Genomic DNA, 68,668 nt, shown 5'->3' on the forward strand with positions numbered 1-68,668 from the left:
TGACCAGCCTTTCAAAGCATTTGCTCACGATGGGGGTCAGGGCTACTGGTCGCCAGTTGTTCAGGGATGTGATAGTGGACGATTTGAGTACAGGGACGATGGTGGCCATCTTGAAGCAGGCTGGGACTACAGACAGAGAGAGGGAGAGGTTGAAGATGTTCATGAAAACTCCAGCCAGCTGAGCCGTGCATGATTTAAGGACACGGCCGGGGATTCCGTCAGGACCAGAGGCTTTGCGTGCGTTCACCTGTCTGAAGCACTTCCTTACATCCTCTTCAGACTCTGTGTGCGCACTGACCTCATCCATGATGTGTTCGCTGTGCAGTCTCGTGTTGTTTCCTGTGTCGATCTAGCGTAAAATACGTTTAGATCCTCACACATAGAGGCCGTGGTCTGCGGTGTGCTGGTTTTCTCTCTGAAGTCCATAATTGTATTCAGTCCCTGCCACATTCTTCTAGGATCATCAAATTGTTGTTCCAGTTTGTCCCTTTGTGCCTTTGTGTTGTTCCAGTTTGTGCCGGAAGTTCACAAAGCTTGTTCTCCAGAGACTGTACGTTTGCTAGTAATAAGCTGGGGAGCGGTGGTCTGTTTCTGCACTGTCTCAGTCGAACCAAAACGCCGGATCAAAGTGAAAATATGAACTAATCCCAGTCAAAATATTCCCTTTATCTTTTCTAATTAATATCTATTGGTGCAGGTGTTTGTTTACATTGAGACAGTAGCGCATTAGTAGATTATTTTGAAGTTAATTATTAAATCTGGTACATACCTGTAACTGTTCATAACATCACTTTTACTCAACATTTTGGATTTAGGTTAAACTTCAGGTAGATATCTAAGTACTGCAGTTTTTATTGAATTATCACCAGTAAGTTTTGCCTGATCCTGTGACAAAATCTGGCTGGACAGAAATACAGACATTTTATTTATTTATTTTTTGGCTTCAGGTCCTTCAATGTATGAAAGATAAAGATATAATTGCCAGGGGTAGCTCAGTGGTTAAGGCATTGGACTACGGTTCAGAAGACCCCAGGTTTAAACCCCACAACCACCAAGTTGCCACTGTTGGGCCCTTGAGCAAGGCCCTTAACCCTCAACTGCTCAGATGTATAATGAGTAAAAAAAAAAAAAGTAAGTTGCTTTGGATAAGAGCGTCTGCCAAATGCCTAAATGTAAATCTCCTGCAAGCCATGGAACTGGCCTGTGGTGACATGGGTGTGAAGGCATGTCAAGCCTGGTGTTAATATTGTGCTCTCATTTGTATTTATTTGTTTTTGTTTTTCCATTCTTGTTTCTGTTACTTTGTGGGACAGGTACTGTAGTCACATGGCAAATTGTCATGTGACCTAATCAGTGGCTGAATGAATGCATATGCCTGTTTAATTAAAAGTATGCCAGGCAGAGCAACTGGATAAGGAAAAGTACTACGTGTTTCGTGTGTTTTTTGTGTGCGCTCTGCTAACAGGTTATGGGCCCAGATAACGTAACAGTTTGTGTGTAGTTAGGGCGGGTAAAAGTTGCAACCGATACTGCATGTACCCAAGTTTGAATAAAACAAAATCTACCGACAATATGAGTAGAAAAGTAAAGGAAGCTGTAACAATAAGCCGCTGGTCAAGACTAGTCTTTGACGGAGATGAGAAGAATTATGAGTTATGGGAGACAAAATTTTTGGGCCACCTTTGTCTACAGGGACTAAAAGAGACTATTTTAAATGAGCCTTCTGACGAGGATGAGGAAGATATGGCGAGAAATGCTGAAGCCTATGCGGAGTTGATCCAATTCCTGGACGACAAGAGTTTATCGCTGGTCATGAGGGAAGCAGCTGATGACGGACGAGCAGCCCTTAAGATTTTGCGTGAATACTATGCTGGCAAGGGGAAGCCCCGAGTAATTAGCCTGTATACCGAATTAACTTCACTGCAAAAGTCGCCCAGCGAGAGTGTTACTGAATATGTCATTAGAGCGGAGACTGCGATCACTGCGTTGAGAAATGCAGGTGAGAATTTGAGTGACGAACTTTTAACAGCAATGGTTTTATAAGGACTTTCAGAGACATTTAAGCCATTTGCAATTCATGTTACTCAGAGCGATGATAAAATGACTTTTGCTGAATTTAAAACAAAGCTCCGAAGTCATGAGAACATTGAAAATATGCGAGCAACTGCATCCGAGGACAATGTAATGCAAGCAAGAGCGCAGCTCGGGACGAAAGCTAATACAGCTGACCGCGGGGCTGGAAGTAGTGACATTGTTTGCTACAGGTGTGGCACAAAAGGCCACACAGCAAGAACATGTCAATGTAAACAGTGGTGCAATTACTGTAAAAATACCACTCACCGCGATGCAAACTGCAGACGGAGAAAGCAGCGAGATTCTGCACGGAAAATGTCCGAGGGGACGGGTGACAAGGAGTATGTTTTTCGGGTAAGCGACGTTGAGATCATCATGCCAAGAGGAGAGGCCTAATGGTGGATGCAGGTGCAACTTCACACATCATCAAGGACATTGCGAAGTTCAAGAGGTTCGACAGCAGTTTCAAGGCCGGCACACACTGCGTGGAATTGGCTGATGGCACCAGGTGCAACGTGGTCGCCAAGAACCGAGGGGATGCAGTGGTATGTTTGATTGACAGCAAGGGACGGAGCTTCAAAACAATGCTAAGAAACGCGCTATACATCCCAACATATCCACAGGACATTTTCTCTGTGAAAGCAGCCACCTCCAACGGAGCAACAGTGACATTCAGAGAGGGGAAGAACGTTCTCCTACATAGAGACGGTACCAAATTTCCCATACATGTGCACAACAAACTGTACTATTTGCACACAATAGACAATAATTGTGTTGAGCAATGTAAGAAATGTTATGACTTGCAGACCTGGCATGAGATATTAGGTCATTGCAATTATGAAGATGTAATTAAATTGCAGAATGTTGTTGATGGTATGGAAATTAAGAATAGAGGAGATAAACCTATTCCATGTTGTGAAGTCTGCATGCAGGGAAAGTTTGTTCAGACTAGGAATAGAAGGCCAGATGCAAGAGCCAGAGCAGTTCTAGAAATGGTACACACAGATTTGTCAGGGCCTGTAGACCCAGTGTCCAGAGACGGTCATAGGTATACATTATCTTTCACGGATGATTATTCCAGTGTGATATTTGTATATTTTTTGAAAAATAAGAGTGACACAGTGACCGCCACAGAAAAATTCCTTGCTGACATGGCTCCATATGGAAAGGTTAAGTGTATGCGATCTGACAATGGTACAGAGTTCACCGGCAGAGAGTACCAAGCATTACTGAGTAGAAGAGGTATTAGACATGAGACCTCCGCCCCATACTCTCCACACCAAAACGGCACTGCTGAACGAAACTGGAGGACGTTATTTGACATGGCTAGGTGCATGTTAATAGAAAGTGGGTTACCAAAAACATTGTGGACCTATGCAGTCCAGACAGCTGCTATAGTGAGAAACAGATGTTTCAACACTCGCACTAAGCAGACAGCTTACTTCATGTTAACAGGGAGACAACCTAACATTTCTAGGATGCAAAAGTTTGGGTTAGCGTGTTACGCTTACAAACATAACAAAGGAAAGTTGGACTCAAGGTGTGAGAGAGGCATTTTCATTGGGTATGATAAGAATAGTCCAGCATACATTATCTACTATCCTAATAGCAAGAAAATACAGAAACACAGACTAGTGGAGTTTTTGTCCAAAATGAGTGATGAGACCGATATAACACCAAGTGATGAGGATGATTTTAGGGTCAGAGAATCTGGCAAAATCCCTGATGTTGATCAGCAAAGTACTCACGGACAGGCCACAGTAAGAGAATCAGTAGTGTGTAGTAACCAAAAACAAAAGGATGAAGATGAACCTGAACTGAGCTAAGGAGAAATCCTGCCAGAGAGAGGAAAAGGCCAGGTTATTTAGATGATTATGTTTGTGGTTTTGAAAGTGATGTAATCAACATTGATTATTGTTACAGACTTGTATGCAATGTACCCCAAACATACAAAGAAGCTGTAACATCGGTGAATGCTAATGAGTGGGTTAAGGCTATGGATGAGGAGGTTCAGTCACTAAAGGAAAATAGGACCTTCACCCTGACCAACCTCCTTGTAGGTAAAGAAGTAGTGGGGGGTAAATGGGTCAATGCAATGAAGAAGGATAGTGATGGAGCAGACAGATACAAGGCACGATATGTTGCCAAAGGTTACAGTCAAGAGAGAGGTGTGAACTACGATGAGACTTTTCTCCAACTGCCAGTATAACTAGTATCAGAGTGGTGATTCAAAAAGTGGTACAAGAGAATTTGATTGTTCATCAAATGGATGTGAAAACTGCATATTTACATGCACCAATAGAATGTGAAATTTATATTGAACAGCCAGAAGGTTATGAGGTAAAATCTCAAAACGATGAAAGACTGGTGTATAAACTGGAAAAATCACTGTATGGACTGAAGCAGTCGTGTAGAAACTGGAATAGAATGCTGCATGAGTATTTATGTGAAATCAAGTTTGTTCAAAATCCTGCTGATCATTGTGTTTACACAAAAACACAAAAAGGTTTTTATAATCATATGGGTTGATGACTTGGTTATTGCAGCCAGTGATATGAATGTGCTTAATGATGTGAAAGAGCTGCTTATGTCAAAATTTAGAATGAAGGATCTGGGGAAGTGGACACATTTTCTTGGCATTGATTTTGAGCAGGGTGTTGATTGTGTTAAAATGTCACAACACCAGTATGTCAAGAAAATACTTGAGAGATTTGACATGCACAATTGTAAGTCTAGAACTACCCCATGTGAACAAAAACTAAACTACACTGATGAAGCCGAGGTAATGAGTGATGTCAGAAAATACAGAGAGGCAGTAGGTAGCTTAATATACCTGGCAACATGTACCAGACCAGAGTTTTGTAGTAAGTAAACTGTCACAGTATTTTAACAGGCCATCTGTAGAACAATGGAATACTGTTAAACATGTCTTAAGATATTTAAAAGGCACCCAAAACAAAGAACTGTGCTATAGGAAAGGTGACAATGAGAAATTGATACATGCATACAGTGATGCAAATTGGGCCGCTGATGTAACTGATAGACGGAGTATTACAGGTTACTGCATTAGCCTAAACAAAAATGGTCCATTGGTCTCATGGAAGACCAAAAGACAGTCTACTGTTGCACTGTCCACTTGTGAGGCTGAATATATGGCTTTGGCTGCGACTGTACAGGAGTGCTTATATCTAGAGCAATTGCTGCAAAACATTGATGGTCTGAGGTATGAGTCTAAGGTCTATGAAGACAATCAGGGTGCTATAGCCTTAGCAAAACATCCTGTGAATAGACAGAGATGTAAACACGCGGACATTAAATACCATTTTGTAAGGTCTACAATAAATGAAGGAAGAATTAGTCTGGAGTACTGTCCAACTGACAATATGGTTGCAGATGTACTAACAAAACCAGCAACCAAGCCTAAGTTAATGAAATTTGATATGTTTATGTTTGGTGTATGAACCCTGTATAAGAATGATGAAATAACAATGTGAGAGCAAGTGGGGGTGTTAATATTATGCTCTCATTGGTATTTATTTGTTTTTGTTTTTCCATTCTTGTTTCTGTTACTTTGTGGGACAGGTAGTCACATGGCAAATTGTATGTTATGTGACCTAATCAGTGGCTGAATGAATGCATATGCCTGTTTAATTAAAAGTATGCCAGGCAGAGCAACTGGATAAGGAAAAGTACTATGTGTTTCGTGTGTTTTTGTGTGCCCTCTGCTAACACCTGGATACGACATGCCGGGTTTTTTTTACTCCGTTGCCTGGCAATGTGATGTGGCCTGTGATGTAGATGAAGTCCTGTGGCCTGACCCATCATGGCGAAATGATGCTGTGGTGGAGTAATGCACTTCTTTTCTTTGTACTTAATTTGTATATTTTTGTGCTTTATTTCTATGTACAAGTGCTACATGTAAGTGCACAGGATTTCTGTTTTTGCTGATTCTTTTTTCTATGTACAAGTGTTAAATGCCCAGGTATTTTGTTTTGCAACATGCATTTAGCCTATATAAACATTTATTTCTACCGCTTCATGTCCTGAGCATTTTCCTTTTTTCTATGTAGTGTTTAGTGACTACTCAGTAGAGTATTTAATTTAGATTGACTTGAGGCACATTTGACAGCAAAGTTCAGTTTTGAGCACAGATTAAACTGTTTTGGGGTAAAAGTTTTGCAAGAAGAGTCTGAGGTTTTGTGAATGTAGTTTAAAAATTGGGTTTTGTGTTCACAGTTTAGGGAAAAGGAGAGCAGCTTTCCAGGAATGTTAGCAACATTCGAGAAAAACTGTACTAGTGTAAACTCTACCGGACTGGATGAATTTATAGTATTTTGATGCTAAAAGTTTAAAATCTGGCAACCAAACGCACTGTACACTTAAGAAAAACACAAACAACTATTTCTAAACTCACATCTCCATGATATCAGTGTTGAGAATTCAGGATTATAGAGAGACAGACCGGTGTAGAGAGAGAGATGGGGGGGGGACTACATTTAGGAGGAAGCAGAATGTAATTAACACAACCATTAATTACAGTGTTTTATTATGTGACCCTCACACCACAGCACACTTTGGATTTACTCACCACATGCAAAGTATGTTGAGCACACACGCACGCCTATTTATTTGATTGTAATCTATAGTGACCTCTTTCTGTTCCTCTTTCTTCACGTAAATTATTTGTGTGTAGATCAGGAGAAACACTGACAAGCAAAATTAACGAGTTCTGCAGAAATCAGTAATAAAACTAAGAATTTTGCATAAACTATAGATCTTCTGCCTGGAGCACTGGGTCAAACGGTTAAAATAACAGTTAATTAAACAAAGAGTTAGTGTGTAAGACCATTAGAGATGGATCATTATAGATCATTAGATTTTACATCTCAACCCTTACTGCTGAGAGGTTCTGTTATTGCTGGTATTATCTGCATGAGGAAATGTATCAGTATAGGATCACACATGTCATCATAAACACTGATACAGCAGATGATAAACTATCACATCACATCAGAACCTAGAATACTTTACTCCCCTTGAAGAGAATGAACTAATGTCACTCATCTCTTCTGCAAATTCATCAACCTGTATATTAGATCCTGTACCGACACATTTTCTTAAACAGATAGTACCAGCAATAACAGAACCCCTGTTGAGAATAATTAATTCTTCACTCAGCATTGGATATGTTCCAAAATCTTTTAAATTAGCAGTTATTAAACCAATAATTAAGAAACCTGACCTCGACCCCTGTCAGCTGTCCAGTTACAGGCCAATATCAAACCTCCCCTTTATCTCTAAGATTCTGGAAAAGATAGTAGCGGAGCAGCTATGCTCATATATACATAGAAATGGCATACATGAACTGTATCAGTCAGGATTTAGGCCTCATCACAGTACAGAGACAGCACTCGTTAAAGTAGTAAATGACCTCCTATTGGCCTCTGGTCAGGGTTGCCCACTGCTTTTTTTTTTTCTTTACTAGATGGAAAAACCAGCTTAATAAAGTTGAGCAAAGTATAAACGACATAAAAGAGTGGATGTTAATTTACTACCTTCTGCCTAATTCTGATAATACTTAAGTTCTGGTACTCAGACACAGTCTCAGTGTTTAAGTCCAGGCTAAAAACTTATTTATTTAGCCAAGCATTTTTATAAATAGATTAGCCTTAGGTAAAGGAGCAGATCTGGGGGACTCATGGACGTAGAGTATTATGGTGAACTGGTATGTTTAGTTGCTGTCTTCCTCACTCTCATTGATCACTCAGGTTTGTTGACGGTAGATTTCACTGGTGATTTAATGGCAATTACGTTAAATTGCACACTACAAAGTATCGCACCAACACATGTGAAAAACATTGCTATTAATTTATAATTGATAAAATGGGTTAATTGACACAATATTTTACCACCAATTATGTGATTTAGAACATATAAAATGTATACAACCCTTAGTCTATGGCAATGGCAGTGTTGGCCTTATTAGAGGACATTGTCAGTGGCCGAATCCGAAGGGACGCGTTTTTAGGGATCACAGTGATTTTCTGGCCCACGATGATGACGGGCTTATTAGCCGTTTTAGATTTCCAAGAGCTATCCTCTTGGAGCTCTGTGCTGAGTTCAAATTTGGAAAGAGAGACAGCGAGGAGCCACGCATTACCCGTTCCCTTACAGGTGCTGACAACGCTTGGTTTCCTGGCAACTGGTTCTTTCCAAAGGGAACTGGCAGACCGCTCGGGGTTAAGCCAGTCGTCTTTGAGCCGTGCAATGCCAGCTGTATGGGACGGGATCATCCGCATGTCTAGCAGGTATATAAGGTTTCCATACCATGCAGTTGACCAGCCAAACATTAAAGTGCAATTTGCAGCGATCGCCGGTTTTCCTAATGTAATCGGAGCGATCGACTACACACACACTGCTATAAAGTCGCCATCTGAAGACGAATTTGCAAACGTGAATCGGAAACATTTCCAATTAATAAATGTGCAAATAATATGTGATGCTCAAATGCGCCTAACAAATATTGTGGCAAGGTGGCCTGGGACAACCCATGATTCATTCATCCTCACAAACAGCATGGTTGGGATGAGGCTCCAGGGTGGCAGGGTGCGCGATGGGTGGCTTCTTGGTGAGTGATGTATTTAAAGATATTATTCCAGCTAAGTTTTTTATTTTATTTTGTTATTAATTCCGGAGGACAAACTTGCAAATAACAGTTTTTCTCCGGTCTACCTCCGATAGGAGCACCTCCAAATCACATTCTGTGAAGTTTCTCTCCTTGCTTGCTTTTGCCATTGCTTTTTCGTTTGGTTTTGCCAAAGTGGAGTCATTACCATATTTATACGGAGGAGGAGGCAGGGAGGGGTTTTGCGCTCGTGCAAGTGCGCTCAATTTCACGTTAATTCGGATGTACAAAGAGAATATGTGTGGGATTCCGCGTATGCAGTGTTTCATACATACATTTTACACACATTTACAGCTTTGTCCGTACGCAATGTTTTAGTATGAATTCAATGCAAGTCTTTGTACATGAGGCCCCTGGTATGTTATTTTGTACTTTGAAATGCAACTTCATTCAGCACAAAACTTGAAGTAAGAACCCCTTTTTATTATGTGCATACACTCCTGAACATCCACAGTTCCTTCAAAGTGGACTTGGTCCTGAATCCACAGGTCGTCTTCTGCTTGTTAAAACTTTTTGCACACAAGGTGAACAGAATGCTCCAAAGAGTTGTTTCCTACCGCAGTGAGGCTTTGGTACACTTTTAATTCGATACGGGGTTTCCCAGGCTTTTTCCATGAGGAGGCAGTTTTATTTAAACAGAGTAAAATGAACAAGATTATTGCTTGTTGTGTGTGTGCACTTAAAAAGATTGTCAGGGATTACGTAAAAAATATGTTAAGGGAAAAATGCACATTGTCTTGTGTTCTTAACAAATGCAGATTAAGTTCTAACTTAGATATATTTATGTAAACATACAAACTTGATTATTTATTGTTGATTATACAGATTTAATTATGCTACATTTACAACATCTCAGAGCATTTTTTTTCAGTGTACGTTTAAATGTGGTAGCACTGTGCTGTGTGTACATTATTACTGTGACACACTTGAATTGAGACAAGACAGTGATCTGAGATAACTTCAGATAGTGGAATTGTGAATTAATTTCTTATACTTAATCCGAATAATATTATTAAATCTAAAGTGTGACTTGCTTTATGAGTGGGTCCTACTACACACTGATTTACTCCTACTGAGTCCAGTATGGACATAAACGCTGTTCTCAGAGGGTCTTCTGGGTTTTCAAAATGAATATTAAAATCTCCAGCAATTAACACTTTGTCTACAGAAACGACTAGGTTTGAGAGGAAATCTGCAAATTCACTAAGAAATTCCGAGTACGGCCCTGGAGGTCTGTAAATGACAATTAGCGGGATCGACTGAGCTGACTTAATATAGTTAAACACACTTATGTTACTATAGAGAATTTCAAATGCATTAAATTTAAATCTGTGTTTTTGTACAATAGTCAAATTATCATTGTGAATAACTGCGACGCCTCCTCCTCTACCAGTTAACCGAGGCTGGTGTATGTAGCTGTATCCAGGAGGACTAGCTTCATTTAGAGCTACATACTCGTCCTGTTTAATCCAGGTTTCTGTTAAACAGAGTATATCAAACTCCTGATCTGTGATAATTTCATTAACTATAACTGCTTTAGATGCGAGAGATCTAATATTTAACAGTCCTAGCTTCAGATCAGAGGTGCCGGCTGCGCATTCAGTGTGTTTTCAATTTTTGTTCTCTATATTAATCATCAAATCACCATCATCACTTCATTGTGATCATCACATTATCCTCATGTTCCTCCTGTACACTCAGACTAAGGATTCAGTCAATCAATCAAGGAACCTGGGGAGGCAGGGAGTGTTGAAGTGGGTATACCAGGGGTCACAGGCTGAATCTCATGTTATTTCATTGTAGTTCCCACAGAGAACTAAGGACTAGTGAGGAGGTAAAACTTTACTGGAAGTTTAAAGACTGCTTCCCTCACCCTCGAGACTTTCCTTCTCCTCTGGAACACCAGTCCTAGTGTTAGGACAATAACAGCACTGTTCTTTGTTCTGTGGAAGTCCTTCTGCTTCCAAATAAAAATGTGTTTAAGCTGCTGCATTTGTTTATCCTTGCCCGTCCTTCCTGATCACATGACACCACCACAGTGAGCGATGGTAAAGGAGACTGATCTGAACATCACGACTCCATTCAGCAGCAGGTGAGGCCCTGATCAGGTACGACTGCGGCACTTTACCTGGACCTGTTCTCCTCATCACTTTCTCACAGTGAAGATCTTACACACTGCTTTGATCACATACGCTTCACACCACACAGCCAGCATCTCTTCATCATCAGCATCACCATGGCAACCGTGTCAGTCCTGCTCCTCCTGCTCTCAGGTAAACACTGAACTCTTATCTCTACACGTTCAGCTCTGAGTGTGAAAGTTAAATCTGTGTCTGAACTCGAGCTCCAGTGTACAGACTCAGGACACAGCAGGACAGAGATCTGTAGATCTATAACTCGTCTAAAGGTGGTACAGTATCATCTTTATCACAATAACAAGTTACAGGTTCATTATCTACACACACCTCAGTGACATAATACACATGTTCATGGGTTGTTGTATTTTAAACAGTTTTTGAGTCTCAGAGACTTTAATCAGGTTTATGAGGTGGTGTGGATATTTAATAACTCCATAATAATCACCACAAGGGGCGCTGTTTTACACAACTGATGGCTTTAATATCCATTTTATTATACAGGAGGTGTAATAAAGAGAGCAAACTGTAAACACTGCATTCGAGAGAAAACAGCTTCCTGATGCAGCCATGAGAATCATTTTCATATGGGTTTAATTTTTGTTCCTTTAGTTTAGTTTTTTGGTTAAATGTATTCTTAAATACTATCTAAAAATACATATAATTAGATATAATATCACATCATTATGAAAAGATTTGGATGAACTGATAGTTCTCTCTGCTTTGCATTTTCTCTCTCTCTCTCTCACACACACACACACAAATGTAGATGTATTTTGAAGGAAATTCGGAGGGGGCAGTGAAAATAAAAACTACAGCCATATAAGGAAGGAGGAAGAGATCAAGGAAACAAATATAAGAGGAAGCATGTGAAAGCCTGTTTAATATAGAACAAGGAAAAAAATATCAGAAAACATTTTATTATAAAGAGTTTATTCTCCTCTATATACAGAGACTTTGTGTTTATTGTTATATTGGGAAAATCGGAGTAAACTAACAGCTTTGAGCAATATTTCAAGGTTTCTAATTTAATGAGAATATTTAACACAATCTGTTAATTACATATCCCTATAGCGATGTGGGAGGAGCTAAAATCTTAATCCAATCAGAACCACTCATAAACTTACAAGTCACACTTCATTTGCCAAACAAATAGATTCCCTGGGGGCATCACCATTATTAATAATGATCTTATATTAAACTAATTTATATGATTTATAAATGTGTTTAAGTCAGACACTGTCGTCAGATTTAATAAGGAATATACTGTAGATTCACTACATGGTGTTAGTTCAACCGTGCTAAACTAGGCTTAAAACACTACAGTTTAAGTCCCGCCTTCCTGCTTATAGTTTTATTGGAATTACAAAGAAATAAACAAGAATAAGGAAAAAAACACCCAATTCATAGCTATACATCACACTGAACCAACAAACACCAGTAAAATACTCCTGCTCTTGTTTCTTCTTCTTCTAATTCCTGCCTCCATGTATAAAGCTCCAGCCTCTCCACATTAGAACACTGTTGACTTTTCTGAGTCTCTTCACCATCAGGCTGCTGTTCTGGAGCTGCACACAGTCTCTCAGTCTGAATGGAGAACAGCACACAGCCGTTCATCCACATCACATTTCCCTCCTTTCCTCTCTGTCCTGCTGCATTAACAGGAGATGTTTCCTCCACAGCCTTTTCTCCTCCAGTCTTCACTGACGTCCATGTGATTAAGGGTAACATGACTCAGTCTGAGGCTCAGGCAGCGTGTAGAGGAAATAACACTGACCTCGTCACTGTGTACTCTGAGGAAGACAACACTGAGCTGGTTAACATCATGATGAAGGCTGGAATCAATAACAGCTGGATCGGTCTCTATCGCAATCAGTTTAGTAATATGAAATGGTCTAATGGTGATCCTGTAACATTCAATGATCTAACTCAGAATACATGGACCTACTGTGTTACTATGAAGGCTGATGGTGGATGGGACCCTCTTACGTGCACAGAGACAAGATACTTCATGTGCTATGAACAAAGTAACTTTTGATTTAATATAATTATTTAAACCTAAATATTACATATAAATGTATTGATATCTTATTGCTGCACTTTTCACAGATGCTTTATCACAGACTCCTATTTATCATCTAATCTGTGAGTGTAAGACCTGGTTTGAAGCTCAGAGTTACTGCAGGAGGAACTACACTGACCTGGTCAGCATCAAAGATCATAAGCAGAATGGAGAGGTGATGGAAAGCCGGTTAGGTATTACCAGTTCTTTCTGGATCGGCCTGCTGTGTGATGACTGGCAGTGGACTGATGGAGAAAACTCTGCCTACAGGAAGTGGGGGAGCGCTGAACCTCAGTCATCAACAAACCTCTGTGTAGTCCTGAGTGGAGGGAACTGGTCTACAGTGTCGTGCAGTGAGAAACACTCTGCTCTGTGCTACTGGAGTAAGTGTCCACTTTCATAACATTGTCTCTGTCTCAGCAGTCTCTCAGCAGTCTACTGTGTGATGACGAGGGCACAGCTGGTGTGGGTGTGTCTCTGTCTCTCTGACATCACTCTAAACCCTCCTGCACCTTTGGCTTATGCTTTCTTTCTGTTCCCCAGGTTTCCTCCATGTGAGTAAAAAGCCTATGATCTGGGAGGACGTGCTGGATTACTGTACTAAAGAGAACAGGACTGGAGTTTTGATAATCAGTTCTGCAGGTGAACAGAAATTCATGGAGTCTGAGCTCAGGAGGAGGAGGATCAGTGAGACGTTGTGGGTGGGGCTCAGACAGAGCAGACTCTTTGGGTTCTGGATCTGGGTGGATGGGACAGCTGTGTACCCGTACTCTAACTGGTGCGGAGGGAAACAGCCTGAGGGTCCACTCACTCAACACTGCGGCGCCGTCAACTCTCTGGACTACACATGGAGAAATATGAGCTGTCAGGCTAAGTACAGAGCTCTGTGTTACACCAAATGTCCTCTATGAGACACACACACACACACACACACACACACACACACACACACAAACACTTTTATATTTAGTGTTCATTTGTTTCTCTATCTTGTTTTTTTTTTTTTTGTAAGGTGTATGGTCTGAGAGTGAAGCCCCACTAACTGAACCCTAATGCCTTCTATATAATCAACAACACAACCTCTCTCTCTCTCTCTCTCTCTCTCTCTCTCTCTCTCTCTTTACATGTGAAAGGTTTATTATTAGATGTCCATTTCCTTTTGGAGCCACTGTGGAGAATAACTAGAGATATTTTACTTTTCCATAGCGACATGTTTCTTTTCCCCGAGTGAAGGTGGATTCATGTAATAAGTTTATACTGTAATGTGGACTGTAACCTTTTCATAATAAAGTATCTGTCAAAGTTCTGTCTTGTGGTTTTTACTTTTCTTTTCTTTTTTTATTAAACTCTGACTGCTTTAGGAATATGAAACTTCTTCCAGTTATTTAGAGCGAACGTCTCTCACTTCCTCTCACCCTCTGTCCCTTCCTCTCTGTGATCACTTACAGTATTTACAGAATGAGCTCCATGTTCAGCAGTTCTTCTCCAGTGTAGGAATGATATCCACTGCGATAACCAGTGATGATATCCAGTAGATATGGAAAACAAAAACAGTGCAAAGGGAAATTCTGTTCATTCAGTCTGAGAGGAAAACATTCCATCTCTGTCCTCCTACACTGACAGGAGAAACATCTCCCTCAGGGTCATTAACGTCTCATACAACGTCCAAAAAACCCTGGGGTTTCTTCTGGGGTTCTGGTTTCCTCCCACTGTCTTGCAGGTAGGTGTCAGGATACAGTGACATGTCCAAACCACCTTAATCTGGTCTATTTAACTTTGTCCCCAAACTATCCTACCTGCACTATTCCTCTAATATATTCATTCCTAATCCTGTCCATTATTGTCACTGCCAAATTGCAGCATCTTCAGCTCTGCCACTTCCAGCTCTACTTCCTGTCTTTTTGTCACCGGCGATGTCTCCGAACCATACAACATTGCTGGTCTCACTACAGTAAGAAACTTTCCCTTTTATTATTGCCGATACCTTTCTGTCAAAGATCACTCATGTTACTTTTGTAACACAGGTGACCCTAAACATTAAAACTTCTCTACCTTACCTACTTCTCACAACTGCACCTTTCCCCCACCCTCTCTCTCATTTACACACATGTACTCCATCTTGCTTCTACTGATCTTCATGCCTCTTCTCTCCAGTCCATCCTTTCACCTCTCTACACTCGTCTCACCTGCTCCCTACTCTCACTGCTGATCACAATATTTTCCACAAACATCACAGTCCATGGGGACTTGTGTCTAACCTCGTCCGTTAACACTGCAAACAGGAAGGGACTAAGAGCCGATCCCTACTGCATTCCTACCTCCACCTTTAACCAGTCGGTTGTACCTACGGCACACCTCACCACATCTCTGTCACTCTTAACCTTCTCATGCAGTACCACAGTTCATCTCTGGACACCCTGTCACACGCTTTCTCTAGATCTATAAGCATTTCACTGCATATTGTACTGTGTATGACTGTGTCTGTGATAAATAAAATTTGAATTTGATCTACACACACACACACAATGTAACTCTTTCTGACCTTCTATATACTTCTCCATCAGAATTCTCGAAGCAAACATGGCCTCAGTTGTGATATTCCCTAGTATGAAGCCGTACTTCAATGTTGTCCCACAGGGGTCAGTTTTAGGACCTCTGCTATTCCCAATATTCATGCTTCCCTTTGGCAACATCATTGGAAGATTATGCTGATGATACCCAATTATACATCTCAACTAAACCAGACGAAATACCTAAGTTGTCTAGACTAACTGAGTGTGTCCAGGACATAAAAGATTAGAGAACCGATAACTATCTTTTACTAAATTCAGATAAGACAAAGATATTACTTATTGGCCCCAAAACCATGACACAACAGCTCTCACAATTCAGCCTGCGTTTAGAAGGATGTACTGTTACTACCAGCTTAACAGTAAAAGACCTGGGCCTGATATTAGACAGTAACTTGTCCTTTGAAAATCACAAAAACAGCCTTTTTTTCCCATCTTAGAAAAATCGCCAAACTTAGGAGCATCTTATCCACATCTGATGCAGAAAAGCTAGTTCATGCGTTCATGACCTCCAGACTGGACTATTGTAATGCATTACTAGGTGGTTGTCCTGCATCCTCAATAAACAAGCTTCAGTTAGTCCAAAATGCAGCCGCCAGGGTTCTCACCAGATCCAGAAAATATGATCATATAACCCCAATATTATCATCCCTGCACTGGCTACCTGTTCAGTTTAGAATTAATTACAAAATAGTATTACTTACATACAAGGCTTTAAATGGTTTAGCTCCCACATACCTAACCAGTCTTCTGAAACGCTATAATCCACCACGTTCCTTAACATCACCAGACTCCAGGCTTCTGGTAATTCCCAGAATTTTAAAATCTACAAAAGGTGGCAGGGCTTTTTCATATTTAGCTCCAAAACTTTGGAATAGCCTTCCAGACAGTGTTCGGGGCTCAGACACAGTTTCCCAGTTTAAAAGTAGACTCAAGACGCATCTCTTTAATCTGGCATACGCGTACAGTAACTCATCCCATAACCTCATACTCCAGTACATCTATTCTGAATGGCAACTACGCTAATACTCTCCATCTGTTCTGTATTTTTCTACCCATCCCGAGGCATCTGGAGATTGTACCAGCTTCAGTAGACAAAGGCCAACCCTGCGAGGATCCTGAGGCATCCAGAGAAGGACCAGCTCCAGCTGGATTCTGCTTTATGATGGTTAGAGCTACACATCCTGCTCCTGTACTCCCAGTGATCCAGACCCCATCTGCCCTCTGCACCTACAGACTCATCCCACCGCTGAACTGGACTTCATGTTAATTTAAAGAATTTCTGTTATATTGTACTTTTAGCTGCATAACACACATGATGTTATATCATTTCTATCTGTTATGAGGATGGGTTCCCTGTTGAGTCTGGTTCCTCTCAAGGTTTCTTCCTATTGCCATCTCAGGGAGTTTTTCCTTGCCACTATCACCGTCACCCTTGGCTTGCTCATCAGAGACATTTCATTCATCATTCATTCATTCATCTAATTATTATTCAGACACATTTTTCTCACACATACACACTTCCATAAACTCATTTTGAATAAAATTGAACTCCTGCTCACACATTGTAACCTCTCTTCTTAACCTAGCTTACACTACTCTTTTCCATAACTCCATGGTGTAGCTCATCAAGTTGTTTGCCTCTGTAGTTACTGCAGCTCTTCACATATCACTTGTTCTTAAAAACTGGAACTAAAGTTTCAATGCTCCATGTTGGCTTTTACCTCATCGCTAAGCATTAATCTGTAATGTTCTTAATGTAAAGGAATTTATGATCATAGAGGAACCCAAAGACAAACGAATTATAAAACATGTTTTAATTCATGATACAAAACATTACACATACAAACAACATTAAGTTAATTTACAGTAAATGTAAAATTTACATTCTGTACCAAAAAAACACAAATGAGGAGAAAATATTCTATTTTAAGACTTTTAAAGAAAATTTACTTACATTTGTTTTTAAATATAATCACATTCTAGTAATAAAGGAAAAGAATGTGCACACACAATCCATTACCATCTCATTTCACATGATGGATACAATAAACAGTCCTACATTCAGCATTTTACATTCTACACCATTTCATAAATCATTTCTGGATATTACACCTGCAGAGCCGGGGAACAGAGGAGCATGAGTGAGACGTTTAAAGCAAGACAGACGGGTTTAAAATAAGTGTGTCAGGTTTAGAGTGAGAGAGACAAGTTGATAATGAGACAGGCTTAGAGTGATACAGGTTTATGAGTGAGACAAACTGAAAGTAGGAGTGAGACAGGTTGAGAGTAAGACAAAATTAGAGCAAGTGTGTCAGGTTGAGAGTGAGACTGGTTGAAAGTGAGTAAGACAGGTTTAGATGGGGAGAGGCTGAGAGTGAGACAGGTTGGGAGTGTAAGACAGGTTTAGATGGGGAGAGGCTGAGAGTGAGACAGACTGAGGGTGTAAGACAGGTTTAGATGGAGAGAGGCTGAGACTAAGACAGATTGGGAGTGTAAGACAGGTTTAGATGGGGAGAGGCTGAGAGTGAGACAGGTTGGGAGTGTAAGACAGGTTTAGATGGAGAGAGGCTGAGAGTGAGACAGGTTGGGAGTGTAAGACAGGTTTAGATGGAGAGAGGCTGAGAGTGAGACAGGTTGGGAGTGTGAGACAGTTTTAGATGGAGAGAGGCTGAGAGTGAGACAGGTTGGTAATGTAAGACAGTTTTAGATGGAGAGAGGCTGAGAGTGACAGGTTGGGAGTGTAAGACAGGTTTAGATGGAGAGAGGCTGAGACTAAGACAGATTGGGAGTGTAAGACAGGTTTAGATGGAGAGAGGCTGGGAGTAAGACATGTTGGGAGTGTGAGACAGTTTAAGATGGGGAGAGGCTGAGGGTGAGAGTGAGACAGGTTGGGAGTGTAAGACAGTTTTAGATGGGGAGAGGCTGAGAGTGTGACAGGTTGGGAGTGTGAGACAGTTTTAGATGGGGAGAGGCTGAGAGTGTGACAGGTTGGGAGTGTGAGACAGTTTTAGATGGGGAGAGGCTGAGAGTGAGACAGGTTGGGAGTGTGAGACAGTTTTAGATGGAGAGAGGCTGAGAGTGAGACAGGTTGGGAGTGTAAGACAGGTTTAGATGGGGAGAGGCTGAGAGTGAGACAGGTTGGGAGTGTGAGACAGTTTTAGATGGAGAGAGGCTGAGAGTGAGACAGGTTGGGAGTGTAAGACAGGTTTAGATGGAGAGAGGCTGAGAGTGAGACAGGTTGGGAGTGTAAGACAGGTTTAGATGGAGAGAGGCTGAGAGTGAGACAGGTTGGGAGTTGTAGTGAGACAGATCATCATCTAAAGTTCCTGGAACCGGCTGTACTTGGGTTGAAGCTCAGCACTGAAGTGTTCCTGCTCACAGCTGAAGATTTAATGAGAGCTGCCTCCCACTTAAAGAAGCCACACCCACTGTTATGAGGGGCGGAGCCTGTGTGGGTGGAGTTACGAGATGCAGGGCCTGAGCTCCTCCTCCCTGCACAGGCATAGAAGGCACGGCCTTGATTCGGTCCACCGTTACACACCGTCAACCTCCTCGACCGCCGGCCACAATCACACAGTGGAGAGGTGATCTTAGCCCCGCCCCGCACAGGTGGGAGGGGCAACCGCTTACAGGAGGAAGTGGAGAAACCTGATTGGTTGACAGACAGTGTAGAAAGACATGATTGGTTGATGGGAAAGGAGGAAAGAGCTGATTTCTTGGGGAAACTGGGTGTGACCTTAGCCCCGCCCCCTGGAGGTGGGTGGGACAACTGCTTAGAGGAGGAGAAGAGTGATGATTGGTTAACGGAGCATGAAGGGCGGTTTTGGTTGATAGTAAAGGACGAGTGAGTGGATCTGTTCTCAGAGATACAGGAGCGAGCTGATTGGTTGAGAGAGACAGGATGACATGAGGACAGCCTCGATTGGCTTTTAGACACAGAGGAGGAACCTGATTGGTTAACAGAAACACTGAGCCGAGATGATTGGTTGGTCAGTGATGACAGAACAGAGGAAGGAACACGGAACACTGCAGAAGAGGAGGAGGAGGAGGACTGATGTGATTGGTCAGTGTAGATGGAGAAAGGGATTGTGGGCGGAGCTTTTGTGTCAAGTCCTTTCAGAGATCTGATTGGGTCTTTAACTGAACGAGGCGGGTTGGGGTTAAGTGGGTGTGGCTTTTCCCTACACACAGGAGAGGCGGAGTTTGAGGGAATGTTTTCAGAGAAGTCCTCCAATAGCACGTCGTCATAGGAACCAGACTCCCCGAATTCCGTCACCAAAAACTCCTCTGACCAATCAGACGTGTCCAGGCGCAAGGTGTGTGTGGAGGTCACATCCGGGCGCAAGGTGTGTGTGGAGGTCGCGTCCGGGTCTAAGGTGTGTGTGGAGGTCACGTCCGGGTTTAAGGTGTGTGTGGAGGTCGCGTCCAGGTGAGACGTGTGTGTGACGGTGAGTGTGTGCAAAGGGGTGGTGATGGAGGACAGGACGGTGCGGAGTGACACCAGACTCTGACACACACTCGAGTGTGATGATGTCGCAGCCTGTAACCCTGTGTGTGCATCAGCGGTGTGTGTATCAGCGGTGTGTGTATCAGCGGTGTGTGTCAGCTGCTTCTCTTTCCCTTTGTTACACACACCTTTGCCAGCACACACACCTCGCAGCGGCACTCCCGACTTCAGCGGCGCCTGAGACACACACACACACACACACACACACACACACACACACAGTCATTACGAGCTGAAGTGAGGGTGAGAGACAGACAGGTGAGAGACAGACAGACAGGTGAGAGACAGACAGACAGGTGAGAGATGGTTCCGGAATGTCGAGGTCACCTGTGCAGGTCCCTGAGACACAGGAGAGGACCTGAAGGAGACCCACTCACCCTGCTCACAGATTTGGTTATTTTCATCACACAGCCGTCTCTGATCATACGCCAGGCCAACCGAGCCGTGTTCCGGGCGTCGTCTAGACCTACACACACACACACACGCACACACACATAGGGAACCAATCTGTCAGGAGGAAATCATAATAAAAGCACTACGTGTGCGTGTGTGTGTGTGTGTGTGTGTGTACCAGAGTGCTCTCTCCCGGAGAACTCGATGCCCAGGTCCTGCAGAGCTCCATTAAGACCTTTGGGTTTACGGTTGTAGAAAATCTGAAGTGGACAATAAAGTGACAATAAAGACACACACACACACACACACAGACACACAGACACACACACACACACACACACATATACTGCAGTGGTGTGTGTACATATACCCTGTATGTAGCTCGAAGATCGATCCAGCTATTCAGGACTTCAGGTTTGGTGATCTGCTTTCGTTTACACTCGTACTGCAAACACACACCGAGGTCCCAATCTGCACACACACACACACACACAGACACACAGACACACAGACACACACACACACACACACACACACACACACACACACACACACACTCTCATATAACTACACCACTCAGTGTGTGTGTGTGTGTGTGTGTGTGTGTGTGTGTGTGTGTGTGTGTGTGTTACCTGACCAGGTGAGGAAGGCACAGGGTTTCCCCGCGCCAGCAGCAGCAGTGGTGTGTGTGTGTGTGTGATCTCTGGGGAACACCACGCCCCTGTCCTGCTGCAGTGTGTGAAGCCAGCGTGTAAACCTGGACAGACAGATCTGCAGAGGAAGCCCCGCCTCCACCTGCTCCTGTTGGCCAATCACAGAGCGGCAATTTAAATACCCACCTGTTTTAGGTACGTCTGAGACAAGACCTCTGAATTTGCCGTTGTATCAGGTGTGTGTGAGTGTGTGTGTGTGTGTGTGTGTGTGTGTGTACCTGTGTAATGCCGGTGAGCTCTGTACAGAAGGAGGAGAGCAGCGGGTGTTCCTGTGGCTGGACGTACGAGTGGAACTCAGACTCCAGCTCTCCGGTGTGTGTGTTCATCAGAACAGCAGGGAACTCGACTGAACACACGACAACACACACACGTGAGGAGATGTGAGCAGAAGTGGAGAGACGTGTGTGTGTGTGTGTGTGTGTGTGTGTGTGTGTGTGTGTGTAGGACTCACTGATCTCCTGTCCATGGCTGTTCTTCTCCCTCCAGCAGGTCGACTCAAAGTCAATGACGATTAGATATGGAAACAGCTGATCTGCACACACACACACACACACACACACACACACACACACACACACACACACGGTCAGTCTAAAGGCACATAGTAACAAAGTAAAGTGGTGTGTTTGTTCTTACTTGAAGCCGACGACGCGTGTGTAAGTGAGCTGGAGGATGGAGTGCGCTTCCTGATGAGCCCCAGCTCCCTGACACACACACACACACACGCACACACACACACACACACACTGATTAACCTTCAGTGAAGGTGTTGTATTATTAGTGTACACTCTACTGAACCTGATGGGTTTATAAGTGTTAAATCTGTACGGATCAGACTGTAGACTCAACACAAGACAACCAGCACTGTTTATATAACTCACATCTACATGATAGTGTTAGGAACTCCAAACACCACACAGAACCTTAAACACCACTCATCCAAAAGTACTGGCACCCACAAAAGATCACACACCCTACAGTACAACAACAACAACAACAAAGTAACTTTATACAAATTACTCTCATGATAATATAGACTTAAACATAAAACCGTCAGTTTAGAGTTTAGTCACGTTATTGGTGGGTGTGTTTTCAGTAGGTGTGTGTGTGTGTGTTTATATACTGTGTGTTTTATATAATGTGTGTGTGTGTGTTTATATACTGTGTGTGTTTATATACTCTGTGTGTGTGTGTGTGTGTATTTTCAGTAGGTGTGTGTATTTATATACTGTGGGTGTGTGTATTTATATATACTGTGTGTGTATTATCAGTGTGTGTGTGTGTGTGTGTGTTGTACCTACCTGGCCAGTTTCTTTGTTGACATGCTGTTGTCCAGTTTCAGCTACATCTGTGTAAATAAACACTAAACATCTGTTTATATCTCACGTGTTTCACGTGTAAACCCTTTGAACTGTGAAACAATGAAACAATGTTTTAAACTTACCGCTCTAACGCTGCTAAAATGGGGGAGGAGTTAAAAGCGCCACTTCCGCATTACGTCACCTCCGCCTCGGGGCACTGTGGGCTGTGTTGCCAGATTGTGCTGTTACAGGTAATTGATCAACTATTTTTTCATCTCGGTGTTTAAATTAATTCCTGTGCGGATAAAGATATGATTCCCATGTGACATGTGATAAACATATTCTGTATACGATGAGTTATGATGGTTATTATCATTGAGGGATTTTTATTTTAAAAGACTGCGGGTTATATCCCTATGTTTGATCTGGCAACCCTGACTCTGAGCTCGGCTGGTTGGGTCTGTCCAGGCTGAGTAATCTACACACACACACACACACACACACGTGTGGACACAGGGGTAAGTAACACTGCTCTATCTGCTGTGTACAGGACGGGGTGTACTCTATAATAATAATAATAATAATAATAATTAAACTCTTGTGACGTGTAGCTCACGCGCGTTGTTGTTTACGTCATCGGTTGTGTATCCTGAGCGTTAGAGAGTGCAGTTCCACTGATCCACCGGGTAGAGGGCGCTGTGGGGGGGGGGAGTGTACACTGTGGGCTCTGAGATGAACTGAGCTGATAACTTATACACACACATCATTTACTGTCTGTCCCAACTGTCTACACCTGTCTGTCTGTCTGTCTCTCTGTCTGTCTACACCTGTCTGTCTCTCTGTCTACACCTGTCTGTCTGTCTCTCTGTCTGTCTGTCTAAACCTGTCTATCTCTCTGTCTGTCTGTCTAAACCTGTCTGTCTGTCTACACCTGTCTGTCTCTCTGTCTACACCTGTCTGTCTGTCTGTCTACACCTGTCTGTCTCTCTGTCTACACCTGTCTGTCTGTCTCTCTGTCTGTCTGTCTAAACCTGTCTATCTCTCTGTCTGTCTGTCTAAACCTGTCTATCTCTCTGTCTGTCTGTCTAAACCTGTCTGTCTGTCTACACCTGTCTGTCTCTCTGTCTACACCTGTCTGTCTGTCTGTCTACACCTGTCTGTCTCTCTGTCTACACCTGTCTGTCTGTCTCTCTGTCTGTCTGTCTAAACCTGTCTATCTCTCTGTCTGTCTGTCTAAACCTGTCTGTCTGTCTACACCTGTCTGTCTCTCTGTCTACACCTGTCTGTCTGTCTGTCTACACCTGTCTGTCTCTCTGTCTACACCTGTCTGTCTGTCTCTCTGTCTGTCTGTCTAAACCTGTCTATCTCTCTGTCTCTCTGTCTAAACCTGTCTGTCTGTCTCTCTGTCTGTCTGTCTAAACCTGTCTATCTCTCTGTCTGTCTGTCTAAACCTGTCTGTCTGTCTACACCTGTCTGTCTCTCTGTCTACACCTGTCTGTCTCTCTGTCTGTCTGTCTGTCTCTCTCTCTGTCTACACCTGTCTGTCTGTCTCTCTGTCTGTCTGTCTCTCTCTCTCTCTGTCTACACCTGTCTGTGTCCCTCTCTCCCTGTCTGGGTGTCCTGTAGGTTATGGCAGACGTGAAGGTCCTTAAACAGAAGCGAGTCTCCTCATCATCCAGTATGTCCAGTTATATTATTATTGATTATCTATGTTACATTAAGTCTTATGGTCTCCATAGCAACAGCTAATATCTACCCCCCCCCCGAACAGTATGTGAAAGTGTGTGTAAGAAGTTAAAGGTGAATGGAGAACATGATGAACTACTACAGGTAAGTGATGCCTAATCCCACATGCCCTAATCTCTGTGTGCCTTAAACTCACATGCCCTAATGTCTGTGTGCCCTAATCCCATGTGGCCTAATATTACATGACCTAATATCACATGTCTTAATCCTGTGTTCTCTAATCCAATGTGTCCTAATCTCACATGCCCTAATCTTACATTCCCTAATCTCTGTGTGCTTGTGAGATTAGAGCACACAGGATTAAGGCACGTGAGAATAGGGAATGTAAGATTAGGGCATGTGAGGTTAGGACACAGGATTAAAGCACACAGGATTAAGACATGTGATATTAGGTCATGTAATATTAGGACATATGGGATTAGGGCACACAGAGATTAGGGCATGTGCGCCCTAATCTTACATGGCCTATTCTCACATGCCCTAATCTTGTGGCCCCTAACCCTGTGTGCCCTAATCTCACATACCCTAATCCTGTGTGCGCTAATCTTACCTGCCCTTAACTCACATGCCCTAATCCTGTGTGCCCTAATATCACATGCCATAATCCCACATGCCATAATCCCGGTCTGACCCTATGCTGTGTGCAGGATGAGGACACGCCCCGTCTCTCTCGCCCTGACGACCAGCTCTGTGACAGGATCAGTGTGAGGGACGTATCCGAGCTACTTCAGTACATTACACTCAGGAAACACCACGATGTGAAGAAACCCAGGTCTGACTCTCTGTTTCACTCACACACACACACACACACACACACAAATTAATCAGTTCCCTAATCTCTCTACAAGTGCACTACACAGTGTATAAAGTGTACCGTGTGTGTGTGTGTGCGTGGTGTTACAGTTGGTGCCGTCTCCATCAGGAGGACAGTGTGAAGCGGGTGCACGTGGTCGTGCTCGAGGGCGTGGCCCAGCTCCACTTCTACACACACTACTCTCAGTTCAAACACCTGCGCTCCAAGTACACTACAGTAAGTGCACTAAATCATTCTCCAGGAGTGACCCCTGAACAGAGGGGATGAGGGCACAGTCCACTGGCTGATGCTCTCTGATGATGTCATCATGTCTTTTGGCTGCCCCTTACAGAGGTGTACTCTAGCGCCCTCCTCAGGCGCCCTCCTGTCTGGACTGTTCGACTCTGAGCTCTCTGACGGCTCCGCTGCGTCCGGTTCATCGCTCCACACGGCGCCCCCTGCAGGTCTGTTCAGTAACACTGGAGTTGAATTTTATATGTAATGACATGAGTTAATGTGTGTGTGTGTGTGTGTGTGTGTGTGTAGCTGACGTGGGCTGGCACCCGGTGGTCCTGCGCTATGGTGTAAAGAAGCGAGGGATGAGCAGCTACCTGCTGACTGAGCAGGAGAGGATTAAGAAGAACTTCCCTGTGAAAGGTGGGCGGGGCTTCGAGTCGTTCGTCTGCATGCAGGCTGATGATCATGTGACCGACACCAGTCCTCTGTACGGTCTGGACTGTGAGATGGTGAGACATGGAGGAGAGACTATACTACCCATAATGCACCAGTAGAGAGACAGATGTGTGTGTAAGTGTGTTTGTGTTGCAGTGTTTCACAAAGGAGGGTCAAGAGCTGACGCGCGTCGCCGTGGTGACCAGCAGGGGGCAGTGTGTGTTAAACGAGCTGGTGAAACCATTTAACCCCATCATTAACTACTGCACCAGGTATTACACACACACACACACACACACACACACACACCACACACCACACACACCTGGGTCTAACGTTCCTCTGTCAGGTTCTCAGGGATCACTCGCTCCATGCTGAAGAACGTAACAACGCGACTGCAGGACGTCCAGACCAAACTCCTGGCTCTGCTCCCGCCAGACGCGGTGCTGGTTGGTCACTCCCTCGAAAACGACCTGCGCGTCCTCAGGGTGAGTGACCACCTCTGTCTGTCTGTCTGTCTGTCTGTGTGTCTGTGTGTCTGTCTGTGTGTCTGTCTGTGTGTCTGTCTGTGTGTCTGTGTGTCTGTCTGTGTGTCTGTCTGTGTGTCTGTCTGTGTGTCTGTCTCGCTCTTTGTCTGTCTGTGTGTGACTTTGCCCATCCGTGTGTCTCTTTGTGCAAGTGTCTCTGTCTTTCCCTGTGTATCCTTCTGTTTGTGTCTCTGTCCATCTGCGTCTCTGTCTGTCCGTGTGTCTCTATCTTTCTTTGTGTGTCTCTGTCTGTTTGTCGGTATGTGTGTGTGTGTGTGTGTATGTATATATATAAAATGTTACATGCCCAAATACACAAATCACCAAATGCTTAACTGATGTATATGCTGTGTGTGTGTGTGTGTGTGTGTGTGTGTGTGTGTGTGTGTGTGTGTGTAGCTGATCCACCCGCATGTCATTGACACGTCACTGCTCTACCGCAAAGAGTTTGGACAAAGATTCAAGCTGAAGATATTAGCTCAGGTCATTCTGAAGTAAGGCTCAAACACACACACACACACACAGTGTCCCTACTGTATTAAGTGTGTGTGTGTGTGTGTGTGTGAGGAGGGAGATTCAGAGTGAAGAGAGGAGAGGTCATGACCCATGTGAGGACGCGCAGGCTGCACTGGACCTCGCAAACTATTTCATCACCAAGGGGCCGAGACAGGTACCGAACTACACCATAATAACTACCCATGATCCCTCACACACACACACACACACACACACACACACACACACACAGACAGACAGAACTACACTACCCATGATCCCTCACCCCATGTCCCCTGTCCCTGTCCCCTCCGTCTCTCAGGTGGTTGTTGATCATCTCCAGGACCTGTGGGGAGTCGAGGATTCTCCTGTAGATGGACCTCTGATTGGATCAGTGAGCACACACACTGTAAGGTCTGTCTGTGTTACACACACACACACACACACACACACACTGTAAGGTCTGTCTGTGTTACACACACACACACACACACACACACACACACACACAGAGTAAGCCTCTCACCCCCGCCCCCCCAGGCCCCTCCAGTTTGGCCACGCCCTTCACAAGGCCGGCCTACCAGCTCTATTTCTTGGCCAATCAGACGAGTTTAATGGTGTCTCCTCCAACCATCTGTGGCGCAGACATCACTGCAGCTCTGATAGGGAGGTGAGTTACTCACACACACACTCACACACACATACACACACACATACACACACACACACCACACACACACACTCACTCACACACACACACACACACACACACACACACACACACACACACACACACACACACACACATACACACACACACACAGACTTTCACATGAAGTTTTCCTGTATTTCCCTTGTTCTGTACACTGCTCTCTCTCTCTCTCTCTCTCTCTCTCTCTCTGTACAGAGTGTGTGTGTGTTTCGGCGTGTGTGTCACTCATACGCTCTCAGTTTGGTCCAGATCTCATCACTTATAGAGGATCTGAGGATAAACACAACAGAGCAAACACAAGTGCTGCAGCAGGTGTGTGTGTGTGTGTGTGTGTGTGTGTGTGTTTGTGTGTGTGTGTTACAATATTTATGTGTGTGTGTTACAATATTTATGTGTGTGTGTGTGTGTGTGTGTGTTACAGATGGCACAGAGGTTAAAACTGATGTGTGTGTTGTTTGTGGGTCCGTTGCCACACAATTACACAGAGAAGAGTGTACACACACTGCTAAAGCCCTACGGTACACTGCGCTCAGTCAGACTACTGCACAGCACACACACGGTGAGAACACACACACACACACACACACACGTATGGTATGGTATGTGTGTACAAATGTACTATGGTATCTGCTGGGGAATACCATAGCAACCGCATAGCAACACCTTTTACATGGTATTTACTGTAGTACATTTTAATTAAGAAAGAAGTGCAATCGTTATATAATGATAATATATAATAATAATAATAACAGTAATAGTTATAACAATAATAACAGTAATAACAATGATGATAGTAATAATAATAATAATATTAATGTGTGTGTGTGTGTGTGTAGCTGCATGCTGTAGTTGAGTTTCAGCATTTAGAAGGAGCTCATCTCGCTCTGCGGTCCCTCACCGCTCTCCAAGTACAGGACACCATAATAAAGGTGAGACACACACACACACACACACACACAAGGACACTGCAGGTACAGTGTAAGACATGCACAAAGTAATGCGTGTGTGTGTGTGTGTGTGTGTGTGTGTGTTAGCTGCAGCGTCCAGTCAGTGAGCTGACTCTGGATCTGGAAGCGTCTCTTGCTGAACTACAGACTGATATCCTGAACAGTCACATGATCTACGTAAGTGGGTTGTTGAGGCGACACAATCACCATGACGACCTCCTGAAGACTGTCAGTGCATTCGGTCCAGTTTGTGACATCACACGGGTCAGGAGGTCCGGGAAACGCCCAAGACACACTCGCATCAGTAAGTGTGTACTGTACACTCAGACTCTAGTACACTCAAGTTAGTACACTCAGACTCCAGGGCACTTAGACTGTAGTACCCTCAGGCTTTAGTCCACTCAGACTCTAGTCCACTCAGGATTATAAGTGTACTACAGTCTGAGTATAATGTAGAGTATAATGGCATTATAATCCATACACACTTATGGAGTTCTTGTCTTCTATCCCTCGTGTGTGTGTGTGTGTGTGTGTGTGTAGAGTTCGTCAGCACTGACAGTGTGTGCTCCGCCCTCCACTCTGGGCTGCAGATGGGAAACAGGAAGTTAAACATGTGTCGCGCTCTCACTCCCCCTCACATGCACACCTGGACACATACAGTCCCTGTTACCATGGAAACAGCCGAAGAAGCAGCGGGTTCAGCGGCGGGGGCAGTAAGTGAGGAGGCGGAGCCTGGCGCACTCACCTGTGTACAGGTAAAGCTGGTCCAGTTTCACATGCTGAACATCTGAGAGCCAATCTGAATTAGCGGTTTAGCTATTTAGCTAGCATGAAAAGCGAGCTTATTTGCCAGACGAGCGTACTGCTAACTTGTGTGTGATGTAAACATGAGCAGGAGGATAGTTAACTCGTGCTAGCGTGCTAACGAGCGGGCGTGGTGTGTACAGGATGGAGGGATGCAGTGTGTGATGCGGGCGATGGACAGGAACGTGGGGAAAATGTTCAGAGTGCTGGAGAGACACACACTCAGCGTGGTCATCCTCCCTGGGATTATACGGTACACACACACACACACACACACACACACAGTCATCAAGTCAACATAAATGTTGATGTTTCATACCTGTAATAGTGATCAGAAGTTAAGCCACGCCCCCAGACACCAAGTAATGTGTGTGTGTGTGTGTTTCTGCAGAAACAAGGTGGAATACCCCGGCCTCTGTTTCCTTCAGGTGAAGCAGGTTTAAGTCAACGGTCTCTGGACCTCGCCTCGCCATGGAAACCGAAAGTGACCTCAGCGGAAGAAATGCATTCCAGTGTTATGGTCTCCATAGTGTGTGTGTGTGTGTGTAAGAGAGAGAGAGAGAGAACCAGTTCCAGGTTATGGTATCCATACGATCTGTCTTTCTCTCTCTCTCTCTCACACACACACACACACACACCCTTGACAGATACTGTAAAACAAACACCTCAATGTTAACTGAGATTTTAAAGAGAATGTGTTGTGGTTTTATAACACTGTTTTCATTTTAAATGTTTTTAACTTTAGGATTTTGTACAAAAAAAAAAAAGCCCATTTTGTACTTGAAAAGCGTGTGTGTGAATCATTCTCGAGTGTTTGATGTCCAGGCTGCTTCTGAGCAGCTTTACTGAAATAAAAATTATGGAAATGATGCAGGAGGAAGCTCTAGGCGCCAAAGGTTGGTGGGGAAACAGGGTTAGCTGGAGCCTCTGGAAAGTTGTGGGGCGGGGCACTGAGGAACGGGTGCAATTTGAGTTCTGATGGTGGGATAAATTGGAAGGTCTGTGAAAAGATAATCACCACCAGGGGGTGGCTCTTAAAAAAACCTGGAGTACAAGTAGTCCTCTACTTATGAATGAGTTCTGTTCCGGGATCTCGTCCATAAGTCAGATCTGTTCTCAAGTCAGACAAAGTCTTATACGCCTTTGACATGAATATAAAACATTCCAGTCCACTTCTATTGATCGCTGTCCCCCTTTCCACACACTGCCATCATGTGACTATAACCACACCTAAGGAAATGAATCTCAGTGTTGTCTCTGAGCCTTTGAATCACGAGGGGAAACCTGGACTCTGAGCTGTTTTCCACTGTATTGGGCCATGACCTTATTTCTCCCACACAATACACATAAGCTACTTCATAGATGCGAACAAATCGTGGAATGTTCTTTGCTCCGCGGTCGTTCGCAAGTCGGGGACTACCTGTCGTTCTAGTTGGATTGATCAGAGTTGTGGGTGGAGACTCCAGACAGCTGAAGGGGTGGAGTTAAACCCAAAAGTCTGGAGTAAAGCATGTCAGAAGTTTAACATGAAACCAAAAGGACAAATTTCACACAGATTTGACCCGCCTTCCCTTCCAGAAGCCCCACCCCTTTTAAATGAAGACAATAATCAGCTGTTACTAAGAAACATTCTTTAATTCTTTTCTCCTCTCAGAAAGAGGACGTCATCATACAAAAAGGAAACAAAATGACATGGCCTTGTTCTGAAACAGTGTGTTAAGTATTTTTTGTTTAACCCCTCCCCTTCCTGCCGCGAGAGACGAGACGAAAAGACGCAAAACATTCAGACAACATGCAGTCTCACGGGGGAATAAATAGAGTGGCTCGATGGGGCATGTTCACAAAAAAAAAAATAATAATAATGGGTGGGTGGGAGGAGTAGGGGTAAGGGGGTGGAGTTACATAATCAACAGGAGAAACATACACACTTAAAAATATTAGACGAAACAACCGTACAGTGTTTTAAAAATATCTGATCATAATTATCACATTTTTAACCTTCTACACCTGTTTCAGGATCATCCACACACACACACACACACATCTCTAGGGCATAAAACAGCGTGTGTGTGTGTGTGAGATACACACCACAAGGACGTTTATGGCTTATGTCAGCCTGCGTGATCCAGCAGCCTCTCCTTTGATTGGCTGTTAAGTAGCTGCGTCGTTAAATGGAGGCTTCTGATTGGCTCTCGTACGAGAGCACTCTCAGAAAAAAGACGCTCAGCAAAGTGGTCCCTCCCAACAGCCAATCCAAAGAGACGTGTAAGTGAAGGAAGGTCTTTTCTGACTGGCTGTGGGGGAGGCGTTGTTCTTCCAGACGGAGGCCCCTGATTGGCTGATCGCTCAGCCGTGCGTTTGAAATTTTATTTATTATTTTTTTAATGTGAAGTCCTTGAGTCAGTCGCTGCTACCAGACTTGAGGGACATCGAACAGACCGGAGGACACGTCCTGAGACCCTGCTGGGAGGACAAAGGCTTTAAAAAAAGAAAAAAAAAAATCGTTACAGACAAAAAAAACAAAACATTTTAATAATTTTTTTACCGGGATTCTGATTGGCCGGGGACTGTGGTGACGTGACTTCTGTCTTTGCGTCGTCTTTGTCTGGGCTTGTTGATGCGCCGCTTCCTTCAGACCTAAAATACACACGTGCTATAATTATTATTATTAACGTGTTAAATGATTAAAGCCTGGCGCTGTGAGACCTACGTGGTCCTGAGCCAGTCCTCCGTCGTTTTGGCGTCTGCGGCGTTGCTGAACGACGAGTCTGCGCCCGCGGCGTCTGAAACAAACCCCTCCCGGAGGTTAGTCACATGTCCGACTCTTACTCACACAAACGTGATCCAGTCAACACTAACAGTACCGGAGGTCTTTTTCCTCTTGGTGCTGCTGTAGTCGGTCCAGCTGTCTGCGATGTACTCGTACTCGGCGTTCGGGTCGTCCTGGGTGGGGCTGATGCCACGTTTCCCTCTCAGACTGCTCCTACACACACAGTCTTTATTAAAACACTATGATCACATCCCTCACCAGGAGTGTTAAAGTGTACTCACCGGTTGTGTCCTGAGGAAGCTGCCGTCATGGCGACGGTGCGGTGGGCGGGCTCCGCCCACCCGTCCTCCCCCCACTTCCTGTGCGGGTGCGTGTGCTTCTGTTTGGACTGCATGTACTCTGCGTACGTCTGGATGCGGTAGCTCTCTGCGTACTGACTCGTGTTCACCGCTGATGAGACAAGCGACATCATCATCATGTGATAATCAATAAACGAGGGACTCTGTGAGGATGATGTAATGACGTACCAATCTGCACCTGCTCCAGCTGGCTGAGGGACACGAACGCAGACGTATCGTCCACCCAGGACACCTGGATGTTTCCTGAAAAGACAACGTTACACCAGGTCACACTCACATACAAACCGGTGAGAACTGCAGTGAGGGGGACGTTAATGGAGGATGTGAGCACAGTGTAACGAAGACTGAATGTCTTTAAACTCAGACTGTACTTATTATGATGTCAGAGAAAGACGTCCTTGTCCTGACTCAGAGCAGGGTTACTGTAAAGTCTAACTGCAGGCAGCAGAAAAGACCTTCAGCAGGTATGGAGGTGAGATGTTCTCCATGAGGGTTAACAGTTCCTGTGTTACATCATCTCTCCACCACCAGCTCCAACACAGGAGAAGTGCCTGGTATTGAGCTCGCCTTCTTGAGTTTCTTGGTGTCACAGGTGGAAGTGAAAAACATTGCATTCGCCACAACAGACTGATAAAAGATCTGCAACATCTTGGCTGCAGGACCCGAGTTTCCTCAAGACGTGGAGTCTGCTCTGTCCAACGTCTGTGTTATATTTCCAATCCAATCTGTTGTCAACTCTAAGATATCTGTAGTTCTCCACCACCTGCTCACCCAGAATGTAGACATGGTCCTCCTGAGAGGAGGATCTCCATCTCCTTGGTCTCAGTCACATTCAGGACGAGATGGTTCCTCGCACACCAATAGCTGTCCATCATTAAAACACCCCACAACTGCAGAATCATTTGAGAACATTTGTTAATGACAGGTTTGAGTTGTACTGGAAGTCGCAAGTGTATAACGGGAAAGGAAAGGGCAGAGTACCGCACCCTGAGGTGCTCCGGTACCATCACTTTTCAGACATACATACATCCTTACACACTGTGGTCTGTCCGAGTTTGCTGAAGATAAACGATGACATCATCCACACCAACCTGAGGGAGAAGTGTGTGTGTGTGTGCGCGCGCGCGCGCGCGCGTGCGTGTGTGGTAGGTGGAGAAGTGAAATGTACTAAGGGCAGGTGAATGGATGGTGGAATACGAGATGAATGGAGGACTAGGAGGACACATGGGTCAGGGGCAGGGAGACGAGTAGACAGAGGGACAGAGACTGGAAATATGGGGTGGATGGAGGAGGAGATGGTTTAGATATACTCAACAACGGAGGTGTGTGTGTGTGTGTGTGTTACCAAAAGCGTTGAACAGCTGGTACAGGTCGCTGGTTTTCCACTCTTTAGGGAAGGTGACGTACAGGACATTATCCCGCTTTGGCTGCACTGAAACACACACACCACAGTGTTTTTTTTTTTGTTTGTTTTTACACACACACACACACACACACAGAGAGAAAGATCTGACTTACAGTCTGGTCCACTAATGTTTAGGTAAGGAATATCAGCCACCCGCATCAGGAACAACCTGCAACACACACACACAGGGGTTTTATAGATGAGCATCAGTGATTTGAAGTCGATGCAGCAGCTACAGGAATCTAGTGCAGAGAAAAACTTAGGTTGTGTGAAAAAAGGTTAAACACACAACTTGCAACCTCAGAGAGAAAAAGAGTGTGTTTGTGTGACCTTACTTGTTGTAAAAGGGCTCTATGAGATTGGAGCGAGCGGAGATGTGAGCTCTCGGCGGGGTGAGGAATGAACCTAGAAAACACACACACACACACACACACACACACACACACACACACACACACACATCATTATGCTGAATTACAGTGTTAATGTTGATTCTCTCCCTCACACACACACACACACTCGTACCTAGGAAGTTGGCCATGGAGATGAAGCAAAGCCCGGTGATGTAAGCGTCGTAGCCGGCTTCATGCAGCTGCTCAGACGCCGTGTCATAACTCTGAAAACCCTCAGACCATTCTACACACACACACACACGATGAGGCATGGGATAAGTTTTGGGGTTTCAGTGGGTAAAGCTTCAGTAGTCTTGTAATTATTTTGGTGTGTGTGTGTGTGTGTGTGTGTGTGTTAGTTACTCACCCACTCTGGGTGCTTTGAAAGGTTTCTCCTTTAGCTGTTTCTCCAGCTCTGCCAGAGACGTATTAGTGATCAGCTCCTGTCACACACACAAGCGTACGTTATTATAAGCGCACACACACACACACAGAGCACTGTGTGAGTGCTAAAGTTCTGTTGTACCTTAAAGGGTTGTGTCGATGCCATCAGCTTGGTGTCCAGGAGCCTGGGGCAGAAAGGCACACGTTAATACACCTACTGTGTGTGTGCACAGTTTTGCTTAAAACATCTCGCTGGCACATCAGTGAACAAGACAGCAAGTCTTTGTGATGTATCAAAAGCCACGGTATCCAGAGTAATGTCAGCATACCACCAAGAAGGACGAACCACATCCAACAGGAGTAACTGTGGAGGTGAGAGGGATGTCCGGGTGCTAAAAAACAAAACCACAGCTGCCCAACTCACTGCAGAACTAAATGTGCACCTCAACGCTCCTGTTTATCGGAGCTCCACAGGGTCAGTGTGCACGGCCGGGCTGCAATGGCAAAAACCTTTGGTCACTCGTGCCAATGACAAACATGGGTCTCAATGGTGCCAGCATGTACTGTTCTCTGATGAGTCCACCTTCACCGTCTTTCCCCACATCTGGAATAGTTACAGTACAAAGAAGCAAACCACCCAGACTGTTGCATGGCGGTGGATCAGTGATGGTTTGGGCTGCAATATCATGACATTCCCCAGGCCCAATACTTGTGCTAGATGGGCGTGTCACTGCCAAGGACTACCGAACCATTTTGGAGGACCATGTGCACTCAATGGTTTAAACAGTGTATCCTGAAGGTAGTGCTGTGTATCAGGATGATAATGCATCAATACACACAGCAGGACTGGTGACAGAGTGGTTTAATGAGCATGATAGTGAAGTGAACATCTCCCATGGCCTGCACAGTCACCAGATCTAAATATTATTGGGCCACTTTGGGGTGTTTTGGAGAAGCGAGTGCATCACATAGTGACCTGGACACTAGTCTGTAAGAAGAACGGCTCAGAATCCCTCTGGCCCCTGAGCAGGACTTGTATCTGTCGATCCCAAGATGAACTGATGCTGTATTGGGATCAAAAGAAGGCTCTACACCATACTAATGAACTATTCTGGTCTAAACCCAGGCGTTTCAGTTACATTGTCCAACACCTGGATATATAAATTAGTGTACACGTCTACAGCAGTGACACTACAGAGATACTCACCAGGGGAACACACACATCGTCAGCTCTTTGAACTCGTCCAGGTCCTGCACACACACACACAGAGTTTATAGATCACACACACTGCTGTAATAACCTCCCACAGAGCTGTGACCTGCAGAAGCACCTCACCTCAGGTAGGGGGCAGTAGAACTGGTGGATGGTGTGCATGACGTCCAGCAGCATGTTGTGACCCACCACGAGTTTACCCTGTGTGTGAGAACACACACACACACTCATGTCACTTACACACACTCGCACGTCTCACTATCAGTATTAAAGTATTAAATTAAACTCACAGATTTAGAGATGGCGTGTATGACTCTGGAGAAGCCGACCGCGTCATTCAGTTCCTCCTGCACACACACACGCACACACACAATTAACACACAAACCAAATCAACACTAATTAAACTGTAAAGTGATGTAAGGTCAAAGGTCACCTGCTCTCGTTCGTGCTTCTGCTGCTCGATCCTCTTCCTCTCCTCCTCATCCACCTTACTGATCTGGATGAACCGTTCTTTCTGGAACACACACACATCATCTTTAGGGAACAGCAGTATAAATAAGATGAGAACGTGTATATTGCGATACTGTTTGATGTCGAGTGACTCCTGGGATCATCATCATCATCATCACTTACCTTCTCATTCTCCACTGTCTCAATATGAAGGCCTTTAGGAAACCTGCAGTACAGGAAGTCACACACACACACACACACACACACACACACACACACACACACACACATTAAAAGATGTTGTAAGTAAATAAATGAACAAACAAAATAACTTTTTAAAAAACATTTTCCCTGGCTGGGAATTGAACCTGCACCCTGCAGGTGTAAGGCAATAGAGCCAACCACTAAAATCGCCCTGCGCTGCCATGTTACTGCTAATTATTATTATTTTAAATGACGTTAAAATACAAACTAAAGTGCAGAACCTACTTCTGTACACACAACCTGTTTGATATTACTGAACATCAGACTGTGTCTCACATCAGTGTAGTTTTTTTTATGACAATAAACTACAAAACACACATTTGTACAGTAGAGTCTCACTCACTTCCAGTTGAGGGTCTGATAGATGAGCTTCCTCTGAAACCTGTGGGGGGGGTAAAGTGAAAGTAAAACTGAAGCCTGACAGCAGTGTGTATGTGCGAGTGTGTGTGTGCGTGCATCATTCCTGTCTCTCAGGAGGTCAGTCTCACCCCGAGCACGGCTCCAAGTCCACCGTCTTCTCAGAGTTGTTCAGAAGCGCTTCCACTTTCTCCCTGTCAACACACCATCATCTTCATAAGGTCACACGGGAATGTACTCCAGGGTCACATTTACACGTCCGTGTGTGTGTGTGTGTGTGTGTTAGAGACACTCACACGACCCTGCTGATGAACTCCCGGTGCTCCTCAGGAATGTTCATGGGCCCCCTGCCGGCAGTGGGGGAGATGTGTGAGGGAGTCCCCATGCCGTTGTTCTGGACACGCCTCTCCTCATACTGCTCCCTCAGCTGAGACTCCTCCCCCTGGTTCAGGTACGGGATCCCTACGGCAACCAGGTACACCAGATGTGGTGCGGTCAGAGGAGTGTGTGAGATTATGGTAATGTAATGACGTTAACATGGAGAGAGAGTGTGTGTGTGTGTTTGTGTGTGGGGCGTTAAAGTACTGTGACTCACCGTTACGGAACACCTTGTTGAAGTCGAACCCCTGACTGGCCAGGAAGTCAATACTGGAGCTCTGAGAGAGAGACACGGAGAGACAAAACTCAGTCAACAGCTGTCCTCTTCATCATGGACACCCACAGCCCCGAGGGACACCCCGAGGGACACCCCGAGGGACACCCCGAGGGACACCCCGAGGGACACCCCGAGGGACACCCCGAGGGACACCCCTTACCTGACAGATGAATTTGATATCAGGTGACGCTCTGCTGAACGGTTTGGGGAAAACGTAAAAGTTAAAAGCCTTCGTGAAGTACCTGTAAAAGAGCACACACACACACACACACACACACACAGTATAGTGTATACATGTAGGTATTAAACTTTGGATGTAATGTAGGGGGCGTGGCCAGGACGACTCACTTGGACTGTGATTGGTCGTATCTAAAAGCACACAGACCGAACTGAAAGAGCAGGAAGTCCATCGAGTGCTGCAGGAAACACACACACACCTGTATTAGAGCTACAGTTTCACACCGCAGGATGACCACACACTCTACACGTCCCTGAGGACGAGCTGTTACTATGGCGACCGCAGTGTGACCAACCAGGACGCTCCGCACTCTCACCTTCCTGAGTTTACTGTAGCGCTCCTCCGGTGTGTCCATCCCGTTAGTCAGCATGCTCACCGCCGGCCCGTCACTCAGACCTCATCACACACACACACACACAGAGAGAGAGAGAGAGAGAGAGAGAGAGAGAGAGAGAGAGAGATACACACACACTCTCTCTTTAATACACATGGAGTCAGGCTTTACACCACAACACAGGAGTAATAATAAGACTGGGGGGGGGGGCTAGTTTGGTCACCATGGCAACCGGGCAGGTCACCTGACCAGGCGAGTAATAACATTATTACACTGAGTGTCACAAACACACACACACACACTCCTACAGCTTTATCAGGGTTAACTCTACCACACACACACACACACACACACACTCCTACAGCTTTATCAGGGTTAACTCTACCACACACACACACACACACACACACACTCCTACAGCTTTATCAGGGTTAACTCTACCACACACACACACACACACACACACACACACACACACACACACTCCTACAGCTTCATCAGGGTTAACTCTACCACACACACACACACACACACACACACACACACACTCCTACAGCTTTATCAGGGTTAACTCTACCACACACACACACACACACACACACTCCTACAGCTTTATCAGGGTTAACTCTACCACACACACACACACACACACACACACACACACACACACACACTCCTACAGCTTCATCAGGGTTAACTCTACCACACACACACACACACACACACACACACACACACACACTCCTACAGCTTTATCAGGGTTAACTCTACCACACACACACACACACACACACACCTGAGAACTCTCCATCGATGGCCAAGAAGTCGGCCTCGCGCACCGCGCTGTAGATCACACTGAGTGAGGACTTAAAACCTGCAGGGACACACACACACACACACACACACACAGAGTCAGGCGGTGTGAGGGAGCGGGACACACACACACACACACACACACACACACACACACACACACAGAGAGAGTCAGGCGGTGTGAGGGAGCGACACACACACACACACACACACACACACACACACACACACACACACACACACACACACACACACACACACACACACACACTTACTTTGCCGTGTTACCTCCATCACTGCAACACTGAGAACACAACCGCTCTCTGCCGCTTTAACCCCCTCACTGCGTCACTTCCGGTTCGCACAGGAACACTTCCGCCCCCTGCAGGCCGGGCGGGGAAACGCACCCTGTGATATTTACACTTCAGTTATTTAACTTTAGATTTTATTGATTTTTATTTAATTTCCTAAAGATTTTGTCTTTATTCGAACTGACTTTTAGTCACAATAAAACAAAATTTGAGAAAAAAAAAACAATGTGTATATTATTTAGAATAAACACCAGAGTGTAAAGCTGAAGGATGATCCAGACACACTGTGTAATAAAGTCTCTCAGACTCAGGAGTTTTATATCACACACAGGGTGGAAAGTAATGAATTACATTTAATTACTGTAATTAAGTAGATTTTTTTGTGTACTTCTACTTTTTAAAGTAGTTTTTAAAATCTGTAATTTTACTTTTATTTAAGTATGTTTTGTTTGAAGTATTGTACTTCACTACATTTTAAATCATATTCACTACTGGGTAAGAAGTAAATAAATGAAAATGAAAAATAATACAAATAATACAACGGGGAAGGGAAAAAAGTGCACCCCAGGACCTGATTGATTGATGGAGAACAAACGCGCTAAACTCACAAGAACGATGGAGACGGACAGAACAGATGTCAGTGATGCAGACACAGCTGGAAGTGAAATGCCAACAAACTCTTATGATCAAACCCCTGGTCATATTAAAGCCACCACTTTGATTTCAAGCACAACAAAGGGAACAGATTTATTATACAAGGGTGTTAGCATTTCTATTTAACATTTTCCTATTTCATACATCTGAGAGAGAGAGAGAAAGAGAAAGAGAGAGAGAGAGAGAGAGAGAGAGATTCCCAGTCAGTCCCCTCACTCACAATATGGGACAGGGGCTTTACTTTCTAAATACAGAACAGGTCTATGTTTTGTGGGACAGGTGGCAACCCTACCGTCATTAATGATGTCATTAGTGTCACCATTATTGATGTCACCGTCATTGGTGTATTCATCATTAATGTCACTGTTATTAATGTCACTGTTATTAATGTCACTGTTATTAATGTCACTGTTATTGGTGCTATCAGGGAAGTAACACCAGTTATTATACGTATAACAATGCATTAATCTCTTCTTTCTGTGGAATCATAAAGTTTACAGGAAGTTTTTGCTCTTAAAGAAGTTCTAGGTGTCACAGAAGAAATAAATTTCAGGAGATTTTTATCACTCGTACTCGACCTTCTCTGTGGAATGACCCAGCTGCGTAGCCGAGAGTGTACAGTATTACAGTTACTGACTTTTTGTTCTACTTACTGTGTGCAATTTTCACCTCGGCTCGTCAATAAAGAATTGAGTTTCATACGCAAATGAGGAAACGACTGTATAAATTCAAGTCATTTTTATTTGTATAGTGTTTTTAACAACCGTCATTCACAATTAAAAGAAAATTATGGAAATTTGTATGAAATGTGAAAAATGTGTATGAATCAAAATGATCAGATAGTCAGAATAATAAACTGTTCATTTAAAACTTTAATGTGTTTAGAATCGTTTAGTGAAGGCTTTTGTTCTGAGGTGATTTTATTTCCTCTGAGAAGTCAGAAATTTTAACTTGAATATGATTTCTAAATTTAAAGACAGTTTTCCTTTTGATTTAATTAACTTTGTATAATTCACATATACCTATATTAAAATGTTCCTCATTAAACAGTAAATTATATTAAGCGTTAGCTTCCTACTGATGATTTGAGATGTTTTATTTTATTATATTTTTCGACATTGACCTAACTCTTCCTCTGTGATTATAGCAGTATATTTAATCCTGAATAAAACATGAATAAATATTTATTATTAAACCCTACAGATTTTAGTAAAACTTTAGCATGTTTAGGATTAGCCTGTCCGTTGTCAAACGACCGCAGGCACCCGCTCATTAATATTCATGAGCGCAGCCCTGAAACGTCTTGCGATTGGACGCCGGTGCTGTAGGTGTCGCCATTTTGTGACGCAAACCCGGAAGTAGCGCAGGCAGAATCCGCTCTCTGTGTGTGTGTGTGTGTGTGTGTGTGCAGGATGTAAATAAAGAGTACAGGTCACTGATTTATTACAATATTAAGGTGTTAAAGAGGATAAAAAGCTCTCCGTCGTTTACGGTAAGAAAAGGGAACACACTATTCAGTTAGTCACGTGGTTAGAGGATAAAAAAACGACATGTTTGTACTGTAATGTGTTTAAAAGCCTGAAACAAGCAGACGTTTATTAAAGTGAGAGGCTTTACAATAGTCATGTGTGTTTGAGACACTTAAGGGTTTAGTGTTTGTATCAGGAGAGTTTAGTAATTAAAGCTGGTATAGACAGGCTTTAGGAGTGGTGTAGGGTCTGTATGAAATGCAGGGGTTTAAATATACATCACTTTACTGGCTTCATGATTTATCCTTTACTATATTCTACAAGTCTTTACATACAAGTCTCAAAAATATGTGTAATAATAATAATAATAATAATTGCTCTGTTACTCAAAGTAAGCAGGCAAGATGGAGGAGGAGTGTGTGGGAGGAAGAGGAGGAGGAGATGATGAAGCTCCTGTCCTGCAGCGCCCCCTGTCCTGTGATCCTCCTCCTCCTCCACCGTCCTGCACGGCGTCAGTCGGGACCGACCTGTCCATGGCCGACATCTCGCTCCTCTACGCCGAAGTGTGTCAGCTCAGGAAAACGGTCAGTCATCTCGAGGAGCGGCTCAGCCATGTGCCATAATAACCATCTAATAATAATCTGCTAATCTTTAATGTAATCAGTAATATTATTATTATTATTATTATTATTATTAATATTATAGGTTGAAGCCCACGTCCATGTCTGTGTGTCTCTCTGTACAGCAGAACTCTCTGTCTAACTTATTAATACAAAGAAATCCCATTCTGTAAGGTTGAGTATCTTACGCCTTGTTTACACTAAGTTGTCCTTCTTTGGTGCTCAGACAAATACACTCCCTGTTCGGTAATCGGAGAGTGAATCACAGATGAGAAATGGAAAAAGTAGATCAAAGGATAAAGATGAAGTTTTGTCTTAAAACCACTCCAGTGTGTTAAAATTCACTTATACCACTTCAGCGCTGTTATTTCAGCCAAAGTGAAAATATGAACTAATCCCAGTAAAAATATTCACTTTATCTTTTCTAATTAATATCTATTGGTGCAGGTGTTTGTTTACATTGAGACAGTAGCGCATTAGTAGATTATTTTAGAGTAGATTATTAAATCCCACACATAACTGTTCATAACATCACTTTTACTCCACATTTAGATTCACTGATGGTGCAGATTAAACTTCAGGCAGAGATCTAAGGAGTGCAGTTGTGTGTTGATAATTTTGTGTGACATAATCTGTGACATACAGACAATGTGTCTGAGACTGGTTTTTGGTCCTCGAATGTGTGAAACATAAGATATCACTGAAAGAGTGAGTCCTGACAACATACAGACTCAACCTTTCTGTTATTTATTCGATGGAGTTTATTTTTTTTCACTTTCTCTCTGATTTATTTCCCTTCCAGCAGGCTGCTCCAGCATTGTGCACTGTGTGTAAAGCTGACCTAAACACCTCAGGCTCTAAGCACGACCACGGAGAGGACGTCGAACAGAGTGTGTGTGGTGTCGGTGCAGAAGAATGGCCCGACGGCGGTCCACAGGAGAGCGAACCCGGCCCTTCTGTTCATATATACAGTGACGTCACCCCGTCAGAGTCACCCTCCTCAGAACATGCACTACAAACCCCGTTAAATTGTGCGGAGCAGAACGCGACCCGCGGCCCGGTGATGATGTGCTCCGTGACTCTGATGGACTGCAGGACCAAGGTGGAGATGAACGGAAATGCGGCGCAGGAGGAGGACCCGGATAACCCCGAGGGACCTGATGAAGGCTGCGATGACTTCTGTCCTTCGAGTAAGTTGAGATAGTTTGTGGTTAGTTTTATATATTTATATATATATATTTTTTTAAATATATTTTATTTTTAGTGTAAGTTCATTCTCTGATGTGTTCTTTCAGCTCCTTTAGGTGGCAACAGTGAGTCATGCGACGAAGACAGCAGACAAAATCAGAAAAAGAAGAAGAGCGGGATCAAAACCACCTCCCCCTGCACCATCTGCGGACAGGAGCTGATGTCCGCCGCGTTCCTGACCAGACACATGAAGATGCACGAGAACCGCGTGAAACGGAAGGCGCTGCGTCCTCACGTGTGCGAAGTGTGTGAAAAAGGCTACCCCACGCAGTCGGCCCTCAAAGCCCACGTGAAGTCGCACAGCGGAGACAAACCTTTCCGCTGCGACCTGTGCGGCAACTGCTTCAAGACGAAGGGGAACCTGAAGTGTCACCAGAGCATCCACACGGGGCAGCGGCCGTTCCAGTGTACCTACTGCGACATGACCTTCTATCACAGGACGCACCTGAAGAAGCACGAGCGCGTGCACACCAATGAGAAGCCGTACATCTGCTCCGACTGCGACAAGGGCTTCGTGACCATCAGCGCCCTGAAGCAGCACCAGAGGGTGCACACGGGCGAGAAGCCGTACTCCTGCTCCTACTGCGACATGACCTTCGGCCAGAAGGTGAACCGCGACCGGCACGAGCGCACGCACACCGGCGAGAAGCCGTTCCTGTGCGACCACTGCGGGAAGGGCTTCTCGGACCCCAGACATTTCTACACCCACAAACGCATCCACGTAGGTGAGAAGCGCGAGCGCCCGTTCCAGTGCTCGTTCTGCGGGAACAGCTTCTTCTACCGCATCAACCTGAAGCAGCACGAGCGCGTCCACACCAAGGAACGGCCGTACCGCTGCACCCAGTGCCCGAAAACCTTCGCCCGGCCCGACGTGCTCAAGACGCACCAGCGCGTCCACACCGGGGAGAAACCGTACCACTGCAGCATCTGCGATCAGGGCTTCACATATCTGGGCAGCTTCAGGGCGCATCAGAAGAACCACACCAAGGTGGACATCAAGCCCACCCTGTAGCGTCGTTTTAATCCTCGTCAGGTTTTATTTATACATCGTTCTGTACAGGACATCAGGACAGGGGAAAATAAATAATAATAATGAGTGCAGGAACAGGGTTGAGACACGGGTCAGAACATATTCAAATACGTATAAGAGCATGTTTAATGTCAAGTTTTAGGAAGTGTTGATGATCAGTGTGATGAACGATTTTAAATAAATCAAATAATTAACCAAGACGATTAATTATTTACTTTAATCATTGCATTAAAATGTACCTGGTGATGAAACTCAGAAATGATTTTGAACTTGAATTCTGGTGATGTTCCACCCAAGCATTAGGAGCAACGCCAACTTAAAATATAAAAAATCAGAAGATTTAGACTGAGATGATGGTGGAAATGTGGAAGAAGTGCTCTAGATGGCGCTCTAGCTCACACCAAGGACAAGGAGACTGAGACAAGGAGGAACTCAACAGCCCCGGTTTGAACCTATCTGATCGTTTCATCACACAAGATGTGAGGGAGAAAAAAACCCTAGAAATTAATTTGTACTGCAGCAGGAAGGGAGCACCAGCACTACAGGGTCACACAGGTGACCACAGGAGAAGCTAAAGCAGGTTCAGATACTGGCTGCCTGGTGGCCGGTTCCTCTTGAGTACCTTCACCGTCTCCTCAGTGGAGTGAGCCGGAGATCCATCGTTCTGGAAGATTGCTGGAACATCTCCTTAAAAGCGAGTCCCAACCCGGCAGTTTCATCTGCTAATGGTGTCGGTGATGAGTCGAGATCTTTATAGAGGGTTGTCTAGTTTAGATTACAGATATAAAGTTTAACACGGCTATAAAACTATTCACTTATTTTACATTGTAGTTTATCATCACGCTTGTCGTTCATCGTTTGCTCTCCTCATCCTTCATAAACACAACACACACACACACACACACATTCTCCACATTCTCCATAACACTGCGCTCTGAGACTCTCTGGACTTCAGGCTGTGGACTTTCTGGAACCTTTAATTGGTTTTGATGAACACTGACAAGTGACACGACTGACTCCGCTTTCAGCTCAGACTCGACCCTCCATTTTCATCTCACTCTTTTTTTTGTTTCTTCAAGGGTTTTTGAAATGAGTGTGTGTGTGTGTGTGGATTGAGTGTGTGTTGAATATTAATTATTTTTGTCTGTGAACTTGTGTTTTGTTCATGTTCCTTGCATTAAAACTTTTAAATAATTGAGTTCCCCAATAAACTAATATCACTGATGATCCAGAATGAGACTTTGGGTTCCAATACTGTTTTTACATTTCAGGACCAGTGTTAAGGTTTTACGCAACACTTTTTTTCTTCTGCATTTCTTGTTATCTTGATGCCATAGACATTAGTCAGTTTGCTGGATTTTGCTTAACTCATTCCCTCGTCTCGGGTGTGGCCACGTTCCTTCCCGTCTCAGTCATAGCGCCCAGTTCTGTTACCCCATTTCGGTTTTATCCCCACATTTCTTTACCCTTTTTCGCACTACACTTTACCCTTTTTCGAGGGCCGTGCTCAAGGGCCCAACAGTGGCAACTTGGTGGTTGTGGGGTTTGAACCTGAGATCTTCCGAACCGTAGTCCAATGCCTTAACCACTGAGCTACCCCTGACCCCAGTCTAGTTACCTCCTCGTTCCTTATGAGTGGTTGCACTAATGGTAATGATCCGTTTAATGAAGGTGCTCCGTTTGTTGGCCCAGTTTCTGATTGTCAATATTTCGACTTATCTGTGAGACTGATTTCATCACTGGCGATTGTGCCACACCGTGTTATCTTAAACTCCAGCCTGCATCATTCTTCCTGTTTTTCAGTGCTCTAGGAGATGGAGAGATTGGCACTGCTGACCGTTACTTGTTCTTCGACAGGCAGGGTGTGTTCAGTCAGTTTGCCGTTGTGAACTCTCTGCAGATGACGGATGTCACACACACATGCAGGGAAAGAGGATGCTCGAGACCAAAACCCCTGCATCATCGTGGAGCTTTCACAACTCGCACACGTTCCTGAAACATGAAACCTGATATTAAATACGTCGTAATAAACAGTACATTAATGTGAGTGTTACTGCTGTGTAATTCTGTATAAATGTATCACCCAATTGATTTACATAATGCTTATTCACCCGTGCAGGAAGTCATGAACATGGAGGTCGAGAGCTTCAACTGAACAACTGGAGCTGGAAGAAGTAGCGCAGCAGAGGAGCCTTTAAGAGCTCCGACACTCCAAACTATCGACCACCTGTAGTGTATATGAGTGTGTACTGTACATACAGTGATGTTGACCGACTCTGTGGTGGCTGTGTGTGTGTGTGTGTGTGTGTGTGTGTGTCAGGAGAAGCTGCTCCTGACTCGGCATGACCTGCAGCTTCTAATGTGATTGTGAAATAGAGCCGAGTAAGTAAAAATCTGACACTTACACACAGCTCAGCTAAACCCTGACCTGCTGTTGACACTGGGTGTGTTTTAAACAGCTCGCACCAGAGTTCAGGCGGCGATGCAAACAGTCAGACTAAAAAAGAGGTGGTTAGTGAGTACACACGTTAGACACGACAGCTTAATGGAGTTTTATTAAGAACGTCTCGTCTGTGGTGACTCGCAGCTGCACCGCTGTCATTAATACGGTGGTGTAGTGGTTAGCACCGTCACCGTACACCTTCAGGGTGTGGGTTCGATTCCCGCCCCGGGGAACAGAATCATATTTAAAGTGTGTTATCACTGATACCGTGAACTTATCTGGTTCTATAACAGTTGAAGCGGGAGGAAATGAGGTATGATGATGAGACTGTGTCTTCTGAATTTATTTTAAATACAAGGATATGAAGGTATAAAAATGACAGAAACAATCAGTACTGCCTGGACATCAGAGTGTAGGACATTAAACAAGGACACACAGAGAGAGAGAGAGAGAGGCAGAGGAAGTTAAATGGCAGGGAGGGAGGGAGGGAAAGGAAGAGAGAGACAGGAGGAAAGGTGGAAGTAAGACGGAGAGAGAGAGAAGACTAGAGTATAATCCACAGCTAGTGTGTAAGAAGTGAATGAAACTGTAGAATAATCATCTGGAAGCTCTGACTCCTGATCACGTGTCCTCTAATTATAAATACTGTGGAATTAACTGTTTATAATCAATAATTGATCAATAAAAATGGTCTTTGGTAAATTGTAGTTGTTTAAGGGAAAATAAAACATTAGTTGCTGTGATTTCTGCCCTGTACTTTATAAACTCTCTCATATTCACTTTATATAAAAGCCTCATGCGCTCTGGTCATGTCAGTGTTAACTAGTACCGTGTCTAAACCAGATCAACTCATATAACCTGGTAGTTATATGAACTTAACCAGCAGACACTTACAGATATATTACACTACACTAATGAACAGTCCAGGGTAAAGTGTGTGTGTGTGTGTGTGTGGGGGGGGGGGGGGGGGGGGTAGCTATATAAGCAGTGGAAGTGAGAGTGAGAGTTAATCAGAGCGATGGCGTGGGTTCAGCTCCTGCTCTTCTCTCTTCTCTGCTTCGCTCCTCTCTCTACACTCTCTCGCAACGGTAAGATCTCCTCTTCTTCTTCTTCCACATGAGAACCTCACTATAGAACCCAGACCTGCTGAGGTCATTCACACGTCTATGGTGTTCATCAGTAATCATGATGATGATGATCAGCAGATGCTTTAGTGCGATGTAGAGGAGTGTGAAGGAGTGTGTGTTATTAAAGGACAGCAAAGATAAAATGACCCAAATTAAATTGATCAAAAGACATTTATCTTGTTTCTTCATATTTTCTAAAGAGGAAAATGGATATTTCAGCTGACAGAGTGATAGATTGTATCAGTAACACGCTAGACCAATAGTTCTCTGTGTAATATCTCAGCGCAGGAAGCCAGATGTTCTGCTCATTCAAAGATCAAGTCCACTTGCACAATTGTTCAGTTTTAGCACTTTTATAAGAGGCTTAGTGGTGAGCACAGTGGCCTCGCACCAACAGGGCCTGGGTTTGATTCCCGCCTCGGGTCTGCGTGTGGAGTTTGCATGTTTTCCTCGTGCTCGGTGGGTTTCCTCTGGGTACTCCGGTTTCCTCCTACAGACTAAGGACCTGCAGATTAGGCTAAACAGCAGATGTTCCCAGATTGCCTGTAGTGTGTAAGTGCGTGTCCAGGGTGTACCCCACTTCATACCCCAAACCCCCTGGAATACTGTAGCCTCCAGGCCCCCAACCCTGTACTGGATAAGCTATAAAGAATTTTAAAGCATGCTATAAAGAATCAGAGCATGAGAAAGAAAGTTTATAATATAAAATCAATTAATGTTGTTTAGTTATTGTTTATTATTTATTATAGTTATTGTTTTAATTAAACCTTTTGCAGTGTTGAGTTTCTGCTTCTTATTATATAATTAGTGTCTAAAGTTAATAATGCTTCTAATGCTTTAATTTACGACAAAGCCATTATTTTCACTGCACTGCTTGAAGAAATTGTAAGTTTTTTAATGTTTTGTCAAGTTTTTAACTCAGACGCCATAATACATTCATCCTAAAATCCCCCATGAGCTTCACCTGCGCCAGGATCTCAGAGTTAGGGTCATTTTTGTGATTTGTATACACTTATTAGTGTGCTTGTGTGTGTGGGTGTGTTCTCTCTGTTTTGTTTAGTTTCATTTATGTTAAGGAAAATTGTGTGTTTTTCCTTCAGTGCCTGGCAATGATGTTGGAGATGACGACGGTGATGAGGTAAAGCTGTTTAATGTCACCGACACAACACGTGTTATTCAAGGTTTAAATACAATCTGTACTTCACAGTGAATACTACACACCAGTGATGTTTTAATTATGTTTTTCCCTTCATTATATTTTAGAAGCTCATTAAAAGAAATTGTGATGGTGAGTGCTTCAGTGTTTCATTCAATACTCACAACTTTTTACCTCTCTTCTAACACTGATCCGGAGAAACAGAAACAGATTGAGTGAGCAGACAAATCCTGATCAGGCCAGGCTTAGGGGAGCTCATGTCAGTGGTGTTAAGTGGAGTGGTGTTTAGGGCAGTGGTGTTTAGGGGAGTGGTGTTTAAAGGAGTGGTGTTTAGGAGAGTTTTTTCAGATGTTCAGGGGAGTGGTGTTTAGGGGAGTGATGTTTAGGGGAGTGGTATTTAGGGGAGTGGTATTTAGGGGAGCTCATGTGAAAATGTGTTTATGTCAGTGGTGTTTAGGGGAGTGGTGTTTAAGAGAGTCTTTTTTAGGGGAGCTCATGTGGAGATGTGTTTATGTCAGTGATGTTTAGGGGAGTGGTGTTTAGGGCAGTGGTGTTTATGGGAGTGGTGTTTAGGGGAGTGGTGTGTAGTGGAGTGGTGTTTGGGGAGCAGTGTTTGGGGGAGTGGTGTTTAGGGCAGTGGTGTTTATGGGAGTGGTGTTTAGGGGGATGGTGTTTGGGGGAGCAGTGTTTAGGGGAGCGGTGTTTGGGAGAGTGGTGTTCTAGGGAGTGATGTTTATGGGAGTGGTGTTTAGGGCAGTGGTGTTTCAGCAGTGGTGTTTGGGGCAGGGGTGTTTAGAGGAGTGGTGTTTAGGGCAGTGTTTTTTTTAGGGGAGTGGTGTTTAGGAGAGTGGATTTTAGGGGAGCTCATGTGGAGATGTGTTTATGTCAGTGATGTTTAGGGGAGTGGTGTTTAGGGCAGTGGTGTTTAGGGCAGTGGTGTTTATGGGAGTGGTGTTTAGGGGAGTGGTGTTTGGGGGAGCAGTGTTTAGGGGAGCGGTGTTTGGGAGAGCGGTGTTTTAGGCAGTGGTGTTTATGGGAGTGGTGTTTATGGGAGTGGTGTTTAGGGAAGTGGTGTTTAGGGCAGTGGTGTTTCGGGCAGTGGTGTTTGGTGGAGTGATGTTTAGGGGAGTGGTGTTTGGGGAAATGGTGTTTGAGGGAGTGGTGTTTGGGGGCGTGGTGTTTAGGGCAGTGGTGTGGTGTTTATGGCATATTTTACTGCATATCCTACTGTGTATGACTGTGTATGTGACAAATAAAATTTAAATTAGAATTTTAGGGGAGTGGTGTTTAGGGCAGTGGTGTTTGGGGGAGTGGTGTTTATGGGAGTGGTGTTTGGAGGAGCGGTGTTTAGGGGCATGGTGTTTATGGCAGTGGTGTTTGGTGGAGTGATGTTTAGGGGAGTGGTGTTTGGGGGATTGATGTTTGGGGGAGTGTTTTTTGGGGGAAGTGATGTTTATGGCAGTGGTGTTTGGGGGAGTGGTGTTTAGGGGAGTGGTGTTTGGGGTAGTGGTGTTTGTGTTTAGACAAATATATTAAGGTCAATGATAAATAAATGAATCAAGTGATTGTTTGTTTGTTTTTGTAGATATTCAGAAAGAGCTGAACCAGAACATCAAAACTATTTCAGAAGTGCTCGGCCGGAATAAGTGTAAGAAGAAATATGTGCGCGCGCGCACACACACACACACACACACACACACACACACAAACATTTATATATATATATATATATATATATATATATATATATATATATATAGACTGTGATTTATTTCTCGGTTGTAGATTTGGAGGAGAAGATTGAAACCGTGCAGGCAGAGTGCTCCGACCTTGAGAATAGTTATGAGGGTGAGACATTATATAAACATAATTATATTATATAATAGTCAGCATTGTATATTGTAATATTTCTTCTACCGTTTATATCATCTTTATTTGCTTATATGTTGTTTTTCCAGTTCTTTTATTTATTGATTAATTTATTGATTTTTTTTTTTTTTACAGAGTTACTAAACACTTGTGGAGATAATCCTCCTCCAAAACAGAAGAAGCGTGAGTGGAGTTAACGTTACTACCACACTTTATGCTGTTATCTCTAATCGCCTCCAACTGAAACCTCATCCACTAACTCCCTCCGTTCATTTCTAACCCCAGCTCTACATTCAATCCCTTGAACCTGAACCCTAACCCCTTAACACTTAACCCTGAGACCCTGACCCTGACCCACACCCTGTCTCTGTTCCTCACCCTGAAGTGAGGCGTGACGAAGAGTCTAAGGCCTTATTAGCTTTTATATTTCCTGCTAATTCTCCTCCACAGCTCTGGACATTATACTGCTGACTCAGGAAATCAACAGCATCAAGGACAGCATCGCGTCCGAGCCGTCCGAGTCCAAGAGGAAGGGTGTGTCCTTACTGCACATGGAACTTTCAAGAGTTTATACAATAAATTGAAACCTTTACCTGAATAAGGTGTGTGTGTGTGTGTGTGTGTGTGTGTGTGTGTTACAGATCTAGAGGAAGCACTGAGGAAGAAGAAGGAACAGCTCGATGCCTTGAAGAAGGATGTACACGATCCAGACATCAATAAAAGTTTGTACAGAAAGTAATCACACTGAGTTTGGACGTCTGATCCTGCAGGGTGTGATGATTGACTCCTCCTTTGTCTTTTCTGATCAGTTCTGGTCATAATCTCCAAGCTGGAGGAGATGAGGAAGCTTCAGAGCCAGGCCCTGGATGATGCCACGCTGGAGCAGATTAAAAGTGCGAGTCGCTTCAGCATCCTACAGACGTCCAGTTTAATCTGAATCTATAAAGTCACGTCTAAGATTCTGTCACTGCTAAGAAAATACATGAGGTTACACAAGCAAGCTATAGTTTATGGGATAAATCAGGTAGCCAGCATGCTAGCTAGCTAGCTAGTCTTTGATTTAGCGAACAGTCTGTTACGTTTTGTATGAAATGTTGGCGTGTATAGAACACTTTTTAACCCTGTATAAATATTATAAGGTTTAATCTAACGTTATCCTTGTGTTTTTTCCCCTTTGTGTTTTAAAGAAGAGAAAGACAAAGCGCTCGATTTGATCTCCGAGCTGGACGACTCAAACCTGGCCAAACTCGGTAGGTTTAGACATTTATCTCACTCATGTAGCACTGTGATTAGCATTTAATTAAAGGTCCCATATTTTACTATTTGTTCAACGAGTTAACACAGCACTTAGAGCTCCTCCACCTGTGTGTGTGTGTGTGTGTGTGTGTGAAATACATCTCGTATTGTTGGGATACATGTTGTTTCAGTGTCTATTTAAATGAGCTCCTGCTGAGCCACGCCCCTCCAGAGAACCGCAGAGCTAAGCAACAAGATGGGGGAGGGGCTTGTTTAAAAATATATTGTAAAAATGTAAAAACTGTATACATATTTTCTCTTTGTTACATTATGTTAAAGGCTAAGTTTGGCTGCATTAATGTTTCTCACACTTTCCTGATGTTCTCAGTGCTGAAGAACCTGGTCCTGCTGTCAGACGAGACTCATCTCAAGAAAATTATATCACAGATCAAAGAGCAGACGGACAAACAGTTAGCAGGTGTGTGTGTGTGTGTGTGTGTATGATTTATTTTATTGTAACACATGGGAGGAATGATAGTTTAACTTTAGCTTTTAGATGTAAATGCTATTGAACAGTTTATAAGCAGAAGTGTGACGTAAACTCCAGCAGTAAGAGTTCTGATGTAAAGTGAAGAATTGAAGCCTAGCATGATATTTAGACGGAAGGTTTAGTCTACATCCTTAGCATAAGCGTGATAAGACTGTGTACGCAAGTAAAGAAGGAGTGTAATCTTGAACAGATCTGCAGAAGAACATAAGGAAGAAGGAGGAGGAGCTGAAGAGGAAAACTGCAGAGCTGGGACAGAAGGACAGTGACGTAGCCAGACTGAGTAAGAACCCTTCTTTAGTCATGTAATTGTCATGCAAGGATGGTCACTAGATCTGAAATCACGAATCCAATCAACTTTATTCTATTCGATGAATTAAATCTCGTAGCCAAAGACATCGAGAATTTACGAGAGGACCTGAAGGACCTTAACAAAGAATTAGAAGACCTGAAGAATGCGTCAGAAGTAAAGCTCAGAGGTATGTCATCTCTTTGATTTCTGTAAAGTTCACAGTTCAGTTCGATAAATTTCACGCAAGCAAATTTTTATGTGTGTAAAACTGTACAGAACTGGAGAAGGAGCTAGACAAGAGCAGGCAGGAGCAGAAGAAGGTCAACAAAGCTCTGCAAGAGAAGGATTCAGAGTTAGCAAAGAACGGTGAGAAAACACTAACATCCTCTCATCAGGAGGACCTCCACCTCCAGTTTTACTCCACCCTGGTGGAGAACATAGGGAGAAGGTCTGATGAGACTGCTCATGAACTTTGTAGAGCAGAAGTTTAAATACTGGAGTAGATAAGTCACTGATGTAGCAGGTCCTCTGATCCACGAATAATTGTGAATGTTCCTGTGGTTGAAGTTATAAAGTACACGGAGCTCCTCGAGGAACTGAGACAAGCCAAAGAGCAAGCAAACAGGACAAACCTGGAGGCTGACAACAGAATAAATGGTGGGTCTATACATTCATCAATCAATTCGTTTTTCCATCCATCTATCTATCCATCCATTCATTTCTCTATTTATCTATACACCAATTTGTCTTCCCCTTTACCTGTCTGTCCATCCATCCATCCATCCATCCATCCACCTTTGCTCTACTAAATTTAAATGCTTTCATTTAGTGACTTCATTAGTTTATTAGAGTTTTATCTAATTAATAATTTAGATGTTTTGTAGAAATTGTTTGAAATTTTACACACAGTGTGCATTCTGTAAATGTATAAATATTTTATTAATGTCTCTTCAAGATCTGGAGAAGAAGCTGAAGAAGGGAGAGGAGGAGAATCAAAGTAAGTCCAGTTTCCCTTAAAGCCAAGAGATTTCTTTTTAAGGATTTACACTGAGCTCTCATCACAGACTGTTCCACTACCCAACACACACACACACACACACACACACACAGCTAGCTTTGTTATCCATTAGAGGGCAGGACTTTTCTCCTTTGATAACAGCTAGTTAGCTTACTGGTAGATAATAAATACCGGCGCTTTCACACACACTTGTATTCGACACACTCGCTTTACAAGTGATAAACATTTTATTTTCGTAGAATTGCAGAAAGCAGTGAAGGAGTGCGCTGACATCACGCAGTCTTACAACAGTGAGAAAACACACTGTTTTTGCCTAAACATATAAAGGAAATTTCACATTTCATTATTTTTTTTAAACCTATAACATGTGTTTGTGTGTTACAGAACTGAAGACTGAGTTTGATAAGGCGGTTTCAGAGCTGAACGATACACTACTTAATCAGGGTGAGTTCATAAGAGCTACGTAAAGCTAGACAGAACGGTGTGATGGTTCTCTTTTTGTGTCATTTTCTCTTTTCTCTTATTCATCTCTTCCTGCTTGTTCATATTCTGCAGTGTTTAACATCCAGTCCCTCAACCAGGACATCAAGCATTTGGAAGATGAACTCAGTGAATCAGAAGGAGTCAATGAGGGTGTGTATGACATCACACAGCCAGGACTTAGGTCACGCACTTTACACTTGGTTCCTTTCTTTTACTCCACTTCATAACACCTGATACTGGGAATAAGGAAGCTAGTAACCAGGATGAGGAAACTGAACGAATCTTTAGAAAGAGAAAGCTCAGAACCTAATAAAGAGAGATTAGGGTCCACAAACTAGGAATTTTTTAAAGAACTACAGTAGGAACCTAGAAACTAGAAAACTAGGAAACCATATAAGTAGGTGGTGTGTCTGGGAAACTACATGCTCTGACAAGAGAACCAGAAATAGGGAAATAAATACATTGGAGGATCAGGGTACTATCAAACATGGCCATGAAACCTGAACCTAAGGCTCTGAGAAACTAGGAACCATGTCTAGCCACCTGGGAAGCTAAGTTTTGAGTAAGGAAGGGATGAATGTGACCCCTCACATTAAATCAGACATTAAACTGCATTTCAGGTGGTGTGAGTTCTGTTTATCCACTGAATTTTGTTGTAAAATGAATATTTTTTTCCCGGTTCACCTACTGCCCCTACTGACCATAGTATTAAAACTAATTGGTTTGACTTAACACCTGACTTGGTATGACGGCTCACATGTTTATACTGTAGGAAGGAAGAAACCAATTAAGCTTGAAGCTAAAAAAAAGTGTGAAAAAGACACATTATGGAATGAGAAAAGCTAGAAAATGTGACTAGGATCTAGGAACCAAGAAGAAGACATTAAGAGCAAAAAACTATCAGGACGCATGAAGTAATTCTGACTGTGGACCTATCAACCTAAGGAACTTTGGTGGATCAGATAGGGAAAACTGAAATATCACTTAGGAAACAGGAAACTATTTCATATTGAACCTGAGATTATACCTCTGTTCGACACTAGACAAAGAAGAAAGCCTGTATTTGTAGCCACATTGTAGCCGCCTGTGGAGCACAGAGGGTTAGGGCCATTGCCCAAACAGCCCAACTATGGTTATTTAGTGTTCTGGGCTTGAACCCTCAACCTTCTGATCAATAAGACATAAGGTTAAACTAAGCTAAAGGAACCACAAGGAAACTAGTACTGTTTTATATCAGGAAACTAGAACCCAGGAGATACCAATAATATGAGATGTTATCAGTGATGAGTATAGAGCTCTAGAAGGAAGAAGAGTGGAGAACCAGCAACTACAGTAAATCATGTTGTGTTTATGTTTCAGACCTGCAAGAGAAACTGCGACAGAAGAAAGCAGATCTCGAGGAGGCCAAAAAACAGATCAAGGACTTGAAAGGAGAACCTCTGAAACGTAAGCGGGACACCAGTTACTTCTGGAATCCGTGTTAGGAACGTGTTTGAATGAGTAGGAACTCATCAAGTCGTCTTCTGCAGCGGTGAAAAAATAACAGAAATAAAGCTTGGATGTGTTTAAGGTGTGAATAATATTCGCTCCACTTTGGTTTGTTGTTAGTTGTAAAGTTACTCGATGACTTGAGAAAGCTGAACAAGGACCAGGAGGAGGACATCCAGAGGTATTTAGACAAGATTAAAAGTGAGTGTGATGATTATTTTATTTATATAAGGCGTACTCTGTCCAGGCAGATTACTGTTAAACAGCAAAATATAAAAGTGAATAAAATAAGTGTGTGAATGCAGAACTGGAGAAGGAGGCACAGGAGATGGTGAGACAGCTTGCAGCAGACGGAAACGAGAAAACCAAACTGGGCGAGTGTTAATGCATTTATCATTATTATTATCATTATTATTAGTAGTCGTAGTAGTCGTAGTCATGGCACAACAGAATAGATCTAACTTTTCTATGTAATAAGTTTCTCTCCTTCTCTCTCTCTTTTAGCCACCGAGGTGCTTTTCCTAAAAGAGACAGTGGACCAGTTAAAGAAAACCCTTGCAGAAGTTAAGCAAATAAACCAGGAGCACATTGAAGGTCAGCTCTGTACACCACACCTGCAGTGTCACTCATCTGTGATCTACCTGACACTGCTCACTGACCATGAGTTTCTGTCCATCAGGTTTGGAGGACAAGATAAAAGAGAAGAATAAAGAGATCATAGTTCTGAAAGCGAGCGGCTGTGGAACTGATGTTTTCAGTAAGTGTTCAGTAATGCAACAGTGATTTTATAATGAGCGAGTCCGAACAGGTAGAAAGAAACTCAGAGTAGACGCTGAACCAGGTCATGGGAGATGGTTTAGCAGAGCTCCATGTGTACTTGATCACAGGAAGATCATAGAGAGTCAGGGAAAAGAAAGGTAGGTCGAGTGGAAATAAGGATGATTCAGGAGAGAATCCAGCACAAACACGGGGGTAAAGTAATGGCAGGAGAAAAAAAGTGTGCAGAGAGAGAGCACAAGGTTTCTCATGGTGGAACATGAGCTGAAGAAGTCAGCATAGAGGATTGTGCAGGAGGAAAATCTGGAAGCTTTTTTGTCAGCATGCACAAAAAGAAAGTTGTTGGAGATTGAACTGAAACTAAGAACAAGCAGAAAATGGAACTGAGGGAGGTTCATGGTTCAAGGTAGAGCAGGGATGAAGGAAAAGCTGGGAGCAGGTATGTTCAGGAATCTTCAAGGTGCAGTAGGAAATGAGGAAAGCATGAATACTGAGGAACAAGGGGGATTGTTTAAGGAGAAGCAAGCACAGGGGTGGAAATGAGTAGGGAAAAGAAAAGAAGTTGGAAAGGGGAGGGTTCTTCAGGAAATAAAGCAAGAAAAAAGGAATAAAATGAGAAAAGCATGGGATTTTGCAGAATACACAGGACACAGGAACGAGAAGACCTGCAGGAAATCAGGAAGTCAGACAGGGTAGTGATCTTTGGGGTTACAGTGTCATTGTCCTTCTAACGAGTTCTGAGTGTAAATTATTTACCAAATACACAACATCAAACACAAAGTGGGCGGAACAAGGCCGGGGCATATCTGTGGATAGAGCCTGTGTCTCAGTGTGAAGGTCATCGCAGGAGTTCCAGTGGGATTTAAAACCTGTCTGTGCTGTAAGACAGCTCCTCCTGCTGGAGGTTTTCCTCAGTCCCAGTGTGAGTAATTAAGGCAGGTCAGTTTACCTTAGATATCCGTAATGAGACTGTGTGTGTGTGTGTGTGTGTGTGTGTGTGCGTGATTCTCAGAGAAACAGATCGCCGATCTGCAGCAGGACCTGAGGGACAAAGAGCTAGAGCTGAATAAACTGAAGATAAAGAACGCTGTGGAGATCAGGGGTGAGGAACCAGAGAACATATTCTGTTCTTCTTCATTTTCTGCGCTTTGTGTTTTATTGATCAGATGTTTCTGCTACAGAGCTGGACAAGCAGCTAGCCGAGAAGAATCACCTGTTGCAGAAGAGCAAAGCAGAGCTACAGGAGCAGGGAGCAGAAAACGCCAAGCTGAGTGAGGGACACGCCCGGCTTTACTCACCGCCACTTTAACCACGGCTCTGATCTGATCCTGTGGGTCACACACTTCTCTCTCTCTCTCTCTCTCTCTCTCTCTCTGTGCCAGTTGAGAGATTAGCTGATCTGAGTGCACAGCTGAACCAAGAGACCGTACAGAGTAGCAAGGACATTCGTGCGGCACAGAAGCGCATCACTGGTACACACTCTCCCTTTACTCAGTGTTTTATTTTATTTTTTGTACTATTACAGATTTCTAACCTGTCGGCCGATGAGGAATCTGAAGTCATTAAAATGTCTGTAATTCTTTTACGGGACTTTATTTTTCTTCCCATCAGACCTTCAGGACGAGCTGAGGAAGAAGGAGAAGGAGATTGTAAACCTGGAGAATAATAACGCAGGTGAGAGCTCTGTCTCTGCAGCCCTGTGGCAGCGCGGTTAAACACTCCACCTGTCTCAGGACTACACCACTGATCTCTGGAGCTGAGAGATGGAGTGTCATAATACGGAAATCTCAAGATGTGTGTCACTTAGCCTTGCCAGATATATCGTGTGTCTACTTTACATCAGCAACCTTTAATCATTAGTGATTAAGACAATACAAACATACAAGCTGTGGAGATGAAAGAATACATTTAGCAAAACTTGACTTGCCTGGCCACAAAAAAACAAAACAAAACAAAAAAACAGGAAACATGGTTCTGCCTTTTGCTTTTTATTACAGCGATAGCATCGCTTTGATACATTCATCCAATATCAACATCTGTATATAAGTCACATTCATTTCTCTCTAAGATTTTGTATTAATGCTGTGAGAGTGGGACCACTGCGTAGTCTTCTTCAGCACATCCCAAAGATCCAGGTCGGGACTCTGGAGTCCAGGAAACCCTCCATAAATGTGATCCTCTGGTGATTCAGTACATTCAGGTGGTCAGCTGACTTCATTTTATTGCCCCATAACGTTACGAGTCTCGACCTGAGTAACTGATCAACCCCAGATCATAACACTGTCTCCAGAGGCTTGTACAGTGGACACTATGCATGATGGGAGCATCGCTTCATGTCCTTCCCTTCTCACCCTGACACGCCCATCACTCTGGAATAGGGACTCAAACAGGACTCATCAGGTCACATGACCTTTCTCCATCACTCCAAAGTCCAGTCTTTATGATCCCTAACAAACTGAAGGCTTTTATCAGATGAGTCTCACTAACAAGTGGTTTTATTATGGACACACAGCTGTTCAGTCCCAGTCCTGAGAGTTCTCATCACACTGTGTGTGCTAATGCTCTTACTTTCACTATTAAGGACCCTTGTCTGTCCTTAGGTAGGATCGATTCGTGTCAAGGTGTCTTATAAATATTTATTTACCTGATCTGAAACTCTGAGTATCATTTTGTTGATTTCAAACCTAGCATTGTTCTTAGCGTTCCTGCTCTCATGGGCGGAGTGTTCATGTTACTACGTGTTTATAATCCATTCATTCACATTCTCATATTATAACTCCAGCCGAACATAAACTATAGCTAATCATTTATTTATTGATGATTGATTCGACGTGATGTTCCCACACACAGATTGTGAAGAGGACCGGAAGAGACAGCAGAAGAAGATTTCAGCCCTGACTAATGAAAACACAGGTGAGATCCCTGTCTCGTCACAGGCAGCACGGAGAGGGAAGACACAGTCAACAAAAACCTGAAATAAAAATGTTTAGCAGCATTTCAGTCATAAATGTTGCCATTTTCACTGAGAAGGAAGAACTAGACAGGAACCAGGAACTGAGTAAAAAGATTAAAAAAGGTGTAGAGTATACGATAGAGTATACAGTGCCATAAAAACAGGAACACTGTTCATATCTATCTGTAATTATAGATCAGTAGATCAGTCTCAGGGTATAATCAGTCTATCTTAAGCTATCATTGATCTGCCAGGAGATATCTTCAGCTATCAGCATTCATCTCATGGTATCATCTAGGTGTGACCATGTTTTATCAGCCCAGTCCAGGTATAAGCACCGTTCAGTTTCTGAGAAGACAGTTTCAGACCCTCCCACATACTCCACGTCTCTCTTCATCCTGAAGACCTGCTTCATTACACACTCACATGTCCTTCATCTTCACATGATCTCTGACTTCCTCCAACAGATCTTGAAAATGAGCTGAGGAAAAAGGATAAGGAACTTGCAAACCTGAAGAACAGTAATGCAGGTGAGACGTGTATATATTTTTTTCTCTAAATGGAGGTGAAAAGCCTGTGGTTCTGAGATGTTGTGATTTTCTTTCGACCAGACCTTGGAGAACAGCTAAAGAAAAAGGATAAGGACATATCAATGCTGAAGAACGATAATGCAGGTGAGAGATGTGTTTCTGTAGCCCTGTTGTGTAAATGACACAATAATGTGGGAATGAAGGTGAAAAGAGAAGTTTTAGGGAGCATTTAAACACTGAACAGCCAAAATGAACTATTAAAACCACACGTCTAATATTGTGTGGTTCCTCATGTGCCACCAAAACAGCTAAACCAAATGAACTGGCACCAAGCAATCAGTATCAGATGCTTTAAGTCCTGTATGTGTGTGAGGTGGAGCCTCCATGGATCAGACTTGTTTCTCCGGCACATCCCAAACATACCGGATTGGTTTGAAATCTGGAAAATTTGGAGGTGAAGTCAACATCTCAAACTCTTTGTTATGTGCCTTAAAGCATTGCTGAACAGTGTGAGGAGTGTGCCAGGGCGTGTTATCCTGCTAAAAGAGGCCACTACCATCAGGGAACGCCATCTCCATGGAACCCCAAGGTCTCCCAGCAGAACATCACCCAGAGAATCACACACACACACATACAAACATCTGGCCGTCCATATGATGTAAAAGAAAATTTGCCCCCTCAGACAAGTCCACCTTTTTCCAGTTCTAATGCTCACATGCCCACTGTAAGAGCTTTTGGTGGAGATCACAGGGTCAGCATGGGCACTGCCTAGTGTGTACGAACTCCTTTCTACCATAACCTGCCTTGACTTTTTCACCTGTTTGAGCTACAGTAGCTCTTCTGTTGGTTCTGGACTACATGGGCCAGCCTTCATGTGACCCCAGCCATCACCCTGTGACTGGTTCACCGGCTTCCCAGGAGCATTTTTGGTAAGTCCTGACCACTGCAGACCAGGAACATCCCACAACTGAAGATGCAGTCATCTAGACATCACAATATGGAGCTTGTCAAAGCCACTCAGATCTTTATACACAGCCATTTTCCTGTTTCCAAAACATCAACTAACTCAAAGCTGCCTAATAAATAATTGGTGGCTCAGTGTGTTAAGGCTCTGAGTTCGGTTTAAGCCGCAGCTCCGCCAGGTTGCCGCTGTTGTGCCCTTGAGCAAGGCCTTTAACCCTGTCTGCTCCATGGGGACATGAAATGTCTGACCTTAAGCTCTGACCCCTGTCGACTAACAAGAAGCTTGGAGATGCGAAGAATAAAGAATTTCACTGTGCAGTGATGTATGTGGGACGAATAAAGGCTGAACTGAACTGAAAAACGTATTATTAAACAAGAAAGCAACATTATTTTTAATATTCTAATATAAAAGATGACTCTGCTTTGATCTCCATGTACAGTAGAGGTGAAAGCCTGTAGTCATGTGTATCTGTGATGTGATTTTTTCACAACAAGATCTTGTAGAGCAGCTGAAGCAAAAGGACAACGCACTTTCAGGGCTGAATAATGACAATGCAGGTGAGAGATCTGTTCCTCTTATTACTCTCTGTTACACACTGATGAGTACTCGTGTAATCTTCTCATGAATGTTTATTTCCTGGACAGAACTTGTAAATCTGCTTAAGAGCAAGGACAAGGACCTTTTAAACCTGAAGGATGTTAATGCAGGTGAGATTATCTTTATCAGTGATTATTAAACATTCATTTTAATGTAATTCTCTTATGTGATGATTTTCTTTAAAACTGACCTTGGGGAACAGCTGATGAGAAAAACGCAGGAAAATTTCGACCTGAAGAATAACAACACGGGTGAGAGATATGTTTCTCCATCTAGACTAGAGACGCGTACACAAGGATAATTCATTCATTTGTAAGAGATCAACATTACCTGTGGGTATTTAATGAAATAATGCTCACAGGTAAGGATTAGTTCTGGTGACTCTTCCATGCAGCTGCAGAGTGAAGCAGTAAAGAGGGCTTCAAGGTGCTGGAAACTTTTGGAAATGGTGATCTGGAAGCGATTTGATATCTCTCTAGCTCCTCAGTTAGCTTTGATTTCGGACCTTCAGTTAGCTTTATAGAGGAGCTTAGTGCCTGTGTGTTACCATACATTTATCTTACAGTACTAAACATGTAGTTTGGCCAGAGGTGCTAATAAACCTTTTCATACTACTGAATATTAAATCCTCCTGAGATAAAATGTTACCGATTCCTCTACAGGTGTGTATTAAGAAGTCATTGGGTTGGTCTCTGAGTATCATTGATCCGTTCCACAGTATGTTACGTCATATGTCTTGTGATTCAGTGATATCATCAGTCTGGTTCTTCACGCAAGATATCATCGATGTGTCACAAACCAGATAAAGATCGATTACTGCGTTTGAATGTCATATACTTATCTTTCAAACAGGACTTAAAGAACAACTGAGGGAAAATGAGAATGAGCTTAAAACCCTGAGAAACAACAATGCAGGTGAGGAAACTGTTTCTCCACCCAGACTGTGTTACACTTCATTGTTCTCTACACCACACTGTGTACTTATTGGACGAGAACATGAGGAACACTAAAGACATTAGGTGCAGATTATTACTAAAATTATTTCATTGTGTTGACGTTTTCTGTAGGTCTAAAGGATGAGAACCAGCGTCTGCAAAAAGAAGTGACAAGACTGAACAAGGAAGTTAAAGCAATAGACCGTGAGACACTTTAACTCTGCTCCTCTTATTACTAATTTTACTGGAAAAGAAGCAATGTTCCTAATTTCTTTGGACTGCGTGCTTCGTGTCTGAAACACTGGGCTCCCAGGAACTCCTTTAATGGCTTTTCCAAACATGTGGGAATGGCTTGGCATGAGGTCAGGACTGCACAGGCCGAGTTCCTGTAATGTGCAATTGGTGCAGTGGGGAGGATGAGGTTGTGCAAAAACAGAACATGATCAGTGGTCAGACTTAATTAACAGAGTTCCTGGGAGGCCAGTGTTTCAGATGTAAAGCAGGCAGTCTGATCATGACTCCAACGTCATTGCCTTTTTTATATTATTTGGTAATGTTTCCTCTATCATGATAAACGATTAAAGTGTTCCATCTAGTGTGAGGAGTAATCTCCTGGGAGCTCACTGATCCATCTGGAGCTCTGAGGTGTGATTCATTACAGTTCTCAGGATTTGCTAGTTCTACTCAAAGTATCATTAATCTACCAAAACATATCACACACTCCTTCCAAGGTGTAACCAGTGTGCCCAGGTGTATCAGTAATCAGGTATCTATCGGCGTTGAGGGAGTTCCAGTCTATCTCTTGGTATCGTCTTTCTAGAAGACTTGAAGGTGTTATTGATCTGTCAGGAGGTATAAATGGTTCATCCCGAGTTAGGACGGCACTCTCTCAAGGGATAGCATCATTTTATCTTATGATGTTATCACTCTATTGTGAGCCAGGATGAAATTGACCAGTAATTGATCTCCAGGTGTTCTCCATTTCCCTCATAAGGTATCATCTGCCTTTTGTAAGGTAATAAATATCCGTCTGTATTTTTATCCGTCTATCTTTTTAATATCTAGTCTTTTAGCTATTATCGATCTAATTTAATCTTCACAATCTGTTTTAAAGAAGTGCACATTCATAATCTGATCCTATTTATCCATTCCAAGTTCTGGATTACAGACCTAGAGCTGAACTTCTCTAACACGCCACACCATATGTTCACAGTGGAGCCACTGAAGACTCTTCTGACACTCAGGCATGTTTGTCTTTTCCAAACAGATCTCGAGAATGAGCTGAAGCAGAAGCAGAAGGAAATTTCAAATCTTACTAACACTAATGCAGGTGAGAGATCTATTCCATTATAGGATGATGTGTGTGTGTGTCCTGGAGAAGAACATCAGGGATCAGTCAAAGGGTTTGACGAATCCCTGATGTTCTCATTGTGTCTTTAATGTATTGTTGCTTGTTTTGGTGATTATGTACACACGGGTGTAAATAGCTGGAATTTCCAGTCCAGGTGGAAATAGTGTCTGAGTAATAATAATTTAAATGTTGGTCAGTGGGGGGAGCTATCGTACCTTCTGTACGAATCAATCAACGTCCACTGTGATAGCAGCCAAAGTGTCATTGTTTCATTCTAGATAAGAATCGGGTCACTTCATCTGTTTATCCTGAGATGGTTTTATTGTTCCACCTTGATCTGGCTCCCTGAGGAGCCTTTACCCCTACTGAAGTTTTTACTGATCACGGGGTCTCATCGATGTGTCCTGGACGTACCTCCGATTCATACTCATGGTGTCAGGTGTTTGATTTTGACATGACTTTCTTCCAAACAGATCTTAACCGGCAGCTGAAGCAAAAGGAGAGGGAGATTAGAGAGATGGAAACAGGTGAGAGATCTGTTTCTCCAACCCAGTCTCTACCACTCTCTGCTCTTTTTCATGCAGTACAGCGTGTTTGACGCAGGATTAGTGTGATGATCAGTCTCCTTAAAGGATATCTCAATCAATTTCAAACATCTTCACCCCTTAAGGGGGTCAACGAACATGTACTAGTTTTGAGGAGCATGCTTAACATCTTCCTGACGTTTCCTTCACACCTGTTATAGTAAACATTTAATTTTGTTTTATTCCCTACTTCATTAAGTCTCGTGTGTTTTCTGTAGTTTTGCAAAAAGAGAACGAGAGTCTGCGCAAACTGGTGAATGAACTAAACGACCGGGTCAATGAAACAAACAGTGAGACAGACGCTTTACTTCCATCACTTTCATCTCACTTTATTATTTATTTTAATAATATTTATTGATTTTGCCATGACTTTCTGACAGATCTCGAAGATCAGCTGAAGCGGAAAGTGAAGGAACTTTCAGACCTGAAGAACAAATTGACAGGTGAGAGATGATCTTCTCCACCCGGACTCTAACACTCCTTTATTCTGAGTGGGATAAGAAGATTAGCAGGCGAGCTCTTCTCAGTCCTGTAATCATGATCCATCCTGAGCATCAGCACTCTATTAAGACTTTAGATTTATTCTGTAGATCATTAAGCTGTTATTTATTATCCATGTTTTTTTCTAGATCTGACAGATGTGAACAAGCGTCTGCATGGCGATGTGGTGAAACTGAACAACCGAGTAAAGCAACTGCAGCGTGAGGAACTTCTATCTCATTTTATGAAATTAATTCTTAAATCCATTTTACAGGATGATGATTTGTTTGCAAAAAAATAAATAGTCAGTACATCACCTAACTAAAACTCTTGAGACATGACTAATCCTCATATGAGGATGTGACACTTTCTCCCAGCTACACTGTTTGTATTACCTTCTGTGATGCTCACATGAGGTCCAGTAGGTAGAATTCTTTTACCTGACTTCTTCCTGTTTAAAGACTATGAAGTTCTAGTTAGAGCAAAAACATCTCGCAAAGACTGCAGACCCTGGGGTGTCTCCTAGGCCCGGAAACACTGAAACACATTTGTATCCATGATGTGTGTCCATGGAGGAGGATTTAATTAACAAGAGAACGTGTTACCAACATGCTCTGATGAGGCTTCTACAGCTGGGGACGAATGTTTCGTGTTTGTTTGAAGTCTGCTGCTTCAGTGTGTTTAGATCTTTGTGCCAGATGTTACTCTGGTGTACTGAAGCATAGTTAAAGCATTTCATAAGTGTTAAAAGCGTTTATTGATAAGTATATTAAAGAGTCAGTATTTTTTTGTGTTTTCTTTTTTAAGACCTCTGCAGTTCACCCTGTCAGTCACCTTCCAGGCCACACCCTGACTGATGGCGCAGCCCTTTGACAGTTTATTAGAGTCAAATCTCCATGTTTTGTTCCCCGAGACACTTAGTTATGACTTTTGCCTTATGGCAAGGAGCTTCATGCTGGAAAAGGCATTGTTCATCTGTTTAAATTCAAAACTGCTTAAATTCAAATTCAAATTGTATTTGTCACACACATATTCATACACAGTATGATATGCAGTGAAATGCTTAGGATGAAATGTTCTTGGATGGTTGGGCAAAATTCTACTCAGAAGATTTTTTTTTCAGAAGGTTTTTGTACCGTTCTTTATTCATGGCTGTGTTGTGAGGCAAAATTGTGAGTGAGCCCGGTCCATCAGCTAAGAAGTGACACCACACATAGTACTCACATTCATACATATATATATATATATATATATATATTTTTTTTTTTTTTTTTTTTTTGTTTGTTTTACAGAAATTGATGATCAGCTGAAAGAAAAAGAGAAGGAAATTGTGGACCTGAAGAAAAATACAGCAAGTGAGATATCTCTCTTCTATACACACACTCCACCATGCTTCACTATTCTCAGGGCAGAAACCTTAAGAAGAACCAGATTTAACAGGGAACCCATCCTCATCTGGGTGATAACAGATAGAGATGATATAACATCATGTGTGTTGTGCAGCTAAAAGTTCATTATAACAGAAATTCTTTAAATTAACATGAAGTCCAGTTCAGCACAGGGAGTCAGTAGGTGCAGAGGGCAGATGGGGTCTGGATCACTGGGAGCACAGGAGCAGGATGTGTAGCTCCAACCATCATAAGGCAGAATTCAGCTGGAGCTGGTCCTTCTCTGGATGCCTCAGGATCCTTACAGGGTCGGCCTTTGTCTACTGAAGCTGGTACAATCTCCAGATGCCTCGGGATGGGTAGAAAAGTACAGAACAGACAGAGAGAATTAGCGTAGTTGCCATTCAGGATAGATGTACTGGAGTATGAGGTTATGGGATGAGTTACGCGTATGCCAGATTAAAGAGATGCGTCTTGAGTCTACTTTTAAACTGGGAAACTGTGTCTGAGCCCTGAACACTGTCTGGAAGGCTATTCCAAAGCTTTGGCGCTAAATATGAAAAAGCCCTGCCCTCTTTTGTAGATTTTAAAATTCTGGGAACTACCAGAAGTCCGGAGTTTTGTGATCTTAAGAAGCGTGGTGGATTATAGCGTATCAGAAGACTGGTTAGGTATGTGGGAGCTAAACCATTTAAAGCCTTGTATGTAAGTAATACCATTTTGTAATTAAGTCTAAACTGAACAGGTAGCCAGTGCAGGGATGATAATATAGGTGTTATATGATCATATTTTCTGGATCTAGTGAGAACCCTGGCGGCTGCATTTTGGACTAACTGTAGCTTGTTTATTGAGGATGCAGGACAACCACCTAGTAATGCATTACAATAGTCCAGTCTGGAGGTCATGAATGCATGAACTAGCTTTTCTGCATTAGATACGGATAGGATACTCCTAAGTTTGGCGATATTTCTAAGATGGAAAAAGGCTGTTTTTGTGATATTGGAAATATGATTTTCAAAGGACAAGTTACTGTCTAATATCACGCCCAGGTCTTTTACTGTTGAGCTGGTAGTAACAGTACATCCTTCTAAACGCAGGCTGAATTGTGAAAGCTGTTGTGTGCTGGTTTTTGGGCAGATAAGTAATATCTCTGTCTTATCTGAGTTTAGTAAAAGAAAGTTATTGGTCATCCATTTTTTTTATATCCTGGACACACTCAGTTAGTCTAGACAACTTGGGTATTTCGTCTGGTTTTGTTAAGATATATAATTGGGTATCATCAGCATAACAATGGAAACTAATCCCATGTCTTCTAATGATGTTACCCAAGGGAAGCATGTATATTGAGAACAGCAGAGGTCCTAAAACTGACCCTTGTGGGACCCCATATTTCACTGGCATTACACCAGACAGTTCTCCATTTAGGTCTACAAAATGGTATCGATCAGACAGGTATGATCTAAACCATTTTAATGCCTGTCCCTAAATACCTATGTGATTTTGTAGGCGGTCTATGAGAATATTATGATCTATAGTGTCGAATGCAGCACTAAGATCAAGCAAGACTAGTATTGAGATGCAGCCTTGGTCCGAAGCTAAAAACAAGTCGTTTGTAATCTTAACTAGTGCAGTTTCTGTACTATGATGAGGCCTGAAACCTGACTAAAATTCTTCAAGGATTTGTTTACTTCAGTTTTTTTTCTGTAAGAATGTGCATATTTGAGCTGATACTACTTTTTCTTCTATTTTTGATATAAAGGGGAGGTTTGGAATTGGTCTATAATTTGTTATTTAATTTGCGTCCAAATTAGATTTTTTAAGAAGCGGCTTAATAAGTGCCAACTTGAAAGGTTTAGGGACGTGACCTAGATATAATGAGGAATTAATAATGTTTAAAAGTGGCTCTCCAACTGTAAGCATCACTTCTTTCAAAAATCTGGTTGGGATTGGGTCTAACAGGCACATTGTTGATTTAGCTGAGGTGATAAGTTTATAAAGCTCTTCCTGTCCTATACCTGTAAAGCACTGAAAATCTAAATGTGAAACTTTAGGCTGAACTAGATCATGAGATGCTATTAGAGGTTGAACCTCTGTTATTTTCTTCCTTATGCTATCGATTTTTTCCTTAAAGAAGTCCATAAAGTCTTCACTACTAAAATGTTGTGGAGTACTCTCTGCAGGCATCTTAGGTTTTGTTAGGCAGGCTACTGTACTAAATAAGAACTTGGGATTGTTTTGGTTTCTTGCTATCAGTTGGCTAAGATGCTCGGTCCTAGCAGTTTTTAGAGCCTGTCTATAGCTGCACATACTGTCTTTAAACGCAATTCAAAAAACTTCTAATTTAG

At 43.2% G+C, this 68,668-nt stretch overlaps 6 protein-coding genes across 10 annotated transcripts in view; 4 read left to right on the forward strand and 2 right to left on the reverse strand.

The window, feature by feature from the left end:
- Nucleotides 1–12,802: 12,802 nt before the first annotated feature.
- Nucleotides 12,803–14,047, forward strand: LOC128507055 (macrophage mannose receptor 1-like). Its single transcript, XM_053477694.1, has 3 exons — nt 12,803–12,920; nt 13,003–13,338; nt 13,499–14,047. Exons 1-3 carry the CDS (start codon nt 12,851–12,853, stop codon nt 13,864–13,866), a joined length of 774 nt encoding a protein of 257 aa, XP_053333669.1. The 5' UTR covers nt 12,803–12,850; the 3' UTR covers nt 13,867–14,047.
- A 4,355-nt stretch (nt 14,048–18,402) lies between these two features.
- On the reverse strand, nt 18,403–22,568 carry eri2 (ERI1 exoribonuclease family member 2). The gene is made up of 9 exons (XM_053477267.1): nt 22,443–22,568; nt 21,778–21,845; nt 21,593–21,673; nt 21,360–21,487; nt 21,061–21,229; nt 20,799–20,899; nt 20,607–20,688; nt 20,413–20,501; nt 18,403–20,212 (listed from the first exon to the last, which is right to left on the reverse strand). The coding sequence occupies exons 1-9, from the start codon at nt 22,463–22,465 to the stop codon at nt 18,842–18,844; spliced, it is 2,112 nt and encodes a 703-aa protein (XP_053333242.1). The 5' UTR covers nt 22,466–22,568; the 3' UTR covers nt 18,403–18,841.
- Nucleotides 22,569–22,930: 362 nt separating this feature from the next.
- LOC128506747 (RNA exonuclease 5-like) lies at nt 22,931–29,738 on the forward strand. Its single transcript, XM_053477316.1, has 20 exons — nt 22,931–22,960; nt 24,069–24,120; nt 24,214–24,272; nt 24,836–24,960; nt 25,092–25,218; nt 25,334–25,445; nt 25,528–25,727; nt 25,810–25,925; nt 26,003–26,141; nt 26,580–26,674; nt 26,748–26,850; nt 26,998–27,089; nt 27,216–27,345; nt 27,583–27,699; nt 27,809–27,946; nt 28,224–28,316; nt 28,422–28,638; nt 28,875–29,089; nt 29,282–29,391; nt 29,530–29,738. Exons 2-20 carry the CDS (start codon nt 24,072–24,074, stop codon nt 29,579–29,581), a joined length of 2,289 nt encoding a protein of 762 aa, XP_053333291.1. The 5' UTR covers nt 22,931–22,960; nt 24,069–24,071; the 3' UTR covers nt 29,582–29,738.
- A 1,016-nt stretch (nt 29,739–30,754) lies between these two features.
- Nucleotides 30,755–39,134, reverse strand: parn (poly(A)-specific ribonuclease (deadenylation nuclease)). Of its 3 annotated transcripts, none has more exons than XM_053477655.1 (26): nt 39,049–39,134; nt 38,757–38,834; nt 37,943–38,022; nt 37,737–37,804; nt 37,549–37,630; nt 37,329–37,389; nt 37,030–37,195; nt 36,865–36,927; nt 36,720–36,758; nt 36,296–36,338; nt 36,096–36,176; nt 35,952–36,008; nt 35,785–35,862; nt 35,656–35,699; nt 34,591–34,633; nt 34,432–34,507; nt 34,198–34,308; nt 34,008–34,077; nt 33,786–33,841; nt 33,613–33,699; nt 32,436–32,510; nt 32,190–32,358; nt 32,003–32,115; nt 31,849–31,921; nt 31,684–31,775; nt 30,755–31,601 (listed from the first exon to the last, which is right to left on the reverse strand). In XM_053477655.1, the coding sequence occupies exons 1-26, from the start codon at nt 39,065–39,067 to the stop codon at nt 31,549–31,551; spliced, it is 1,977 nt and encodes a 658-aa protein (XP_053333630.1). In that variant the 5' UTR covers nt 39,068–39,134; the 3' UTR covers nt 30,755–31,548. The 3 variants fall into 3 exon arrangements, with proteins under 3 accessions (XP_053333630.1, XP_053333629.1, XP_053333628.1); XM_053477654.1 differs by having other exon boundaries at nt 30,755–31,598; nt 32,003–32,121; XM_053477653.1 differs by having other exon boundaries at nt 32,003–32,121.
- A 1,971-nt stretch (nt 39,135–41,105) lies between these two features.
- LOC128506195 (zinc finger protein 883-like) lies at nt 41,106–45,339 on the forward strand. 3 transcript variants are annotated; one of them, XM_053476529.1, is made up of 4 exons: nt 41,106–41,230; nt 41,600–41,791; nt 42,630–43,017; nt 43,123–45,339. In XM_053476529.1, exons 2-4 carry the CDS (start codon nt 41,612–41,614, stop codon nt 44,085–44,087), a joined length of 1,533 nt encoding a protein of 510 aa, XP_053332504.1. In that variant the 5' UTR covers nt 41,106–41,230; nt 41,600–41,611; the 3' UTR covers nt 44,088–45,339. The 3 variants fall into 3 exon arrangements, with proteins under 3 accessions (XP_053332504.1, XP_053332503.1, XP_053332505.1); XM_053476528.1 differs by having other exon boundaries at nt 41,124–41,230; nt 41,604–41,791; XM_053476530.1 differs by having other exon boundaries at nt 41,124–41,230; nt 41,604–41,791; nt 42,633–43,017.
- Nucleotides 45,340–47,566: 2,227 nt separating this feature from the next.
- si:ch211-14a17.10 (myosin-10) overlaps nt 47,567–68,668 on the forward strand; it is a 24,505-nt gene continuing 3,403 nt past the window's right edge. The window contains exons 1-42 of the mRNA XM_053477561.1: nt 47,567–47,636; nt 48,752–48,813; nt 48,939–48,963; nt 50,417–50,479; nt 50,617–50,679; nt 50,836–50,883; nt 51,151–51,234; nt 51,342–51,422; nt 51,510–51,593; nt 51,888–51,950; nt 52,325–52,414; nt 52,677–52,766; nt 52,873–52,962; nt 53,052–53,141; nt 53,343–53,432; nt 53,731–53,772; nt 54,033–54,083; nt 54,178–54,237; nt 54,349–54,426; nt 55,636–55,722; nt 55,885–55,965; nt 56,070–56,138; nt 56,269–56,358; nt 56,444–56,521; nt 57,554–57,643; nt 57,723–57,812; nt 57,924–58,013; nt 58,153–58,215; nt 59,392–59,454; nt 59,962–60,024; nt 60,106–60,168; nt 61,483–61,545; nt 61,633–61,694; nt 61,773–61,836; nt 62,438–62,500; nt 62,653–62,724; nt 63,788–63,850; nt 64,345–64,398; nt 64,674–64,745; nt 64,836–64,898; nt 65,085–65,156; nt 66,228–66,290. Coding sequence (XP_053333536.1) covers nt 47,567–47,636; nt 48,752–48,813; nt 48,939–48,963; nt 50,417–50,479; nt 50,617–50,679; nt 50,836–50,883; nt 51,151–51,234; nt 51,342–51,422; nt 51,510–51,593; nt 51,888–51,950; nt 52,325–52,414; nt 52,677–52,766; nt 52,873–52,962; nt 53,052–53,141; nt 53,343–53,432; nt 53,731–53,772; nt 54,033–54,083; nt 54,178–54,237; nt 54,349–54,426; nt 55,636–55,722; nt 55,885–55,965; nt 56,070–56,138; nt 56,269–56,358; nt 56,444–56,521; nt 57,554–57,643; nt 57,723–57,812; nt 57,924–58,013; nt 58,153–58,215; nt 59,392–59,454; nt 59,962–60,024; nt 60,106–60,168; nt 61,483–61,545; nt 61,633–61,694; nt 61,773–61,836; nt 62,438–62,500; nt 62,653–62,724; nt 63,788–63,850; nt 64,345–64,398; nt 64,674–64,745; nt 64,836–64,898; nt 65,085–65,156; nt 66,228–66,290 — 2,962 coding nt within the window. The remainder of the gene's footprint in view (nt 47,637–48,751; nt 48,814–48,938; nt 48,964–50,416; nt 50,480–50,616; nt 50,680–50,835; nt 50,884–51,150; nt 51,235–51,341; nt 51,423–51,509; nt 51,594–51,887; nt 51,951–52,324; nt 52,415–52,676; nt 52,767–52,872; nt 52,963–53,051; nt 53,142–53,342; nt 53,433–53,730; nt 53,773–54,032; nt 54,084–54,177; nt 54,238–54,348; nt 54,427–55,635; nt 55,723–55,884; nt 55,966–56,069; nt 56,139–56,268; nt 56,359–56,443; nt 56,522–57,553; nt 57,644–57,722; nt 57,813–57,923; nt 58,014–58,152; nt 58,216–59,391; nt 59,455–59,961; nt 60,025–60,105; nt 60,169–61,482; nt 61,546–61,632; nt 61,695–61,772; nt 61,837–62,437; nt 62,501–62,652; nt 62,725–63,787; nt 63,851–64,344; nt 64,399–64,673; nt 64,746–64,835; nt 64,899–65,084; nt 65,157–66,227; nt 66,291–68,668) is intronic.

This window comes from Clarias gariepinus, chromosome 18 (genome assembly GCF_024256425.1).
Source record: "Clarias gariepinus isolate MV-2021 ecotype Netherlands chromosome 18, CGAR_prim_01v2, whole genome shotgun sequence".
NCBI lineage: Eukaryota > Metazoa > Chordata > Actinopteri > Siluriformes > Clariidae > Clarias > Clarias gariepinus.

Bases quoted from the DNA above. Each gene is read 5' to 3' on its own strand.
- LOC128507055 (XM_053477694.1), top strand. From the start codon at position 12,851: ATGAAGGCTGATGGTGGATGGGACCCTCTTACGTGCACAGAGACAAGA. The intron at 12,921-13,002 runs GTAACTTTTGAT...CACTTTTCACAG, and splicing joins CTTCATGTGCTATGAACAAA to ATGCTTTATCACAGACTCCT. The intron at 13,339-13,498 runs GTAAGTGTCCAC...TCTGTTCCCCAG, and splicing joins CTCTGCTCTGTGCTACTGGA to GTTTCCTCCATGTGAGTAAA.
- eri2 (XM_053477267.1), bottom strand. From the start codon at position 22,465: ATGTCAACAAAGAAACTGGCCAG. The intron at 21,846-22,442 runs GTAGGTACAACA...TGTGTGTGTCAG, and splicing joins TCAACAAAGAAACTGGCCAG to GGAGCTGGGGCTCATCAGGA. The intron at 21,674-21,777 runs GTAAGAACAAAC...GTGTGTGTGCAG, and splicing joins ACACGCGTCGTCGGCTTCAA to ATCAGCTGTTTCCATATCTA.
- LOC128506747 (XM_053477316.1), top strand. From the start codon at position 24,072: ATGGCAGACGTGAAGGTCCTTAAACAGAAGCGAGTCTCCTCATCATCC. The intron at 26,142-26,579 runs GTGAGTGACCAC...GTGTGTGTGTAG, and splicing joins ACGACCTGCGCGTCCTCAGG to CTGATCCACCCGCATGTCAT. The intron at 26,675-26,747 runs GTAAGGCTCAAA...TGTGTGTGTGAG, and splicing joins TTAGCTCAGGTCATTCTGAA to GAGGGAGATTCAGAGTGAAG.
- parn (XM_053477653.1), bottom strand. The intron at 37,631-37,736 runs GTGAGTCGTCCT...GCTCTTTTACAG, and splicing joins TACGACCAATCACAGTCCAA to GTACTTCACGAAGGCTTTTA. The intron at 35,863-35,951 runs GTGAGTTTAATT...TCTCACACACAG, and splicing joins TACACGCCATCTCTAAATCT to GGTAAACTCGTGGTGGGTCA.
- LOC128506195 (XM_053476529.1), top strand. From the start codon at position 41,612: ATGGAGGAGGAGTGTGTGGGAGGAAGAGGAGGAGGAGATGATGAAGCT. The intron at 41,792-42,629 runs GTCAGTCATCTC...TTTCCCTTCCAG, and splicing joins TGTGTCAGCTCAGGAAAACG to CAGGCTGCTCCAGCATTGTG. The intron at 43,018-43,122 runs GTAAGTTGAGAT...GTGTTCTTTCAG, and splicing joins CGATGACTTCTGTCCTTCGA to CTCCTTTAGGTGGCAACAGT.